The sequence below is a fragment of the Lactuca serriola genome, chromosome 3, assembly GCF_051521515.1.
Source record: "Lactuca serriola cultivar US96UC23 chromosome 3, Lser_US96UC23_V15, whole genome shotgun sequence".
Taxonomy (NCBI): domain Eukaryota; kingdom Viridiplantae; phylum Streptophyta; class Magnoliopsida; order Asterales; family Asteraceae; genus Lactuca; species Lactuca serriola.
Window position 1 is genome coordinate 11,260,643 of NC_136410.1, and position 72,089 is coordinate 11,332,731.

The 72,089-nt window shown below is 38.4% G+C and overlaps 2 protein-coding genes across 2 annotated transcripts; both read right to left on the minus strand.

Annotated features, from left to right (window-relative positions):
- Positions 1-3,824: 3,824 nt before the first annotated feature.
- LOC145091476 (ubiquitin-conjugating enzyme E2-23 kDa-like) lies at positions 3,825-5,994 on the minus strand. Its single transcript, XM_079029207.1, has 6 exons — positions 5,784-5,994; positions 5,593-5,672; positions 4,727-4,841; positions 4,598-4,650; positions 4,378-4,506; positions 3,825-4,134 (listed from the first exon to the last, which is right to left on the minus strand). The coding sequence occupies exons 1-6, from the start codon at positions 5,825-5,827 to the stop codon at positions 4,004-4,006; spliced, it is 552 nt and encodes a 183-aa protein (XP_078885333.1). The 5' UTR covers positions 5,828-5,994; the 3' UTR covers positions 3,825-4,003.
- An 882-nt stretch (positions 5,995-6,876) lies between these two features.
- On the minus strand, positions 6,877-57,929 carry LOC145095020 (uncharacterized). Its single transcript, XM_079032964.1, has 5 exons — positions 57,674-57,929; positions 57,499-57,569; positions 7,686-7,834; positions 7,255-7,579; positions 6,877-7,164 (listed from the first exon to the last, which is right to left on the minus strand). The coding sequence occupies exons 1-5, from the start codon at positions 57,927-57,929 to the stop codon at positions 6,877-6,879; spliced, it is 1,089 nt and encodes a 362-aa protein (XP_078889090.1).
- Between the last annotated feature and the right edge of the window lie 14,160 nt (positions 57,930-72,089).

Genomic DNA, 72,089 nt, shown 5'->3' on the forward strand with positions numbered 1-72,089 from the left:
CCTCGTGATCAAGTGAGAATCCGAGAGAGAGAGAGAGAGAGAGAGAGAGAGAGAACGCAACAACATATATTACCTGCAAATCCATGTGGAAAGCCTTCTTCGTTCCTAATAGATCGGTGGTGTACTGGAGGTTCAATGGCGAGAAAAAACTAGAAGAATCGCCTCCAATAGTAGTTCACCCAAAACTCACACAATAGATTTGCTAGAGAGTGATGGCGACGTTCTTGACTATGCGTTTCAAAAAACCGGTTGATATCATTGGAAAACAACGACAGTGGTCAGTAAGGTGGTGGAAGAATGCGTATGAACGGCTAAAATCAAAGGGGAAGCCGATTTGAGGGAGCTAGCAAAATACCAGCCTCTCAATGGAAAAGCAATATGAGTCAGCTCAAAACTTAATATTGTGCATAAAGTTATTATATTTTGGATAACCATCACTATTGCCATCATTATATTTTGGATAATTATCACTATTGTTGTAACATCCCAAAATTTAAGACCAAAAATTTCATTTTTAATTTAATAATCATAAAACTAATTATCTGAAAACATCCGTAGTATCAACTCATATCAAGACCAATGTATCAATAGTCAAAACATGTCATGATTAAAAAAACATTAGAGTATAACTCCCAAAGATCTCATGTGAGGAAATCATGGTGTGATGCACTGCAATCATGTCGGCTCCTTTCCTTTCGAAGAAGAAGTAACTGAAACCAAAATTGAAAACCATAAGCACAAAGCTTAGTGAGTTACCCCATCATACCACATACCATACAATAAACATACTACCTAGCATATCCGTGTGCTGGCCTACCCCTTCAGTCTCTTTCAACTGGTAACCGCCTAGCATATCAAGGTGTTGGCCTACCCCTTCGGTCTTTTTCAACCGGTTACGGGGACTATTTCACTCCTACCATTGCCAAATAATATTCTAGCTTATAAACACATAGTCACATACTGCCTAGCATATCTGGATGCTGGCCTACCCCTTCAGTCTTTCGACCGGCTATGGGGACTATTTCACCCCTACCACTACCACGTACTAACATAGCATACAAGCACATAAATCTCAACAGATAGTGGCATACCAGGCAATTATCACAAAGACAATCATATCTGCTATAATCAACTACTAGTGGGCCGACATTGGTGCCTTTGATCCACTTCTACTGGAAGGTGACTCACCTTAAATGTTGTTGTAAAGTAGCTGAACAGTCCCTGACTCTGAAATCAACCCCACTCAAACTCCTACACACAAAAGATTTCCTTTGATTACCCTTTCATACTCATAACCCCTTAAGGGTTAACTTTGGTCAAAGTCAAAGTCAAAGTCAACACTCTGGTCAAAGTCAACATTCCGAGTTGACTTAACTCGCCGAGTTGGCCCTTCAACTCGCAGAGTTCCATAAATCATAAAACCCTGAAATCGTGATCTAAATCGTCGAGTTCTTTCATGAATTCGTCGAGTTCCTCCTATCAATAGAATCGGGACTTTACAGAATTGGGACACTTCGACTCAACTTGCCGAGTTCCTCTATGAACTCGTCAAGTTCTTCAGTCTGTTAGGCCTTCTTAATGCATTGAGCCATTATTCTTCGAATCTAAGTCTCATATTCCAGATCTGGGTCGAATACACATCTAGGAGGGTAAAGTTTCCAACTTTACCCATTAAAACCCATCCTGGAAGAAATAAGCTCTAACCCTAACTCAGAATGGCTTAGATCCAACTTCAAAAGCCATCAAAACTTCAAGATAGACCATGTGGTCATAGATCTGGACTCTAGGGATGATTTGGTCACATAAAGTTCCTATATTTATTTGCATGCATGACCTACTTGGCTCAAAAGACCAAAAAGATGGTCTAAAATTTGTATGGGACTTCCATGGCCATATAGTTAGCACCTTTATGCCATGAAGTCCCCTCAAGACCCTAGATCTGAAGGGTTTGCCCACATAGGACGTCCAAATCCCAAAAACCAACATACTTGGACCAAAACATGAAGAAAACATCCTAAAACTAGATCTAAGCATGTTATAGACAAGGTATGAGCTTTATACCTCAGATAAACCAGAAATGAAACCCAACTTCTGGATCTACTCTCCTCCTACACGTCCTTGCTCTTTCTTCAAGTACCTTCTTCTTCAAAATCACCAAGAATGCACAAAAGTTGGCTCAAGACTCTCAAAAGTGAATTAGGGTTTCGAGGCCAGGGTTTGGGACAATGGAGGCTGAAAATGAGGCCAACTTATGAGGGTTAAGATGTTTAAATAGGGTGCAAAACCATGAAAATTAGGGTTTCATTCTGCCAGCCTACTCGTTGAGTTGAGGCTTCTCAACTCGTCGAGTAGACTTCGTAACTCGCATCCCAATCCATCTCTACTCGATGAGTTTGGGGCCTCTAACTTGTAGAGTATCTATACAAAAATGAATAATTATGAATTAAATACATACCAGGAACCAGACGTTACAATTGTTATCATATTTTGGAAACTTTTACAAAAGTTACTATATTTTGGATAACTCGGATAACTATCACAAAAGTTACTATATTTTAATTTTCTTTTTCAATTTTTATATTCAGAATATGATGTCACAAAATAGTCTTGTTATCATACCATGTAAGCATGTTACGTTATTAAAACTGACACATCGACATCTTAAATCATATGGCAACGTGGTTGAGAAGTTAGAATTGTAACAATATGTTAAAAGAAAGTGTCCAAATTGAGGGAAAAAACTTAGTGTCAAAGTCAAATTTTTTTGAATTTACCCTTAAATTAATGTCGAAAACATTTCAAAAATTATACATATTAGAATGGTAATAGGTCTTGAGCATATTAGGATAGGTCCATTTACGTTGTGTATTCGGGAGGTTTTTAAGGAGAGAAGTGAAAAAATAAATAAATAAAGAAAATTATGTTTACTTTTTACTTTTTTTTGAAAAAAAAAAAAGAAATGTCTAATTTTTAAAATGAAAAAAATTGAAAATAAAGAAAATCATGTTTACTTTTTTCTTTTTTGAAAAAAGAAATGTCTAATTTTTAAAATGAAGGAATTTGGAGAAAAATAATCTACTACAAATATAAAATTTTATCGTTATCAATTTCACCTTTCATAATCACGATTTTTTAATGCATCTCAAATACGTTTGCCCTCCATCATTAAATGAGTCCAAAATCATGGTTTTCCTTTCTTTTCTTTCAAACTCAAACTCACATCAATACAATATATCTTTCTATTTTACTCTATTTCTTTCCCCTCTTTTTCTTTATTAAACTCAAAAACACAAAGGTTAGTTTGCTTGTCCTATGAAGATCCAGGCCTCATAATACTTCCCTATCCGAAAAGACTCGTCCTCGAGAGTCTTCGTCATCTCCCAAGGTTTAAGTTTTCTGTCATAATCTTCGAGATATAAACTTTTTTACTCCACTTTCGGTGCAACATGGTATTTATCGTAACTTTTACAATAATAGATCAAGACTACACTTGCATTGCAGACCTCACTTTTGGTTCAAGGACTTTCAATGAAATCAGCAACATAAAGCGACTTAAAATGTGAATCACGTTTTTGATACGACGATGACTTCATCAAAATCAACAAAAGAGAGTAATAAAGCAAAATATGATAACTTTTCAAAGTTGAAGCCTTTTTCCCTCTCAGCGACTAGATTATAACTTGGACGAAAAATACATTTCCACTTTATGCAATTAAAAGTAGAGGTTGTGACTTGTGAAGTTATAACTTGTACGAAAAAAAAAACATTTTTCATTTTAAGCAATTAAATGTCACAATGTTCCGGAAAACAAACCGCATAGCATCTGACACAGAAACTTTAGAATTAATCAAATATAAACAACAAATGTTACAAAAGACACAAGTTTTTACATGAATTATTCCAGCAAATTGCCCTTTAGAGGGCTAAATGTTTTTTTTTTTTTTTAAAACTTAAAAAGACTAGTTACGATGTACATAGGAACATGAACATGAAACAAATGCATTCAAGGGTCGGCTTTTCCAGCTACTTCTTCATCACTAGACGCGTATTCAGCTTCACTCAGTTCCTCATCACTCGATTGCTCTTCAGGCACAGCTCCAGCATCCTCTGGCTTTGCATATCTCTCACAGTACTCTGATAACAAATTAAACACAAATCTTCAATTCACCCACTTCCAATTTTATTTTTAGGGACCCTACTTTTATAGTTTATACGTATGCCTATAATCTATATTATAATTACAGTTTTACCCTTTGTCATCGTAATGTACTCTTTCGCTTTAAGGCAAAATACCCTCGATCATTAGAGACCAAAAATCAATACTATCAGCATTTGTTAATTATGGGAAGATTTCCGCTCAATTGATTTTGTACTTACCTTTAACTTTTTGTTCATATGCAGTTCTGTCTCTCATCATTAGTGCTGCAGCATCTCCATTTAAGGGATCAGATGGATTCGGGTACAAAAGAAGCTGAGGAAGAAACACTTCAAACACATTCACAAGATCTGCAGATTAGAGACAATAATTCATTAATCACCAAAAAAAAATTGTAAATTGTAAAATAGAACACATAACAATGGTGATAAGTTGATTTACCAAACATCGGGCTCCATGTCTGATTAATAACATCTAAACAAACCGATCCCGACCTGCAAAAAGTCACATTTGTTGTTGACAATAATTAATTTTTGGCAAACCACTGTAATTAGAGCTAAAGAAGCTCACATTTCATCCACATTTGGATGGTAGATTTTGTTGATGAAACCAATTGAAGGAGATTTGTATGGATATGCATCAGGTAGCTCCACCCTTATTCTCCAAACACCTCCATCATAAGGACCTGACACATCATCAATGGTCAATAATAACTAAATCTTTTATTGCAGTTTTGACAATTAATCATAAATTTCGGGAAGTGGGATAGTCATGTAAAGAGAAAGAACTCAAGATTATATCAGCATTATGATTAATTTGCAAGGCACAAAAGATCACACGAACACAATGTTCACATGACTCAACAAAAACACACAATATTTACATGGTTCAACAATTTGCGTACATCCAACTTGGTTACAAAGAGTACGCTAGAAAAACAAGGCATCAAAAATCGTCACATAACCATTTTGTAAAAAATTTGATCGAGCTATTGTCTAAATCATAGTCCAATTTGCATAACAAAAAGATATTGTATCAACATAACAGTAATGTTAAATGTATAATGAGACAACGGACCCTGGACCCATATTTTAATCCCTGATCATTGCGATTTTGGGAAAGTGGAATCGAATTGATAAATAAAGAACATAAAACACATAAATTCCTGAAGGGATTCAATTAGGTTCATTTAACCCAACACTGAACACAAATTTATGGGGTTTCAACTATGCGAGCAACATGTCAACACAATGGAATAACAGAACCAAAAGTAACATGATATACCCACAAAGATAACATTTTTTTTTCATCTACTTTATGTTCAGATGAATACCCATAAAGTTTTACAATCAAATCAACTGAAAAATAAGGAGATTTTCGTTCATATATATCAGAAAAGCAAAATAATAGCAGAAACAGATGGATATGAAACGTACTGTCTTTTGGTCCATGAAACTGTACATAAAACTCTTGCATACCATCATTGATCATATCTACTTTATAATCACCCATCATCCTAATTCACGAGATGAATAAAAAAAAAGCAATAAGTTGAGATTCTTGAACAAATATACCCAGAGGAAAAAAAAAGTAAAAGAAATTTAAGTGGTTGAATTCGTTGAATTACAGCTTCATCAAATCCATCTCCCGTCGCTTGCTCGGTGAAGACATTTTTTTAGTTAATAGGAATATAAGATATGATGTATTGGTTTGTTAGTGATTTTGATGAAAGTAATTTGCAGATTGAGGATGTGTTTTGAGTGTTTTTGGGTGGTGGATGGCGTGCGGGGAAGAGAGATGAGGATTCTTTGAGAAAGAGAGAGAAAAATGAAGGCGGTTCAGACAATCAATGAGTGAAAGCAGGACTGAGTAGATTCTTTTTTAATCTCCAAAGAAGCATACGATCAGATCATCACTTTGTCGATAAAATAATAAAAGGATTTTTTTTTTTTAAATCTAAAAATAAACAGAGATAAAGTCACCGCTACGTTTATATGAATTTTTTTTCAATATATTTTGCAAAAAACAAACAAGATTTTTTAATTACATGATTACACCTAAATTACTTCTAATAGGAGATAATACGTTATAGCACTGGATGTGGACAACTAGATGTAACATCATTTTGGTGTCACATCACATGTCACATCATCAATGGTATTATAACACCAAGTGGGGAAATTGTCACCATGTTGTATCTTGTTATGACAACTTTTTTTTTTCCATTTTATAATTTATTTTTTATTTTTTTTTCTAATTTGTTTTTTTTTTTAATTTAGACAAATATTTTTTAAATATAACATAATAAATAAAACATAATGTTTAAAAATTATAAATAACGTATAATAATTTTTAAAGATTAAAATTAACATAGAGATTAAATTACACTTAACATCCAAATTCAAAAAAAATATATAACATCCAAATTCAAAAAAAAAAATACAACGCTATTCATTATCGTCATTGTTACCATAGAATATATAATCCGCCAAGTCTTCTCGAAGTTGTCTGTGTTTATTTGCGTCATGAATGTCAACAACGCGATGCAAATAATCTGTTGTTCATGATTGAAACTGAACGTGTCTAGGCTCCGTTGGCATATAGTGTGCAATATTTCGCCATTTATCTTCTACTACCATGTAATGCATTATGATACATGCATACATGATATATCGTAAAGTTTCTAAATCCAATGGTCGTGCTGCATGTTCGACTATATGTCACTTCGCCCTCAACACTCCAAAAGCACGTTCCACATCCTCACGTGCTCCTTCTTGTCTTCTCTTAAAAACTTTATCTCGTTCTTCAACCGGGTGGCGGGATACCTTCACGAATGTAGAATACTGAGGATAGATTCCATCTGTAAGGTAATATCCATATTTGTATTCGTTTCCATTCACTGTGAAAGGAGCATCTGAGGCCTTTCCATTAAAAAGATCGTCGAATATTGGCGACTGATCAAGAACGTTGACGTCGTTGTTGGAACCCGCAACCCCAAAAAATGCATGCTAAATCCATAAATCTTGAGAAGCAACAGCCTCTAAAACCAACGAAGGTGATCCGTGATGACCACTTGCGTATTGCCCTTTCCATGCTACCGGACAATTTTTCCATTTCCAGTGTGTGCAATCAATGCTTCCGATCATTCCGAGAAACCCATGGCGTTCTTCATGCGCTACATACAATTCTTGCAAATCATGCAACGAAGGTTTCCGCAAATACACGTCTCCAAATGTTTCAACAACACCCCTTGACAATGTATACAAACTCTCCCTTGCGGTTCTTTCGGACATTATCATATAGTCATCCATGGTTTCGGGTGACTCCCCCATAGCCATCAAACGAATGGCCGCAACACATTTATGTAAAGTTGTAAACCCTCGTCTACCTCTAGCGTCATATCTCAATTGGAAAATTTCATACCTAAACATATATTAACTACAGTTTAAAAATGTATTGTATATGTTGTAAAATTAAAGAAACATGTACTAGATTTTTTTTGTATAAAAGTATAGTAAAGAAGCGATACCGGCTTTTCAAGGGGTTGGCGATCTGTAGGAACACATCCCTACTCAAACGAAATATTCTTTTGAAGTCCTTCGACCCGTATACATAATTATCCGCAAAGTAATCGCGATATAGATGTTCGTGTCCTTCCTCACGATTTCTATTTAACATCTGTAACGACCAAAAAAAATTTAAACAAATTTTTAACTTTTCAAAAACAACCCATTTTCATAATGTTATTACAAAAAGGTTTTCAATACAATTATTATCAGAGTCTTCCCAGAACCACATCATAAAACACAATCAAGAAGAGCGGTACGGTCACGCCTTTGCCTTGCCACGGTCTCCTGAAGAACCTGAAAAAACATTAAACCACAACTGTAAGCCCGAAAGCTTAGTTAGATACCCCCAAAATACCAACCACATATACCATACACGCATAACATGCCATGTCATATCAGAACACAGAACAACCATGCACTTCGGGTCTACTATGTGACTGGTCCGTCGCACCGGCCAACAGTCCACCTGGTCCACCCTCCGAATCTAGCCATATACATCGAGTCTGCAGTGTGATTGATCCGCCCGCTCCGGACCTTCAATCCACCTGGTCCACTCTCTGAGTCTACAGTATGACTGGTCCGCCCGCACCGGGCCTTCAATCGGCCTGGTCCACTCTCCGAGCCTCGGCACGTCTGGTCCGCCTTCTTGGGGCCTACAGCCTATCCGGACCGCTCGCTGGACCTTCGGAATAACCGGTCCGCCCTGGGTATCTTGGCCTACAGCACAAAGTAGGACCCGCCTCAACCTAACCCCAATCCAACAACCATGTGCACATAAACATACAATCATATAACAATTCACAGTCAACAAGCCGATCTAGCAGATCACATAACATATCATCATCCTAACCAGGATACCGACCTAACCGGTCACTAGCATAGCATCATCCTAAATACCAGGATACCGACCTTAACCAGGTCTCTAACATATACCATCCTAGCTACCAGGATGCAAACATATCAAAGCAATAACATAACAACAAACACCCGGATCTCAATCCGATAAAGGGCCGGCCTTGGTGCCTTAGACCCTGTTGATATAGTGAGGATAACTCACCTCACAACTGCCGAAACTCTGAACTGAAGAAGCAGATTCCCGAATCACCGCCTCACCGAAAATCCCGAACTATCCGAAGCAGCAAAACAATCATTAGATCAAGCACAATATCCTTCTAAGGGTAAATTGACCAATTTACCCCTTAACTCAATCCGGCCCATGACTAAGGCCCACAATCAATTTATGAAAGGCCTAACACTATATAAGCTCTCAAGCCCACTAATGGCCCAAAGACCAAAAGTCCGAAGCAAAGCCCAATATTGGCCCAATTTACTAAATTGGGCCCACCTCACCAAATGGGCCTAGACCCATGGTCCATAATAATTAATGAGTCCACAATACTCCATCCATAATGTCCAGTCGCGACCCAAAATCCAGCAGCCCAATAACAGCCCTCTCGGAGCTACATTCCTTTCCCTTCCCTTACCAAGGAAATCCACTTGGCTGCCTTGACACTACCACAAGTGCCACGGTGCTCACTCAATACTACACCATTCTCTTATAGCATAACTGCTATCCTATGCACCACACATGCTCTGGATCCACTCACAAGAACTCTCAAGTCCATGCTCTACCTTCCACCCACCATGATCAATACCCGGGGCCAGACCTTCTAACGCTAACATATCGCGACATACACAATCCATTCCCCCGTACCGATCTAATGGCACATGCAGAGTCTTCAGCATGACTGGACCGCCTTACCAGGCCTTCAGCCAATCTGGACCACTCTCAGAACCTTCAGCAGATCTGGACCACCCTTCAAGGACCTTCAGCCTGACTGGACCGTTCTCCGAGCCTTCGGCCTGACTAGTACGCCTACCGGCCTTCAGTCTATCCGGACCGCTCAACTAGCATTCATCATTTCGAGTTATTCCTCCGGGAAACTTTCCCATGCATACTGTTCTAGCCTTCTAGGGGTTCCGAACTCTATCTCCATCCTACATACTCAATCTCGGCCCGATTCCAGGCCTTCCACAATCAATCACCCTAGGTCTGCATCCCGCCCCGCATGCCTGCCACTTACTCATACCAGCCTATGCTATTGGCTGACAGAAACACTGCTGAATCCCAAGCAGCTAATCAACCTCTCGTGCTCATTGATCTTCCGGAGAATTCTCCAATTCTCCCCCACTTAGAGCACTGGCTATCAACCACCGGTCGCCATCACCGACCTCCCTCAACAATCCTACACAACACAAACACTTACACGCGAACTGATTCCCACTAGCACAAGCAACCTTCACAAAAATCACATATCAACACTGATCATCCCCGGCTCGAAAGAAACTCGATCTTCGGCTAACCACTCCTCAGACTGCAGATGCTACCCGACATTTAGACCAAACGCCATATTTCCACTAATAACCCTCATGAATGATAACCAACGAAATTCCCAACACTAAACCCATAACCATACCATAACCCTCAAAGAACAACGAATACCATACCGAAAACCATACAACGAGACTAGCAGATAAACAATATTCCACAATAATCACCAGATAACAAGACATCAAGAAAGAAACATACCCGCAGCTGCATCCGGCACTGCTCTGACCTCCTCCGCTGTAAGTTGAAAAGCACGACCCTGAGCCCTTGGGGGCTCTGCTCCACCCTAACCTCCACCCGTGATCCTCAAAGTGGCCGGTGCTGGAGCCTACACCGGTCCTGCAGCAAGCTGTGGACAGTTGACCCTCAAGTGCTCAACCTGATGACAATGATAACAAATCCTCAAGTCCCGACCCGGGGCTACCTGCCGACAATCCCTAGTATAGTGCCCCTCCTTTCCGCACTTGCAGTATGCACCACCGGACCTACAAACTCCGGTGTGACCCTTCCCACACTTCCCACAAGTGTGGCTGCTCTGATCTCCCAATCTAGAATCAACGGTCTTAGACCGTTTCGGCGCCGGCTGCGACTGCACCGGAGCCTGCCTCAGCTCTCGCAACTGCAACTCAATCTCCAACTCACGCCGCCTGGCGACCTCCTGCAATTCTAACAAGGTCTCGCACCTCCGCGTAGATACAAACTGCCTGATATCCCTCTTGAGCATACTCAGATATTGGGACATCTGATCCTGCTCTGAAGCGAACTTAGGGCAAAACATCGCCCTCTCAGTGAACATCCTGGTGATCTCCGTCACCACTCCGAATCCTGCTTCAGCTCAAGAAACTCCTGATCCAATCTCTCCCTCTCAACCCGCGGAACATAACGAGTGATGAACATCTCTCGGAACTGATCCCATGAAACCACAGCTCTCTGCGCATCCGAATATGACCCCGTGGTCAATCTCCACCAATCCTTCGCCCCGAGCCTCAACAGGTTCAGAGCACACCTCACCCTCTGATCAGCAGGGCACGAACACGTGAAGAAGCACCCCTCCACGTCCGAAAACCATCTCATAGCAACAATCGGGTCCTGAAGTCCATCAAAGGTAGGAGGCTTCGTGTTATCGAAATCCCGATATTGAAAACCTCGACCGACTCCTCCCCCTGCCGCTGCTACAGCCGTCGTAGCCGCCGCGGCAGCCGTCTCTGTGAGTGCTGCATAGCGCTCATCAAAATACTCAATCATGGCGGTCTTGATCGACCCAAATAGTTCCGACAACTCGGCCCGGAACAATGCAGCAACCTCATCATGTAGGATCTCGCGAATCCTAGCGTCCAACTCGCCTGTGCTCATCTGACCAATAACCTCGGGCGGTACTGACCCACCCTGACCGCCCTCTCCGGCTCTCGATCCTGACCCGGATCCGCTCCCAGCATGCCTCGTGACCACCATACTGAAAAACACCACAAGATCTCAGATACTTCCCACTATCCCGGGAACCAACTCCCAACCCAACCCTAGAGGTCATGGTTTCCCTGATACGCGTATGGGTGTTGTGCTTTCAGTAGTACGGGCCCATACTACCTTTCACACCTACCCATATTTGTATGAAGTACTACCACAACACCCTAGTGAAAAACATACATAACAAGCGCTCAATCCTCACTCCTAGAGGAACACCGGAAATCTCCCACAGAGGAACCCTAGGCTAGCAGGCATCATAAATCAGGCAACATTATCATGAAATCCTGAAGATCTCTAGCCTAATACTAGCATGCTGTTCTATTAAAGCTCAAAAACAAATATCATGTGTGGTATTTTGGGGTTACTTACTGGCTCCGGCTGATCGTACCTCCGCGTCCTCCTTTTACTCATTTTGAAAACCATTTTAAATTCTCTTTTAAAAACTCTCCCTGATTTGAGACTGGATTCACATGAATGTTCCTCCAATTCACTCAAACCAAGGCTCTGATACCAACTTGTAAAGACCAAAAAAATTTAAAATTTTTTTAACTTTTCAAAAACAACCCATTTTCATAATGTTCTTACAAAAAGGTTTTCAATACAATTATTATCAGAGTCTTCCCAAAACCACATCATAAAACACAATCAAGAGGAGCGGTATGATCACGCCTTTGCCTTGCCACGGTCTCCTGAAGAACCTGAAAAAACATTAAACCACAACTGTAAGCCCGAAAGCTTAGTGAGATACCCCCAAAATACCAACCACATATACCATACACGCATAACATGCCATATCATATCAGAACACAAAACAACCATGCACTTCGGGTCTACTATGTGACTGGTCCGTCGCACCGGCCAACAGTCCACCTGGTCCACCCTCCGAATCTAGCCATATACATCGAGTCTGCAGTGTGATTGATCCGCCCGCTCCGGACCTTCAATCCACCTGGTCCACTCTCTGAGTCTACAGTATGACTGGTCCGCCCGCACCGGGCCTTCAGTCGGCCTGGTCCACTCTCCGAGCCTCGGCACGTCTGGTCCGCCTTCTTGGGGCCTACAGCCTATCCGGACCGCTCGCTGGACCTTCGGAATAACCGGTCCGCCCTGGGTATCTTGGCCTACAGCACAAAGTAGGACCCGCCTCAACCTAACCCCAATCCAACAACCATGTGCACATAAACATACAATCATATAACAATTCACAGTCAACAAGCCGATCTAGCAGATCACATAACATATCATCATCCTAACCAGGATACCGACCTAACCGGTCACTAGCATAGCATCATCCTAAATACCAAGATACCGACCTTAACCAGGTCTCTAACATATACCATCCTAGCTACCAGGATGCAAACATATCAAAGCAATAACATAACAACAAATACCCGAATCTCAATCCGATAAAGGGTCGGCCTTGGTGCCTTAGACCCTGTTGATATAGTGAGGATAACTCACCTCGCAACTGCCGAAACTCTGAACTGAAGAAGCAGATTCCCGAATCACCGCCTCACCGAAAATCCCGAACTATCCGAAGCAGCAAAACAATCATTAGATCAAGCATAATATCCTTCTAAGGGTAAATTGACCAATTTACCCCTTAACTCAATCCGGCCCATGACTAAGGCCCACAATCAATTTATGAAAGGCCCAACAATATATAAGCTCTCAAGCCCACTAATGGCCCAAAGACCAAAAGTCCGAAGCAAAGCCTAATATTGGCCCAATTTAATAAATTGGGCCCACCTCACCAAATGGGCCTAGACCCATGGTCCATAATAATTAATGAGACCACAATACTCCATCCATAATGTCCAGTCACGGCCCAAAATCCAGCAGCCCAATCCCTACGGCCCAAAAAGAAAACCCAACAGAGGGAGTACGCTGGGCGTACAACAATGATCGCGAAAAGGAAACGGGACACAGACCCACTATGCTGGGCGTACGCCTATGTTATGCGGGGCGTAACCTCGCTGCTCAACATGTCCACATAACTTCTTAATGGCTTAAGCTCTTAAGCCCAAAATTCAGATCCTTAGGCCAAATATGCCTAAGATTCATAAAGTCTCAAACTTTATTACTTGGGACATCCATAAAGCTCTTAATCCATTAAGACCTATCTATCTCACACATGGAACAACCGCAGCCCTTGGGACCTCATTTTTCTCACTCGAGACCTCTCCTAAGGTCTGAAAGGACAGATAATCTCGACCAACTCGAAACATGCATCAAGATGAGGACTTTTGGGACAAGAATGGTGTCAATACCTCACAACACATAGATCTATTCAATATAAATGTCAAGCAAGAAGCTTTATACCTCAGATAGGCTCCAAAGGATGATATCTTTCCAGATCTATAAGTTCCAGCCGCTCCACTCCTTCTTTGACAAGTTCTCCTTTCTTCCTTTATGCTTTCCTTTGCTAAACCAAGCTTTCCAAGACCAATCACACCCAACAATGGAGGTAAGACGGATATCTATGGTTTTTGAGGGTAAGGGAGTGTCTATGGAGGCTGAGGAGGGAACCATTATGTTCCTTATATAGTGGTTGCCCTTAAAATTAAGGTTTTAGGACTCTGAGAGTACGCTGGGCGTACTCGACCTTGCACACGCGTCCATTTACTCATTACACTGGGCGTAACCCAACCTACGTTGGGCGTACCCACGCGTGTCTCATGCATGCATGGCTTACATTGCCAACCTTTTCCATTAAGGGCCATAAATGCCAATATCTTCAAAGTATCATAACTCCCTCATTCTAGCTCCGTTTTCGATGAACTTTATATCCACGAAGAGGTGGCGGGAAGCCCTACGCTTCTAGATACATACCCTGGTCCGAAACCTTCTCGGATGAAACCCATTTCCCATAAAAGGACCAAAATACCCTTCCTCTTAAATCTTGGGGACTCATAAATAAATACTTTAAGAATGGGGCGTTACAACATCGCACGTCTTGTTAGTAGTGGAGCTAGGTCTAGTTGTAGCAAATCGTTATTATAATACTGATACATCATCGTGAAGAATATACTGTCATCAGAATCATCGAACGAGTCGAAAGGATCCATAATTTTTTTTAAGATAATTGAGATTTATATAGAGAAAGATAGAAGTTATGTGTTTTAAAAAATTGTTTAGATATAATAGGTATATATAAAGGAAAAAGATAATTAATTTTAAAGTTTTTTTTTTTATTAAAATAATCGTTTTCAAATGGTTTAAAATCATAACGTTCGAATTTTACTCATTTTATCTGGTCGAGACGGCAACGAGAATTAACGCAACGAGCAACAACGAGATGGGGGGGGGGGGTGCAGCTCGTCGTGACGCCGTTGAGGCGTGACAGCTCATCCGCGTTTATTCTCGTTGGACCCGTACCGCATACTCTTAGTTTAAGGTTTAAAAAAATAAAAAGATTACGCCTATATCTGAAGTTGAGCATGGTGCTGTTGGATTTTCTGAAGCAAAAATTCATGAAGTCTGCGGACCACCTCTGCCACCCTCTGCAGTAGAAGAGGTGGACCAAACGGCTGCAGACTGTAATAAGAAGCGCGTTTGTTTTTTTAACATCTGCATACTGTTGTAGATATTAAAAAATTAAAATAAAATAATTTTATAAACCGAAAATAGCTTTTTAATACGTAAAATTTAATAACTTATAACATTTTGGTAAAAATTAATGATATTCCAGTAAAAAATAATGATATTTCAACAAAAATAAAGATATTTTAGTAAAAAATAATGATATTTTATCAAAAAATTATCATTATTGAATATAAAAAAATAAAAAATAAATTCAACAAGAATAAACGAAAAAAAAATGTGAAATAAAATTTTAACAACATATAATCAAAATTTCAGCAATAAAAAAAGAAGAAAGAAGAGGTTGGAAGAGGCGGTACAAATGCTGCGCCAAACAGAGCACGCGTAGAGGTTTTTGACTCAGAAGACTTCTATAAAACAAACAGTTGCGAGATGAAAAATGTTGCGCGTGTGCTGCGCCGCGCAACAATAAGAGGTTTGAAGAGGTTTTTTCCAAAAAACAAACAGTACCTATGTGTTTGAAGCATATCAAAATTGTTATATCTGTCTTCGTATGTTTACACCAAAAGTTCTAATTGCGAGAGGGTGTTTAGGAAAGCTTAAATGCGTTTTTTTTTAACTTATTATCGATTCTATATCGGTATAAAATAAAATGAATATTTACATGAAGATTTTTTTGAAAACAACTTATAACTGTTCCATACCAATGATAAGTTATTTTTTATAAGTTCCTTTCCTCTAACTTATCAATAACTGTCAAACATTTTTTAAAACTCTATTTGCAACATTTTAAATAAATTTTTCGTTTTAAATCACATAAAACTCAATATCACTTTTTCTCAAAACCACATTGTATCAATTGTCCAAAACACACATCAACAAAACAACTGATAATATCTCAAAATCTTCAAACATAATCTCGAACAGGTGAGTACAATCAAGTTAACGCCTTCCCGCGATCCTAAGAGGTACTTGAAACACATATCACACAACATGGTAAACATGAATCTTAGTTAGTTCCCAAAAATACCACATACACAAATAATAAGCCTCTCATAGCTATAGTTCGGCATGGACCCTCCGGTCTCACGGCTCGCTGTGGACCCTCCGGTCATGTGTCTCAGTGAAGACCCTCCGGTCTCACAGCTCGGGTTGGACCCTCCAGTCCTATATCTTAGTGAAGACCCTCCGGTCCTAACTCAGTAAGGCACAGAATAATATAGCATATACCACAAAGACAAAATGCATAATATCACATAACTCAGTATAAGCACATAGGACCCTCCGGTCGATAACTCAAATAAGACCCTCCGGGCACACAGTATTACCGCTTAGGTTAGTATAGTGAGAAGACTCACCTCTTAAGTAAGCAAGTAAATCTAGTACCCCACGAAAAGTCTAGACTCCGCCTACATAATACTCCCTCCGTCCCAAATTAATGTCCACATTTGATTTTTTAAGTTTTTTTTCTTCAACTTTGACCTTGAATATTTTTATTTGTGTTACATATTATTTGATGAAACTTATAACAATGAAAAGACATTTAAAATACAATCCATTCATATATTTTGCATCTAATATTATCTATCAAAACGAAAAATATTTAAGGTCAAAGTTGAAGAATAAATACTTAAAAAAGTCAAATGTGGACAATTAATTTGGGTTGGAGGTAGTATAATTATCTCTAATAAGCAATTTGTAATAACCACTCTGAGATGTTAAGCTAACTCCTCCACTGTAACAACCCGATATTTCAAGTCAATGTAATAGTCTAGATCAACCATTGTAACTAGTTTTAAAGTAATAAAGAGAAATTATTTGAATATTATGTGTATTTATTTATTTATAAAGATGTATAAATTAAGATAAAAATGATCGTCAAATAAATAAAATGTTAGATAAACTCAATATCTATGAAGAAACTTGTAGTGGTCGTGACAAGGATTCCGGAGACTTAAAGAACGTCGAAATCCGAGCTATAACGAAGAAGTTATGACCTATCGAAGTTTCGCGACGGAACCGACACGACACTGTGTTACGTAAAAAGTGAATTTACGATAAAATGCTTTTTAGCCTTAACAATCTAAATAAAAGTTGTAGTATACGATAAACCGAGAGTGTGCGTAAAAAGAACGTCCAAATATGACTTCGTATGAGGACGTTATGATTTTTGTAAGAATCGGCATAGCAGTATACAACCCAAAATTCGAATTAAAGATCGAGCAGTTTTTAGCCGACACAACCTAAACGAGAATTGAAGATCTCGTCAATAGTAGTTCAACGGTAAAAAGACAAATGAAAATGGACTTCGTATGAAGAATTCATTAATTTTTAATGGACTTTTCATGTCCCGGTCTGTTAAAAATATAATATTAAAAAATAAATTCAAAATCAGCCGACAGGGTCTAAACGAAAGTTGTAAAGTACAGTCTCACCTACGTGTGGATATAAAGAACCTCAAAAACGGAGCTCGTATGCGAAAGTTGTGAATTTTTGAAGTTTGAAAAATTGAAGTCCGAAACCGTACGCCTAGCGTACTCAGAAACTTGGTCTGGAGTTGGCCACGTCGCCCTCTTCCTTCGCATGCTAGACGCGTGTATATAGCTTGAGCACATCCGAAGCTCGGAGCCCGATCAGAGGCCACATATCTACATGCAGGGTACGAAGGTATGTTGTGCATACCGAAGTACGCCCAGCGTAAGGCGAGGCCTTAGCCTCCTATAAATAGCATGCGAGACCTCCGGGTTTTGGTTACATTTTTTACCACACTTTCATCTTAAATACTCCTTAAGCCCTTCTAAAACCCCCGAAGCCTAGGGAAACCTCCTTAACACCCGAAAAAAGCCCGAAGCCATCAAAGTCCTCGACAAAATAATCTTTTTCAGTCGAAACTCTGTCCGTGTAAAGCCCGGTTTTCAACAGAAACTCGTGGTTTCGTCAAGAAAAATCTTTTCTAGAAACAAAACGCTGCCCAAATCACCACTTATCAAGTGATTTCATACCCCTAAATTTTTTATAACTTTTTCCTTGTTTTAAGAGGGGGGGGGGGGGAATACAAGTAAAACACAAGGAAACTTGTGTTAAAATACAAACCATTGTTTATGTTTTCTTTCGGTTCATATAAATATTACGTGAAAACATATGCATACAGAACATCTTATGACACAACAGTTATCAGATCAAATGAAACATATATTGTAAACTATAATAGATATAGTTTGGGTTACATTCTCATTATTTTACCCCTTTCAGGACAAAGAAACGATTATATAAAAATACGATTATTTTTGTATTATAAACATGGTGAATTGGGTAACAGTTATATGCATGAATATTTTCAATAACAAAACATGTATCTCGTTGGAAAATTGTGAGTCATTCGTCTTCATTGTACCTACCCAAGGTATACATGGAAGTCATGTTTTATAACTAGAGCCTCCTCCCGGAGAGCGTGATACTTTTGTATAGATATATACGGGATTGATGACCCCGTGACCTGGCTGTTAGCTACAACACGACCAGCAGGTTATGGGTGATAAATATCAAATGTAATGAAGCTTGAAGAACGTCGCGACAGGCAAATCATTTGTTAGCATAGTTATGAAAACTCACATGATAAAAGACAATACGTTATTTTTACGTGAAATTAATATTATATTTATTTTACGTAATTACTCAGCACATCAAATGATTTTATTTTCGATTAAAACTACATGTTGCAAAATTAAGTATGACATTTATACTTATACTAATCAGTCTTAGAATATATATATATATATATATATATATATATATATATATATATATATATATATAAGACTACAATTTAGTTTTACGGAAAATATAGGATTTTCCGATATAGATACGATTACTTACAAACAAACAGCTTACAGTTCAGTTTTATAGAAAATATTGGATTTTCTGGAAACAAACGTGATTTCATCTCATTAAATGACATATATATTCATACAAATGCTTATGAACTCCCCAACTTAAATGTTGACACTTTTTCTCAAATAACTTATATTCTCAGGAAACCGATAAAACAGGTACATCCACGAGTTTTTGAGAAGACGGAACATTATAGACTCATGTCGTTTAACTTTTGTTATTCATTTTGGTGTCAATATATAATTATTTGAACACATATGTAAAAACTTATACTTTATCAATGCATGGTTGTTGTATTTTGATTACTATTATGCAATTGTTGTGATACTGTACATGAAGTCATCCGCCCCCGAATGTTTTCGCAGTTCAGGTTTGGTGGTGTGACATCCACTAAATCTCAAAAAGGGTGAAAACACCATTTTACCTGTTCATGGTCTCCAAGGTCAACAATTGACCAAATCCTAAAAGTCAACGTAAGTCACGCCCAAGTCAACAGTCCATGTTGTCTAAACTCGTCGAGTTCCTTCGTTTCCTCTGAAGTATCGGGAAAATCCACTCAACTCGTCGAGTTGTCTCATTAACTCGCCGAGTTGTAGCGCGTCCAGTCTCTCAGGGAAAACCCTAGTTGACTCGTCGAGTTGACTCATACACTCGTCGAGTCCCTCTAGACCAATTCTCATTCAGAAGATTCTAAGCAGAAATAATGTCCCAAACTCTAGATCTAACCTCCCAAGGCTGAAATACCACGTAAAGCTGCAAGCTTTATGTAACGCCCGTAGATCCGGGCTAGTCAATTTAGAGGCAATAGGGGTCGAAAACAACTATTCGACAAAAGATTATTAAGAGTAAATAATCTCAACCAAGTTTTAGTATATGTTACAAGGTTTCCGTACATATAAATAGCGTCGAAACCCGAGTTATAACGAAGAAGTTATGACCCGTCGAAGTTTCGCGACGGAACCGGCACGATACCGGAAGGCGTAAATAGTGAATTTACGATAGAGCGAGATTTAGCCTTAACGATCTAAACAAAATTCGTAGTATATGTTAAAACGAGAGTGTGCATAAAAAGAACATCCAAATCTGACTTCGTATGAGGAAGTTATGATTTTTCTAAGATTTAGCGTAGCAGTGCACAGCCCGAAATCTGAATTTTAGATCGGTCGATTTTTAGCCAAAATAATCTAAATGATAAATGAAGATATCGTTAATAGGAGTTAAATGATAAAAAGACAGTAAAAACCGGAGCTCGTATGCGAAAGATATGGACGAAGCTTAGTCCCTACTCATCGAGCGCTGCGAATTCGATACAGTTTTGTAAATCTGAGATAGAGTGAGAATTAGCCGACATGATCTAAATGAAAGTTGTAGTACTCGTAAATACCAATGCGTGGATATAAAGAACACAGAAAACGGAGCTCGTATGCGAAAGATATGGATGAAGCTTAGTCGATACTCTTCGAGCGCGATAAATACGATTTAGTTTTTGTAAATCTGAGATAGAAGGAGAATTAGCCGACGAGGTCTAAATGAAAGTTGTAGTCCTCGTAAATACCAACGCGTGGATATAAAGAGCATAGAAAATGGAACTCGTACGCGGAAGATACGGACGAAACTTAGCGGCTACTTTACTATAAAATCCCTATAAATTAAGGGTGAACTCTTCATTATTTCTTCACACCATAACGTTTCTTTCTCTCTCTAACTTCTCTCTAGCCTCCTTAAACCCCTCCCAAGTCTAGGGAACCTCCCTAACACGAAAAGAAAGCTCTGGAGCGCCCGACGGCTCCGAGAAGAAAAGTTTTCGGCTCGGAAACGCTGCTCCAGCGAAGCCCGATTTTTAATAAAAACCCGTTGTAAGTGAGCTACGCCTATACTATATTTAATATATATTTTATTTAATTATAGTAACATTATTAGGACCTTAAAATAATTATTTGACCTATATTATGAGTTATATTGAGTGTTATTTAACGCTTATATAATAGTAATAATAGCTAGACTATTAATTAGTCGCGGTTAACGTTAAAAACTAAACCCTAGTAGTATTGATACTAGGTTTTGTCGAGGAAAATTGTTTTGAGATAACGAAGTGCTGTCTGAGTTCGGAATCACCACCTAATCAGGTGAGTGCATAGTTACTTTCATCTTACACATAGATATGAAGTATTTTATATAAATTACGTGCTATGTGTGCATATTACATGAGTACTTGTTGTCTATGATGGATGAACGATTATATACACGTTTTAAATGATTTAAACTGTATATGTATTTTATATCTATGAAAATGTTGGGGTAAGACATGGGTAGATGTAATAGATGAAACATGAGTTGGATGATGAGTTGAGAGGTGAAATAGACCGTGAGGTGAGGGTGGGAGGTGGACGATGTGAGAAGCCTTTTTCCCAAATGATGGCCCTGTCATTCAGCAAAATATGGATGACAACCACGGACTATTCTAGACAGTCCAGTGGAACACTAGTAGGCTCACAACCTGTAGGTGTTGTGAATGACGTGTTGTAACATCCCGGAATAGCAAGAGTATAGTTGAAGGGCTAAAAGAGTAAGATTGGAAGGGGAACTCGGCGAGTCCATGGGTGGACTCGGAGAGTAGAGTCGCGACTTGGTCGCGTGTTAAGTGGCCAACTCGGCGAGTCAGTAAGATGGACTCGGCGAGTAGGCGCTGAATGGAGAAAACCCTAAATCCGGAGGTTGGGCCCTATATAAAGAACATTATGTTTCCTCCCCAGCCTCCTTATCATCCCTTGAGTTCCAGAAACCCTAATTTCGTGAGGAAACCCCATTGTTGAGTGAATTGGAGCTTGGAGAGGTGGTTGTTGAAGAGATCTTGAAGGAAAAGAGACTTGGATCAAAGGGCTTTGCAAGGATTCGGGTTAATCTTCTTTTGGAGCTTCCTTTTAAGGTATCATTTCATTGTTTGAGCTGCTATTGTCTAGATTCTTCATTTTAGGGGTGTTAGAGATCATATCTTTTGGTGTTTTGGAGTTTAGAGGTTAGATCTGAGGTTGCTACCTCAGATCTGGAATGGAGAAGGGTTGGAATGCCTGAAAGTCCATGAGTTTGAGTGTGTAGTGAAGCTATCATGTCCCAAACCCTAGACCTAAAGTATAAAAGGCCTAGATCTCTTTGGATTCACGTAAAGTTTGCCACTTTACGTGATGGATGGGTTGTAGGAGGCTAGATCTATGTTTTGGATCAATTGCATGGCCTGGAATGCTTCTATATGGATTCAGACCGGTGGTACTCGGCGAGTTAAATGGGTAGACTCGATGAGTTGGATGAAGATGGCCTTGAACTCGACGAGTTGGAAGAACAACTCGGCGAGTAGGTTGAAGATAGCCTTAGACTCGACGATTCTGTTCTTGGACTCGACGAGTCTTGTCGAAGGGTCCTAATATTTTCTGGTTGAGTCGAGAATCGGTGAGTCAAGGGACGACTCGGTGAGCTGTGTGCGAGTGGACTCAGAGTTGTTGGACTCAACGAGTCTTGGGGTGACTCGGCGAGTTAGGTCGCGGATTGAGGGAAGTTCTGAGCTTGGGGACCCGGCGAGTCATTGGGTTGACTCAGCGAGTAGAGTCAGTCAGGGGTTGACTTTGACTTTGTCCAAGGGTTGACCAGTGTTTTCTAGGGGTGTTTTGGTAATTGTTGGATATTGTTATGAGTTCAGTGCTTTGTTAATTGTTCAGTGGAGGAGTTCGTGTCGGAGTTTGGAGTAGCGGGATCTTATCCTTTCAGCCGACAGTTTCGAGCTGAGTTATCCTCACTATATCAACAGGGTCTAAGGCACCAAGGCCGGTCCTTATCGGATTGAGATCCGGGTAGTTGTTGTTATGTTGTTGCCTTGATATGTTTGCATCCTGGTAGCTAGGATGGTATATGTTAGAGACCTGATTGAGATCGGTATCCTGAGAGATAGGGTGATGTTATGCTAGTGACCGGTTAGGTCGGTATCCTGGTTAGGATGATGATATGTTATGTGATCTGTTTGATCGGCTTGTTGACTGTGAAATGCTATATGATTGTCTGTTTATGTGCACATGGTTGTTTGGACTGGAGTTGGGTTGAGGCGGGTCCTGCTTTGTGCTGTAGGCCAAGATACCCAGGGCGGACCGGTTGTCCCAAAGGCCCAGCGAGCGGTCCGGATAGGCTGTAGGCCCCAAGAGGGCGGACCAGGCGTGCCGAGGCTCGGAGAGTGGACCAGGCCGACTGAAGGCCCGGTGCGGGCGGACCAGTCATACTGTAGACTCAGAGAATGGACCAGGTGGATTGAAGGCCCGGTACGGGTGGACCAATCACACTGCAGACTCGATGTATGTGGTTAGATTCGGAGAGTGGACCAGGTGGATTGAAGGCCCGGTGCGGGCGGACCAATCACACTGTAGACTCGAGGTATATGGCTAGACTCGGAGGGTGGACCAGGTGGGCTATTGGCCGGTGCGGCGGACCAGTCCCACAGTAGACCCAAAGTGCATGGCTATTCTGTGATCGGATATGTTATGACATGTTATGCGTGTATGGTATATGTGGTTGGTATTTTGGGGATATCTCACTAAGCTTTCGGGCTTACAGTTGTGGTTTTATGTTTTTCAGGTTCTTCAGGAGACCGTGGCAAGGCGAAGGCGTGATCGTACCGCTCCTCGTGTTTATATTGAGATGAGATTCTGGGAATACTTAAAATCAAATGTATTGAAAACCTTTTTGTAATAACTTTAATGATATTGGGTTGTTTTTGAAAATTTTAAATTGGTTGAAATTTTTGGTCGTTACAAGTGTTCACCGGTGTACTCTAAAAACCCATTGATATGTATTGCGAGTGGACTCTAAAAAACGATACTGTCAATAAAACCCGACAGATGCACCTAAAGGACTCTACCGGCAGAAGCGCCTAATAGAGAACCTCATAACACCGACAGATGAGCCTAAAGGACTATTCCAGCAGATGTGCCCCATAGAGAATGTCACAATTTTGGCAGCTGCGCCTAAGTGACAGAACTAGCAGTTGTGCTTGACAGATGTGTCATTTACAACGATGGAATTCGTACCTATTCCTTAGGATACTCCTTAGGAATGAATGAACAAGAAAATAGCTGATTCTTAGGGTAGATCCTTAAGAATAAAGAAAATAATGGGGATGGGTAATTGGGTTAACTGTTTGATGATTAAACATAATAATTATATTATTGTGGGTTGAAAACCCTATGTACTCACCAGGTTTCCCAACCTGACCCACACAGTTTATTTATATCACAGGTGTCGATATGAAGTGACATTACACTGAGAGATTAAAGAGATGTAGATCACTAGTGTAAATAAATGTAAGTTCTGTTTATGCTTATGTTTTTGTATTGACAATGACATCCCAAATGTTTTAAAGTGAATAAAAATGCATTTCTTCATAAATGCTTTGATAACATATTTATCATGTTTTACTGGGAACAAATTCCGCAACATTTTTATTAAAAGAAGTACTCTGATTTTTATAAATCATAAACAAAATCGGTCTTTTCTGGACGTGAAAAAATGGGGATGTCACAGTTGGTATCAGAGCATTAGTTTAAGCGAACTAGGAATATGGATTTATTTCTAGACTTAAACTTAGAATGCTAAGCGATGATTGTGAGGTGTGAGCACTAGATTATTTTAGGGATTGTGCCTAAAATGCTTTTATGTGCTAAATGAGTGTGCCTGATATGCTGTTATTTGTTCGGATCTAAGGTCTATTGCCGACCGGATCTGGAAACCTTATGTGTTTAGGATTCTAAGCGTTTAACTACGATATTAAAACTAGCATATAAATGTTTCGGGGTGATAAGGATGATCTAAACGTTAATCCTAAATAAAGATCTAGATTCACCTTAGTCGGTGTATAGATCAAGATGGCAAGGACCCGTAACGGAAACGTGAATGCAAATGGGAACCGAGATCAACCCCCAGTGATTGAGCAAATACCGGTTGTGGTGGCCGCTTCTGAGCCAATAACGATGGCCGGAGTGCAAGTGATGATCCAGGCGATGTTGGATCGTCAAATGGAGGAAACCAAACGTTTGCTCCAACAAAATCGAGAGGAAGCGACCATACAGGTCGAACAACCCGAGTTGAACGAAGGGCAGACTGAGGAGGGAAACGACAGTGGGACTGTTGGTCAAGCCAACCCACCGATAGTTAGGCAAAACCACCAGGATGGACGAAATGATGGACGTGGATGCAAATACAAGGATTTCATGGCGTCCAAACCACCGAGTCTATCTGGAAGCTCGACGCCGGTGGAAGTCATGAACTGGATCTCTGAGATGGAAACGATGTTTGAGAGTTGCGAGTGTAGCAACAGGTAGAAGACCGCTCTCACGGTTCCTCTATTGAAATCTAGAGTACTAAGCTGGTGGAAGCTACTAGCTGATTCAATGCCCAAAGGTGAAGCAAGCAAGATGTCGTGGGAGGATTTTCTGGTGCAGTTGAAGATGCAATACTGCTCTGAGCAGGATCTTCTGGAGATCAACAACGAATTCCAGAATCTGAAGAAGGGAAGAATGAGCGTTACTGAATATGCTGCAAGCTTTACTGAGAAAATGAAGCTTGTTCCTCACCTCGTCCCAACTGAACTCTCCAAGGTTAACAAGTTTTCCCTCAGATTACCAGCGGACTTTGGTCCAATGGTCAAGCAAAATACCACTCTGAAAGCCGCCATCTAGGCTGCTAAAAATGTGGAGACCCATATAAGAGAGAAGGGTCTGGAGAGAGCGGAGGTGGGAGAGAAAACCAAATTTGAAGGATCTTCAAAGTCCAACAAGAAGAGAAAATTCTCGAAGAAGTTCGAAAGAGGAGGAGGAAGTGAAGAAAGATGGTGCGAAAAGTGCAAAAAGAAACACACTGGAAAATGCGATGAGGAGGTGACTTGTTTCAAGTGTGGGAAGCATGGGCACTATGCCAACGAGTGCACATTCAGCAAAAGGGTGTGTTACGGATGTAACAAGGAAGGGCACTTCAAGCAAGACTGCCCAAAGAGAGAGGGGGCTACAAAGCCAAATGTGCCGCCAAAGCCAAAGGCGAGAGCATTCCACATGATCCTTGACGAAGTGGAAAACAACGTGAGGAACCAAGGATGAGGAATTCATACCCGAAGATCGAGTTATGAGGTAGCCAAAGAGATAGAACCATATGATGTAGCCTATTAGAGGCATAGTCTAGGGTGAACTTGAACACCTATGTAATAGTTTCGATAAATAATAAAGCCTTTGTTTTGTTATCTGATGTGTTAAATTGTTATGTGATTTTTATTGTATAGTGACTTGGAAAGCTGTGAGACAATACTTGGGACGAGTATGAGTAGGTGTGAATGGTAGTAGAGGCCTATACTACCGGAAGCACAAGACTCACACTTGGATCAGGGAAAGTCACAAGGTTACCAAGAAGCTAGTAATTGATACCGTTTTACTCAAATATGTCGTTACCATCGTTTCGGTAATGACTAAGAAGATGATTGTTATTCCGACCCTAGTGGTCATATCAAATTGAGTCCGACTACGATGAGTAGGTTACGTGGTTCAGAGAACCAAGTTTGATGTAGCGTCCGACTTAAACCAAACGATTGAAATCAAAGCGATCGATAGAAGTATCGCGCTCGTTGTTAAAGAAGTTGGTGGCTAGAAATGATACATGATAAAATGTGATTATATCACATTAGACCATGAAAGAAGGCATAATCCATTCCGGAATTTGACTCTAAGAGACCCGAGTCTAAGCATTGCTACATACGATGATAGGTCATTAGAATATGACACATTGGTCAATTGTAGTAATCAAATTAACTTATCCTAAGTTTGTTAAGAAGAAGAAGGAGTCTCTGATAAAGAATGAGGTTGTGACAAGAAGGTCATGATTGAAAGTCTAACAAGCAGGTGCAAGACAGAGCACCACCTGCAGTCAAGGAGTCCAAGAGTTAGATACTCGTTCAAAGCAACATAGAAGTTACAGTTATTACCTAGGATGAAGAGACAATGTATGGAGTCATTATACAATACTGTTTAGTTGATGATTCCGGGACGTAATCATCCTAAGGGGGAGATATTTGTAACGCCCGTAGATCCGGGCTAGTCAATTTAGAGGCAATAGGGGTCGAAAACAACTATTCGACAAAAGATTATTAAGAGTAAATAATCTCAACCAAGTTTTAGTATATGTTACAAGGTTTCCGTACATATAAATAGCGTCGAAATCCGAGTTATAACGAAGAAGTTATGACCCGTCGAAGTTTCGCGACGGAACCGGCACGATACCGGGAGGCGTAAATAGTGAATTTACGATAGAGCGAGATTTAGCCTTAGCGATCTAAATGAAAGTCGTAGTATATGTTAAACCGAGAGTGTGCATAAAAAGAACATCCAAATCTGACTTCGTATGAGGAAGTTATGATTTTTCTAAGATTTAGCATAACAATGCACAACCCGAAATCTGAATTTTAGATCGGTCGATTTTTAGCCAAAATAATTTAAACAATAAATGAGGATATCGTTAATAGGAGTTAAACAATAAAAAGACCGTCGAAAACGGAGCTCGTATGCGAAAGATATGGACGAAGCTTAGTCCCTACTCTTCGAACGCTGCGAATTCGATACAGTTTTGTAAATCTGAGATAGAGTGAGAATTAGCCGACGGGATCTAAATGAAAGTTGTAGTCCTAGTAAATACCAACACGTGAATATAAAGAACATAGAAAACGGAGCTCGTATGCGGAAGATACGGATGAAACTTAGCGATTACTTTACTATAAAATCCCTATAAATAAAGGGGGAACTCTTCATTATTTCTTCACACCATAACCTTTCTTTCTCTCTCTAACTTCTCTCTAGCCTCCTTAAACCCCTCCCAAGTCTAGGGAAACTCCCTAGCATGAGAAGAAAGCCTCGGAGCACCCGACGGCTCCGAGAAGAAAAGCTTTCAGCTCGGAAACGCTACTCTAGAGAAGCCCGGTTTTTAATAGAAACCCGCTGTAAGTGAGCTACGCCTATACTATATTTAATATATATTTTATTTAATTGTAGTAACATTATTAGGACCTTAAAATAATTATTTGGGCTATATTATGAGTTATGTTGAGTGTTATTTAACGCTTATATAATAGTAATAATAGCTAGACTATTAATTAGTCGCGGTTAACGTTAAAAACTAAAACCTAGTAGTATTGATACTAGGTTTTGTCGAGGAAAATGGTTTTGAGATAATGCAGTGCTGTCTGAGTTCGGAATCACCACCTAATCAGGTGAGTGCATAGTTACTTTCATCTTACACATAGATATGAAGTATTTTATATAAATTACGTGCTATGTGTGCATATTAGATGAGTACTTGTTGTCTATGATGGATGAACGATTATATACACGTTTTAAATGATTTAAACTGTATATGTATTTTATATCTACGAAAATGTTGGGGTAAGACATGGGTAGATGTAATAGATGAAACATGAGTTGGATGATGAGTTGATAGGTGAAATAGATCGTGAGGTGAGGGTGAGAGGTGGACGATGTGAGAAGCCTTTTTTCCAAATGATGGCCCCGTCATTCAGCAGAGTATGGATGACAACCACGGAGTATTCTAGATAGTCCAGTGGAACACTAACAGGCTCGCAACCTGTAGGTGTTGTGAACGACGTGTTCACTGGTGTACTCTAAAAACCCATTGATATGTATTGCGAGTGGACTCTAAAAAACGATACTGTCAATAAAATCCGACAGATGCACTTAAAGGACTCTACCGGCAGAAGCGCCTAATAGAGAACCTCATAACACCGGCAGATGAGCCTAAAGGACCATTCCAGCAGATGTGCCCCATAGAGAATGTCACAATTTTGGCAGCTGCGCCTAAGTGACAGAACTAGCAGTTGTGCTTGACAGATGTGTCATTTACAACGATGGAATTCGTACCTATTCCTTAGGATACTCCTTAGGAATGAATGAACAAGAAAATAGCTGATTCTTAGGGTAGATCCTTAAGAATAAAGAAAATAATGGGGATAGGTAATTGGTTTAACTGTTTGATGATTAAACATAATAATTATATTATTTTGGGTTGAAAACCCTATGTACTCACCAGGTTTCCCAACCTGACCCACACAGTTTATTTATATCACAGGTGTCGATATAAAGTGACATTACACTGAGAGATTAAAGAGATGTAGATCACTAGTGTAAATAAATGTAAGTTCTGTTTATGCTTATGTTTCTGTATTGACGATGACATCCCAAATGTTTTAAAATGAATAAAAATACATTTCTTCAGAAATGCTTTGATAACATATTTATCATGTTTTACTAGGAACAAATTCCGCAACATTTTTATTAAAAGAAGTACTCTGATTTTTATAAAAAGCATAAACAAAATCGGTCTTTTCTGGCCGTGAAAAAATGAGGATGTCACACTTTACGTCCATGCATGACATTTAGGGCTCGAAATGCCAAAACAAGCTCTATACGAGGTTTAATGCATAAAAGATTGCCACTAGCTTGATAAAGCTTGGATCTTTGTGTTGGATTAGATGTCTAAGCCCATAACTATTATTGGTATGTACTCGACCCGAGAGTAGCATGGTCCATTTGGGTTGAATAACACCAGGACAATTTGTTAGGATGGACTCTTGAGAAAAGGTTACATATGATTTATTAATATATTATAAGCTCTAATATATTAATATGAAATCATATGTTTTAATTAGTATTGATCAAGAATTAATTTGGAATTAATTTAGTGATCAAAAGAGACTAATTAAATCTATGGGGACTAATTACGGTAATTAATTATATTTATATTTGTTGGGCTTATGATCCATGTTGGACCAAGTTTATGTATGGAACACATAAAGAGTTGGGCCACATGAATCATGGATCATAGAACCCATGGGTATGGATTTAGGTTATACTCATGACCCTTGAAATCCTACATATAAATACATACTCCATAGCCTAAAAATGCCCACTTATAGTTCTTGGAGTTCTTGGAGGTGTTTTTGGTGCATGGAGATTCTCTCTCAAGAGCCACCTTTATCCTAGGTGAGTTGTGAGGCATTTGAGACATTCATACTTTTGGTGCTAAGCTCTTAAGGCCAAATACAACAAGGTTTCAAGCTACATAAGAGGTATGTCATCCTAACTAGTATTTCATATTATTTATGTTAATTGCATGCTAGTTACAGGCTTAATACTTTGGAAATACCATTACATGTATAATTAGAGAAAACATATATCCAAGGCATTTAGGGTTGTATGTGCATGATAGGATGTTGTAGTATACAAAAACCCAACAGTGGTATCAGAGCCAGGGGTTGTTTTCTATTATATTTGATGTTATTATTGGTTTTCGAAGCAAAAAAATCGAATTTTCTGCATTCTGTCAGCCGGAATCGCCACGTCCACTAGGTGACTCAATGAGTTGCTTGAAGACTTTCTTGGACTCGTCGAGTGCATAAAGGGGATCGACGAGTTGGCAGTCGTGAATGTAGATTTTCGAGGTTTTTTTGCCTGTTTTGGATTAGGATCATTACCACAAAATGTTTTTGTTCATAAAATTTTATTTTGATGCTATAGTAATGATTATCCTCATCCAAATTAAGGATAATTGTTAAAGTTTCAAGATTTGTATTAGTTTATATGATTAGCTAATTTCTTGAAAATTGTTGATGTGAATTATCTTTGCTTATGAGTTTAATCTTATTTATAGAAAAATTATTTGACTATTGTGTTAATTGGAAATTGATCTTAATGGTTTTTATGAGCTCCATAACTTGTCCTCAAGTTCTGAAAAATGAAGAGTTTTTCATTTAAAAGCACATTAAGTCTCATATGTTATGAAAATGGAAGAGTCTTTTATTTTTAATGTTATCATAAAATAGTTTTATGTCTTCCATAACTTGTCCTCAAGTTATGGAACTTGAAAAGTCTTCCATAAAAACCATATTAAACTCATAAGTTATGGAAACCAACAGTTTTGAATTTTCAAAACTTGCCATGAAGTTTTGGAATTTGTAAAGTTAACCCCCCCCCCCTCCATGTATACTTTAATTCCAACCCTTAGAATTTTAAAAGTTTAAAATTCAACCCTTATACTATTATAATATTATATGTTTAATATATATATATATATATATATATATATATATATATATATATATATATATATATATATATATATATATATAAGAGTAAGTCACTCTTACCGTTAGTAGGTCTCATTCACGAAGCCAGTCTATAAAGGGGTATAAGGTTACTGCCTATGAAATGGCAGTTTAATGGGTGTCCACTCTCACCCACCGCTTCCTTGAATAGTGGAGGGTCGTTAGCCGAACGGGTAGGACATGACATTAATTCTCCTTTCATTAAAAGTATAATAATAAATATAAAGCAACTAAACTTTTATTAAATTCTCAATATTAGTTACTTTAGGAAAATGTGAATTTGGTGCTAACCCATGAAATTGCACTTTGCACCTTGTTAAGTCGTTAGTGGAGCGTGTGTGGTTAAGCGACACACTAATCTAGGACTGACAATGCGTGGCAAAGGATAGCTTGATGTTAATCATAGATCAATGGGATTCACTCCTTATTTGTGATCCTCGGCATCCCAATCACAAACTTGAAGGACACAATTGAGATCTAAACATGCCATTGAATAGTTCAATGAATCTCAAAAGATCTTGGAGTTTCAGTTCATTTAAAACCTAATGTTAAATTTTGTTTTTCATGGTGGAAATTGGTAAATTGTCATTTACCTACCTTCAAATGTTTTGCAAATTGGATTACGACATCCATCCTCCAATTTGTTAAATATTGTGTTGGTTCCTAGCCTTAATATTTCATATTGGGTGTTATATTAAGGACTTAAATCAACTAAACTTGAATTTCTCCCTCATAGATGTCTAGTTATGACAACTATGGTATTCCTTATCCTTTTGGATAAAGCTTTCCTAATGAAGATGATATCCCACATGACGATCAAGGTGAAAGATTAATCCATTTATCGTGCATTAATGGGACTGGAAATCATACTTCACTTCCTCCACCTCCTCCAATTATTCTCCCTAACCCACAAGTTCTTGAAAAGTTCAAGGTCACTCAATCCCTATTGGCAAGCAATGTTTATATGTGCTCACATCTTGGAGATGAAGTCACATATTGACAAGTTGGGAGAGTTGGGTGTCGAACTGTCGAAGTCTCGAGGAAGTTGGTTATTAAATGGGTTCTTTAGTCACTCCCTGATGACAGATCACGACATGAACCTTATTGATCTTACCTTTTTGCTTGGTGCTGTTGAATCAACAATGATTTGGAGCACTGGTAAAGCAAATTTGATTGGAAGATCTACTTCCCAAACGTCCATGGACATTGACAATGGTAACATTAGAAGTCTAGAAAAACTTTATCTTCCCAATGGAAAGGGATCGACCATGGTCAAGTCATTTGACCCAATGGTAAAGAGAAAGGCTAAGTCTGAGATAGTCTCGTGAACCATTACCAAAGAGTCCATATGTTTCTATTGTCAAAAGAATGAGCATTGGTTGCGAAACTGCCCTATTTACCTGAAAGTTCACGAGGATGGTAAAAGTCAAAGAATTTGACCATGCTTCAGGTAAAGTCCACTATCTAACTCTATTAAGTTCCTATTTGGAGATTCTTATTACATGATATGACTAGGTCGCATTTTGATGTTTTGTAGAATCAAAGAAAAGAAAGGAAGCTTAAAAGATGAGTAAGTCGATTCTCATCGCGAAGAGATGGATTTCGATCTCATGGTTCGATGATCATAATTTTTGAGTTGTTGCTTAAGAGTCATGATAGATTTGTTAGGAATAGATAACATGTTTTTCATTTGTAATTGCATTGTAAGGAAAAGTTTTCCGCAAATTTTCAAATAAAGGAAAGGTTTTTTTATTTTAAGTTTCCTTACAATGGCATTTGTGAAAAATTGTTGTTTATATGAATCCATTAATAGCAATATTGGAAAATGGATTTGATTCTTTCGTTTGTGGTAGTGTCATGATTTACCAAATAAGGAAAGATTCTCATCACCCAAGTTTCAGTTGGTTAGAAACATGGAATCATGCAACTTGTATTGTGTGGTGAATGAGAATTTTCATCTTTGGGAAATTAAGACTAACTCCTTGTTCACATGTACATGTGAGTCAATTGAAGGACTAGGGGATCGGGTACACTTGGTTGTGTACTAGTCAAGTCCACCACAAAAAATCGATAAGACTATTCGTCATGTGTTACTAAAGTTTAGTAAATATTGTTATGCTTACAAGTTGAAGTTTAATTCTGAAACATTGGAAAAGTTTCAATGTATGGCAGAACGAATAAGAAGAATCAAATTAGGCAGAAAGATAAAAGTTTCTCCAATCTGAAAAGATGGGAGAGTACTTCAGTATCATGTTTTACGATCATTTTAAAGATTATGGAAAGCCATATCACAATTGATTCTCTAAGTACATCTTGGTGTATTTGATTGCCTAAGAAGAGGAATCGTGAATTGTTAAAATGCTTAAATCAAAAGATAAATCATATTTCGTTCCAAAACAAGTCTTAGAGTCATACTCCAAGATTGTAACTCGAGTTACACAATCTTAAGAAAGGTGTATAACACTTATTAAATGTAAAGTAAAATGCTTTCTACTCTTGTACATTTGAAATTGGTAAGTTGTGATGTTTTGGATAAAACAAAGACCAACTAAGACCAATAGTGTGAAGTGTTTTCTTAATAAGAATCTGCACCAACTCTTGAATATTTTTTTGTCAAGTAATGTTCCTTGACAAAGTGAATCTTATATGTCAAGAGGTCAGTGAGAGTCTTAAAGATCTTGAAAAGTTTCAAGAACTAATCAAGAATAAAGCCTATTGTTTATCACTAGCACACGACTTGAGGTTTGTAACCTATCGTGTTGACATATTCTTATTTTTGTGTGCATTTCGGTTAAAGTTGACTATGAATGTGAGTTCAATGATTTCTCAATTGTTTGCATAACAACCTGGAAGCAATGGTAGGCCCTTGTGCTGCCGGGTAGCAAGAAATTAAGATTGAACAAGTTCAGTCCATATGAGCTTGGATTTGTCACTAACCTTTTCCTGTGATTATGGTTTTGACAAATTCATATGGATAGGAACACATACACTATAAACATCTAAGTGTCATAAGGTTTATCTCCGAATCATGAAAATGATGGTGAGGAAACGCTTTCAATTTGTAGATTTTAAAGGATTAGTGTTAACAGTTGTGTAGTTGCATTCTCATATTCGATTATGATTATGGAATCCCTTTTCATAGTTCGAATTGTGATAAATGACAAATAGTTTGAACATTCGGGACTTATTAGTTTAAGTTCTAAAAGGTTCAAACACACATATGTGCTATTTAATCTGAAAAAGTGTATGGGCTTGAGAAGTCTTGTAAAGACTTATCGAAGCATGTCGTATCATAAATTTGAACTTTGGTAAGAAAGTCAATACAATATTGATTTCTAGAAGTCCAGCTGGTTTCTGGATACATGTCAAAGCTAGTGGGAGCATAAATGTTATGCTAATAAGGATACAATTATCATGTTAGCGGGAACATGATTATTATGTGTGACATCCCCAAAATCTCGGCCAGAAAAGACCGTTTTCATTTATGCTTTTTAAACATTTTCAGAGTAAATCCTTTTTAATTTTAAAAGAGATGCGGAATTTGTTCCCAAAAACAAAACATGATAAAATAGATATTTATCAAAACATTTCATATAGAAATATGATTTCATTTCATAATCAAAAGTCGGGATGTCATGTTCCGATACAGATCACAAAGCATAAACGATAACATTACAAGTCATTCAACAAATATATACATATACAGACTTGTAAACAAAACAACTTGATGATTCGCCCATTTTAAGCTCTTGCGCCACTTCCTGTAATACAAATAAACTGAGTGGGTCAGGCTTGGGAGCCTGGTGAGCATATAGGTTTTCAACCCACAATAATTATATTTAATTTCAACAATTCACAATAAACCCGATTACCCATTCCCGTTATCCTCACTTTACGTCCCTAAAATAACTTCTATTATAAGGAACCTAATTCAGGATTTTCATCGGGACGGACATTACTGCAGAGGGGCTTCCTCAACAATAAGTGCCCTAAAGGCAACCATGTGGGGGATAGAGTACACCGGTGAACACGTCGTTCACAACACCTACAGGTAATGAGCCTGCTAGTGTTCCACAGGACAATCTAGAATAGTTCGTGGTCGTCATCGATTAGCAGAATGACTAGAATAACACCAATAACACCGAGGCCTCTCATCTGTTTATTTCACACCAATTATCTACCCATGTTCTACCCAACATATTAGTAGATAAAAATATACATTTTTTTATACATTGTTTAAAAACCTGTATAGCATGCTTTAATCAATACATATTCCACATAACAGATGAGGCATACACACATAACACGTAATTCATAGAGAATATATCAGATCTATGAGATAGAAGAGAGTGAATATACATTCACACATATAATAGCAAAATATATACACATAGCACGTATTTTATATAGAATACTTCATAATATTGCGTATTGAAAAAGGGATTATACACTCACATCCTGTATTCTTAAATACGTTTAATGATTACTTGTTTAATATCGCGTATTGAAAGGGATTATACACTCACTTGATCGGAAGACGATCGGGCAGCACTACGGCTTGCAGAAGTAGTGTCTCTTCGTAGATTTGGAAGATCTTCACAAAAACCGGGCTCCTCGCGGGCAGAGCTTCGACTCGGGAATAACGTTCTTCGGGAGCTTCGGGGCTTCGGATCTCGCTTCGGGGATCGGGAATATTACCGGGGCTTCGGGGTTCAAACGGCACGCAAAACGAGGCAAAGGCTAGAGAGAGAAGGAAGAAATTGTAAAAAGAAAAGAGTTGCCTTTGGATCCCCTTTTATAGGAGCTGAACCCTCGCACGTACGTGGGGCGTACGCCTCGGATCGTCATGGCTTACGTATCGGCAGTACTCGAGTGCGAATGTCATCATCCTTCGCTGTACGCGGGGCGTACTTCGGATGAGTCCGATGACTCGTCTTCGGATAATATCGGAGGTTTTAATTAAAAATAAATATTAAATATTTAATAAACTTCGAAAATTCATATCTCCTTCATACAAATTCCGTTTTCGACGTTCTTTATATCCACGCGAAGGTGAGACTACGCTCTACAACTTTCGTTTAGACTCCGTCGGCTAATTTTGACTTTTATTTTTATTAATTATTTATAGGAGGTCAGGACAGAAAATTTCGTTATAAATTCATAACTTCTTCATCCGACGTCCGTTCTCGCCTAACTTTTCATCTTTTCGCTACTAACAACGAGATCTTCGATTCTCGTGTAGATTGTTTCGGCTAAAAACCGCTCGATCTCAAATCGAGTATTCGGGCTGCATACTGCCTAGTCAAAACTTCAAAAATTCGTAACTTCCTCATACGAAGTCAGATTTGGGCGTTCTATATATATTTGGAAACCTCGTTTCGGCCACTACAACTTTATGCAAAGATATCGTGCATATCTAATACTTTAATTTTGACGCTTATTTTATTCTTAATTCATTAAATTATAATAATTAAGAAAATAAACACGTAAATCACATAATTCACATAATTCACAAATAATACATTTTTATTATTTCAAATTGGGGTTACAAAGGTTAACCTAGACTATTACATTGCTAAAAATGGCAAGCCCAGAAACACGGGCGTTACATTATGTTAAGTTTTGCAAGTTAGCAATGTTAATTATAGAAAAAAAAGGTTCAATTTGCAAAGTTGCAGGGTTTGAAAAGTTGTTTTACTATAATTAAAGGAGAGGAAATTATATTTCATCCCAATTCTAAAAGCTTATATTGAGATTTTAATCAAATTTAGTCAAGTATATATATATGAATGTTATGTTTGAATGGTTCAACATAAGGAAATTCTATATATAGAAATGTTAATTATGCTCTCAAAATTCGATTATGATTATGACATCCCTCTTCATAATTCGAATTATGAGAACATGGCAAGTAGAAATATTATAGCAAAATACCAGTCTAGTATCATGTATTTATGTGAGACATTATGAATCTTATCCCATATGATTCGGGTATAGGATCGATTGCATATGCTATAATTTTCTGTGTTCTGAATTTTCCAAATGCGTAGGGCATTAAGAGGGAAAAAGGACCAAAATTGTATATGACTAAAATGATTAAGCAATTGTCGAGGACAATCTGAGGTTTGCCAAGATTGGTTACTCATGGACAGTTGGAAGTATAGTGTTAATTTTGGAAGGACCATATTGACATATTCTGGAAAGAGGCAACTCTTGTTTCGAAGTGATAGTCAAAATGGGAATATGGAAATGTTTCCATAGGTGGAAGTTATTCATTAAATTTGTGTAAGATTAGAAAACTTAATGCAAGAAGGATATTCAAAGGAATGTACTTTCAATGTGAGACTTCGTTTCTTTGGAATTTCTCTCCATTGGAATACTTTGTAATGTATGTTGCCAAGTCTTTGTGACTTTTTTGCATAGTCATTACAAGAGGATCATTGCATATAAGTTTAGAATCTAACAGATTTCAGTAAATGGCAAGAATCTTGTATTCTTACATTTATCATAAGGATTTGGAATTATGAAATGAGCATCATTGAAATGTTTTCAATTGATCTATTCCACAAAGAAATGACCATAGGTAAACATAGTGTGCATGCTTGGAGCATGGCATAACTATTGTTTTAATTCAAGTACAAAGTTAATTATTCGAAAAATTATACAATGAATAATGAGTAATCAATATGGCACTCACAGTTTTGGGGCCATATAGGATCAGTATTATTCTTGTGTTTCACTTTGCATGTTTTGACTTCCCGAATAACTAGGTTATTCAAACCATCCACAGTCGATCATACTTTGGAAGTAGGTGTTGAGGTAAGACTTTCATGAATGTGTCTGTAGTTTGCCTAGGTCTTTTCGACATAGTTGCAGTATTCATAAGTGCTCATGGAATAAGATTCGAGTATTGGATTAAACCGACGCTCATTTGAATCACTTCATGCATTTTATCACGAGTGATCATTAGACGATAATATCTTATATTCTTCAAACGGAGAGATATGAGTTGCAGTCTACAATTCGGTTGCACATTGATAATGTGAAAATAAACCAGTAACTTGGTGTTATAAAACGCATTGTTGTGTGTGATTTGATGAGTAGATAGAGCAAACATATGATTCGAAGATTATCCATTCCTTCTTCCCTTGGAGGGATAAAATCTATATCTGTGGGCCCCTTGATGATTTAGTGATGACAACCCCAAGTGCTCGGCCGAGCCTGGACTGATTTGATTTGTTCAATTAGTCGGTTATCATAAATTGGAAATCGGGAAACAACAAATGGACAAATAGAATGATTATAATCTATGTCTCAGTCCACATGATATCTAGAATGGAGGAATATGTGATCCCTTATCTAATGGACATGTCATTGACTAGGTCAGATTTCGACAACGGCTTTAAGAGCTACGATTGCTAGTTGGGTTTTGGAGTCGTAATTACAATAATAGTTTTAGACTAATCCAAGTAGGAGACTGTTGGATTAGATGTCTAAGCCCATAACTATTATTGGTATGTACTCGAACCGAGAGTAGCATGGTCCATTTGGGTTGCATAACACCAGGCCAATTTGTTAGGATGGACTCTTGAGAAAAGGTTTCATATGATTTATTAATATATTATAAGTTCTAATATATTAATATGAAATCATATGTTTTAATTAGTATTGATCAAGAATTAATTTGGAATTAATTTAGTGATCAAAAGAGACTAATTAAATCTATGGGGACTAATTACGGTAATTAGTTATATTTATATGTGTTGGGCTTATGATCCATGTTGGACCAAGTTTATGTGTGGACACATAAAGAGTTGGGCCACATGAACCATGGATCATAGAACCCATGGGTATGGATTTAGGTTATACCCATGACCCTTGAAATCCTACATATAAATACATACTCCATAGCCTAAAAACGCCTAGTTGTAGTTCTTGAAGTTCTCGGAGGTGTTTTTGGTGCACGGAGATTCTCTCTCAAGAGCCACCTTTGTCCTAGGTTAGTTGTGATCCATTTGAGGCATTCATACTTTTGGTGCTAAGCTCTTAAGGCCAAATACAAAAAGGTTTCAAGCTACATAAGAGGTATGTCATCCTAACTAGTATTTCATATTATTTATGTCAATTGCATGCTAGTTACAGGCTTAATGCTTTGGAAATACCATTACATGTATAATTAGAGAAAACATATATCCAAGGCATTTAGTGTTGTATGTGCACCATTGGATGTTGTAGTGTACAAAAACCCAACACTTTGGGCTCAAGGGACCTCATATTGTCCAGATCCAAAGTTTGAATTCCATGGCAAGCTCAAACAACTCTAGAACTCAAAGAAAGATGGAAAAGGCCCTAAACTCCCTAGAAAAGAGATCTAACCAAATAATGATCAAGGTGGTAACTTTTTACCTTCAAGCAGAAGCTAGGAATGAATGAACATCGGATCCAAAAGCTCCCTCTCGTCCCAAGCCTTTTGCTCCACAATCTTCCTCCAAAAATGAACTAAAATATGCAATGATAGCCACTCTTTCTCTCACACAAGGATATAGCTCAATTAGGGTTTATCTTAGAGTGTTAAGATGATAAGAGAGGCGGAAATGAAGGCTTAAGGTCCTTTAAATAGAACACAAACCCTGAAAATTAGGGTTTTCTCACTCAGCTCCTACTCGCCGGATTGGGGTCCTCCAACTCGTCGAGTAGACTCTAAAAATCACGCGACCATTAACTCATCTACTCTGTGAGTTGGGGAATCCAACTCGTCGAGTTGCTCTGACATCATGAATGTAAATTAATTAAATATTATACCTGGGATTCGGGATGTTACACTATTGTGGCGCCGCTATAAGCTTATAATTTAAAATTCTTCCTATTTTAAATAACCAATCCCAACCCCCTCCCCCTAAATTAGTAATAAAAAAAGGATGCTGAAAGATTAGAGAAAATTCAATGCTAATATGCATGAGTTCTAATGTGTATCATATCCTTTAATATTTGTGGCATTTTATATGTGTAGAGTGTTAGCTTTTTTGTTTTACGATCATTGCATTAACGAATGGTATAAATACTATTATAATGGCTAATGGGATAAAATAAGGCTAATGGGTATACGTACTAATGATGTAACACCCGATCCTTGCAGGTAAATTCCTTCTCTTTGTTCTTATGTTTTAGTGTTGGGTGTGTATCTACACAGGGTGTAGATAGTGTTTTATGCGCCGCGTAGAAGGATAACTTGGAGACGAGGCTTTAATGATCTACACAGGGTGTAGATCTTAATACGTAGTTCATACTTGCCCAGAGCCCAAACCCTAATTTCGGGGTTTTGAGCGCTATTTAAGAACTCTAACTTTCATGAAGCCCTTCCATTCTCAACCTCCATTCCCTCAAACGTCTCCCTTGAAACCCGAATTCCATTTTCGTGAGTTGTGAGCTTAAAGAGTGTTTTGGGGTGCTTTTGAAGAAAGAAAAAGGTGATGGAGTTGCTTAGAAGCTTGAATCAACCTTGGACCTTGATGTTCTTTTCCTTCATCCATCTCCAGGAGGTATAAAGTCTCCACCTTTATGAGTTTTTATGATAGATCTAGTGCATGCTTAATAATTTCCATGTTTTGTCCCCACACCCTTGGTTCTTATAATTATAAGCTACTATTGGCCATTAAGGTATAATTTCCAGACGTATGTGATATTGTTAAGTAATAAAAGTGGGATCTTGGTCATTTCCAACCATCCATGCATGAGTTTTAGTCTTTAGAATTTGTCATGAGATTAGGGTTTGTTCATGAGCCTTGGTGAGCCATGAAAATGTATTAGTGAGGACATTTATTTTGACCAGATCTAAAAGTTGGGTGTGGTGTCTTTCTATATTAAGCACTTAATGGGAAGTTTTGGCACCATCGTAGTTACTTAGGGCGTAACTTAGGCTACGAAACACGTAGCTCCATAATTCCCCATTTTTGTTGCCTTAGGCTTTACGCGGGGTGTAGAGCTGTTATGCATGGCATAACCTGGCTGAATGTTGACTTTGAATTTTTGAGAATTGATCGTTGACTTTGACCAAGTTTGAATTTAGGACATTTGGGGTATTTTGAGTAATAGATTGAGGCTTGGTCCCAATTTTTTGTATAGGTGACCTGTAAAGCCAGTACTTCGAGAAGTGATCAGTTCAACTATCTTCTAGACTTTGTGGTGAGTTTTGCTCACTATACTCGTGGGTTAAAAGTACCAATGTCAGCCACTAGGTTACGTTAAGTTTCTTGGTATATAGGATGATACTATGATATGTTATATTGGTAGATCTGTATGATTACCTATATTTTATATGTTGCATATGTCGACATAGTGCGGTTAGGTTGACGCTTTACTGCTTCGTGTCGTAAGTCAATAAATCGGAGCAATCCATTTTGATGATTGTGTGCCGGGGGTAATCCAGTTCGATGACTATGGACCCAACATACAAATTTATATATGTTTTATTGTATGGGTATTTTAGGGTAACTCGCTAAGCTTTGCCTTATAGTTTGATTTCATGTTTCAGATGATTGGGTAAGGCGAAGGCGTGATTGTGCACACATCCTTGAATATTTTATTGATATATGATTTTAGGATACTCTGATATATGATTATGGATTTTTGTAAGTAATGTTTTGTAAGATTTATGTGTTATCAAATGGTTTTAAAAATGATAATTTTTATCATGATTTTTGGGATGTTACAGATAATAGGCCTAAAATACAACATTACATTATGTACACTAATACGTCACTGCAGTTTGAGTTGGAGATCGACAATGGACGTTCAAAATTTCTATAAAATCCACCGAGAGACGTAGATAAACCTTCGTAAAAATGTTAGCATATTAAAGACTAGATAGTGTTACAACCTAAATATCATAGAAATTTAAATTTTTCAAAAAAAAAAAACAACCCATTAACCATAAGTGTTTACAAAACGATTGTTTCAAAAGTATAATCACAAATAGAGTATCCCAAGATCCAATATCATAAAAAAACTGAATATGTGCATGATTATGCCTTCGTTTTCCCATGATCCTATGAAGTACCTGAAACAATAAACTAAAACCATAAGCCAAAGCTTATTGAGTTACCCTAAAGTACCACCACATAGCATAACAAACAACAACATGCAAACATGAGCCTTCAGCTTGACTGGACTACCTCATAGGGCCTACAACCTATCTGGACCGCTCTCCAGGCCTTTGGCCTAACTGGACCACTTCACAGGGCCTATAGCCTATCCTGACCACCCAAGGTATCTTGGTCTTCAACACAAATCAGGACCGCCTTAACCCATCCATAATGTATCGACATATACAATAGATAAACATAAACACATATCAAACAGATATTGGTAATCACACAAATCTACTAATCTATCATATAACCAGCATAACTTCATCCTATATACCAGGATCCATAACCTAGTGGGCCGACATTGGTGCCTTCGACCCACAAGTATAGTGAGGAAAACTCACCTCTTAGTCTGAACAAATAGTTGAATAGGTCTCTGCTCCAAATCTCAGCTCTACTTGTCACCTATTCATCAAATAGTGACCAATCTCAAAAACAAATCAAAATACCCAAAATACCCTTAGGTTAAACATGGTTAAATTTCGGTCAAAGTAAAAAATTCAAAACGTCAAACTTGCTCAATAGAGCTGAGTACGCCCAATGTACTTAGCTGGTATGCATGGCGTACACGAAGCTTGATCAAAACGAGAGGAGTTGATCTCGTATGCCCAACGTAGACGATGGGTTCCTTATTTTCTTATTAAAAGTTCAATCCTTAAGCTCTCTTTCCCATAATCCATATCTAGTCCTAAACCAACATCCTTAACCATAAAGTTTCCAATTTTATGGTCTTGCATGGCCAACAAATGCCCAATAACAATAACCCTAACTACTAAACCCAATAAGACTTTGTAACTCATGCATGGAAGGAAACTAACAATCAAGGATACATTTTTATGCTTCTAGATGCTCTAAAATGTCTAAAAGGACAACTTATATGGACTAGAGTAATCCATACTCATAATACCAAGCTTTTGGGACCAAAAGAACACAATTTCATGGATAAACAAGATCTAATCATAACTTCATCAAGTTCATGGCTTTTTACCTTCAAATGGTGTCAAATGATGTTGCTATTCTGGATCTAAACAGTTCCACTTCTCCAAGATGAACTTCTCTTCTTTCTCCCTCCTTCAAAATCACCAAAACACACACAAAGTCTCACAAATACTCTCAAATGAATTAGGGTTTGCAAAGTGGTCAAAATGGGTCTGGAGGGTGATGAAAGGAAGGAGATATGGAAGTTAAGGATGTTTAAATAGGGTCCAAACCCTAAATATTAGCGTTTGGGACTTATGCATGTACACCCAACGTACCAATCTGTACGCCCAGCGTACTCAAGTTCTGCCCAAAACTACGAAAATCCCACCGTGGGCCAATTTGCAATTAATTCACATCCAAGGGCTAAAATGCAATAAATTCTCATACTCAGGGTTTAAAATGGAAATACCTCGATATCAATATGTTACGGATGGAACATAGAGAATACAAAGATAACCCTAGCTACTTTGATTTAGATAATGTGGATATCAATTTCAACGTGCTTCGCTAACTGGCGTTGCATATGGTTGTTGGATAGGTAGACAATATTAACATTAACACTTCACGAAGGAGGTTGCGGATCCACGATGTCTTAACTACAACATTAGAAACACCTCTATATTCGGCTTTGTCACTAGATTTGGACACGATTCGTTGTCGCTTCGAGGATCACAATTAAGTTATCTCCTAAAAACACAATACATACTAGTGGAGCGTCATGAGGAGGAACATCCTTTACTCAACATCAGAGTACATGATGAGACCGGTGGTGTTCGAGGCATGAAGCTAAAGAACATAGTTAAGAGTCCTTTGAACATAATGCAAGATGCTTTCAAGTGCATGTAGATAAGGATCATGAAGTTCAATGTATATATAATCACATTTATTGAACTACATAAGCAAGATCCAATCAAGTGAATGTCAAGTAGTGTAAGGCCCTAGCTAGATTGTGATATAAGTTTGAATCGGTTATTGGTTTCATATATTGATCGGACTGTGTGTTAGCAGATGTGTGACCTGAACTATAATTTAACGTGTTTTATCTGTTCAACTATGTTCAAATCATACTTGCACTGAAAATCGATACGAGTTGAAGATATGTCGATAAAGTATGATAGGTCTCCCAAATCTATCATAACAAACTCTTTTGCTAGAGATCAATGATATGGTGTGGTAGAGTAATAGAAAATGCAAAATAATGATGTCATTCACATAAATAAATAGATATGTCATTATATATTATTTGTTGGAATAATAAACAATGATGAATATGTCTTACTATGAATGAACCCAATTGCGTGATAAAGGAACCAAATCACTAAAACCAAGCATGAAGTACTTCTTTTAGACCATATAATTTTTTTTTTTCAGCTGAAAAATAAAATTGGAATGGTTTTGTCTCTAAAACCCCAAGGTTGATACATGTAGATAGTTTTATTGAGATGATTGTGTATGAATGTGTTTTTAGCATCTTACTGATGAGTGAGCCATTTCTTTTAAATGGAAATGATAATAATATTGTGAATGGTGTTTTTATTAATAATTGGACTATTGTTCTAGTCATAGTCAGTATCGGGTTGTTGGATTTTACCATTCGACAAAGGGTGTGCCTTGTATTTTTCAAGAGAGTTGTGAGCTTTGTATTTCTTCTTACAAAGCCACATATAACGAACAATGTTAACCCCTAAAAACCTAAGAACAACAACCTACGTGCCATTAGCAATAATAACATTAAACTTATTTTGCATGACAATGTTTTGGCCATTAAGGGAAAAACTTTGTAACTCTAGCATAACAGACTTAAAAGTAGCATCGTGGTCAAGGCATTTTGAACGGGTTTAGAGATGTCACTTTTGGCATGAGTCGCCATAGGTTATGACTAAGTGATACGAAGAGGTTTGTGACGAGGGGAATCACACAAGGGGACAGTTTCAGGTGGGGGAAGGTTTAAGGGTGATGAATTCAAAAGTTTAGGCCAAATGGGGGACTAAAAGTGGGTATTCGGGTCTCATAGAGTTAGATGATAGGTACAACCAAGAAGATGACATGAGATTGGAGATGTATGCATGGAATCATCAAGGAAAGTGTAAAATGAAGGTTGTGTAGGTGTCATGAAAACAAATGGGAAAACTGTTTCCTTAAAGAAAGCATGACATGAGATAATAATCTTTTGTGTCAAAAGATCTAAACAACAAAGTGGTGAGCATGATGTATGTTTGTGAGGAGTGTGATGTCTCATTAGCAAGGGCAAATATAAGACTTAGTTATTTTTTGAACTTAGTTAGTTTTTGGTAAATTTTTTCTCAAAATAATAAATTTGTATAAACATATCATCTTAAAAATTAAAAATATAAATATCTTAAAATTTTCATTTTAGTAAATTAATTGTAGGACAGTTGGAGATGTATTTTCGTGTGAACCCAGGAGCTTACAATATTAGAGGTCGGAGGTTTTCTATACATAATAAATAATTATTTATTAGCATCCTATTAATTATTTCTTTAAGGTCATTTGATTATCATTCTTAATTTTATATTAGGTATTCCTGCCAAACTTTTGAACGGATTACTTATTTACTTTGAAAATAATTAAGAAAAAAAAATTATATAGTCAAAACTCAATAGTCTAGAGCCATAATTCTTTTGTACGTGTTTATCTAATCGACTTCCGAAAAATTAATAATAATAATTAAAGAAAAAAAAAGCATTTTAGGTGTCCAATTAAAATAAAAAACTTTTAAATTGATTCCACGTTTGTTATCGTCTTCAATATGACATTAAATCCTATTTTTACACCATTTATAACATTCTTTTGCTCCGACGCAATATTAGTTTTTGTATTATTTTGATGTAAGGTAGTATCATATTATATTTAATGTTATATAAAAAAAGAAAAAAAATTAATGTTATATTATTATTTTGTATCAAAATAAACTGAAGACAAATTTTTATAAAATTTCAATAAATAAAAATACTTTGAACTGAGTAAAGTGTCTATATAAATGTTTTTTTTAACAAACCCATCTTTATAAATGTTTTCTTAGAATCTAAGTTTTAGTCCTTAATTGTTTTTGTCTTCATGATAGGTCTTTTAGATTCAATTTCTATTGTGTTTGGTCATTGATCCACATAAAAAAGTTTATTTGTCTTTTTTAATTTATGGATATCATTATGAATTTCATCATAAAGCTTCCTAGGACCGCACGTGAAGTAGATTTGATTTGGGTCATAATGGATCGGTTGACCAAGAGTGCTCATTTCATCCTGATCCAGGAGAGTATATCGGCTAAGAAGCTAACCAATATCTACGTACGCGATGTAGTGGCACGTCATGGAGTGTCGCTTTTGGTGGTGTCAGACCGAGATGTTCGCTTCACTTCCAGGTTTTGGAAGCAGTTTCATGACGAGATGGGTACTCGTCTTCACTTCAGCACAACCTTTCACCCTCAGACTGATGGGCGGAGTGAGAGGACGATCCAGACTCTCGAGGATATGTTGCGCGCATGTGGATTGGATTTCGGCGGTAGTTGGGATCACAACTTTCCAAGGTGACACCTTCAGGAGGACCATATCCCCTACCTGAAAGTCGAGGTCCGAACGACGCTTGTCGGCATAGCTTTTCTGCCGATTTTTAGCAGTCTGGAGCCTGCTCCAGACCTACTGGATCTTCTCCATGGTCCTTTTAGAGTTACGGATTGGGTGGGCCGTGTGGCCTATCATTTGGATCTTCCAGCAGAGCTCATCCAGATCCATAACACTTTTCATGTCTCCCAGCTGCTGAAGTGATTGGTGGATTACTCCGCAGTTGTGCCTTTAGAGGATATCCAGGTGGATGACAGCCTGAACTACATTAAGAGACAAGTGGTGATTATGGATCGCAAGACGAAAACCTTGAGGAACAAGGGTGTACAGTTGGTGAAGGTGCAGTGGATGCACCGCAAGGGGTTGGAGTGGACTTGGGAACCCGAGGAGGAGATGACAAAGCATTACCCAGAGTTATTTGAGGCAACAAACTTTGAGGACGATGTATTAGACAAGTGGGGGAGAATTGTAACGTCTGGTTCCTGGTACACATTTAATTTATAATTTATTCATTTTTACAGAGCCAATCGACGAGTTGGAAGCCCCAAACTCGTCGAGTAGAGATTGTCAGAACTGTGTGATTTAAGTAACCTACTCGACGAGTTGAGAGGCCTCAACTCGACGAGTAGATCGGCTGGTATGAAACCCTAATTTCCAGGTTTTTTCACCCTATTTAAAGGACTTAATCTTTTCCCTTAGCCTCTCATCAGCCTCCTTGAAACCCTAAATCGCATTGTGAGATCCTTGGTGAGAGACTTGAAGTTTTGAGTGGATTTTTGTGTGTTTTTGTGTTTGGTAAAGGAGTTGGAAGAACTAGAAGTCATCGAGCTTGAGGAGAAGCATTAGATATGGGATCTCGTTCATATTTGGCAATTTCTGAGGTAAAAAGTTCCTAACTTGATGATTTATAGCTTAGATCCCTCGTAGTCTTGTTTTATAGGTCTCTTTGACCCCTCTGTTGGAAGCTTGATAACCTCCATAGTTATGATGCTACAAACTCCCATTCTTAGTGTTATTTGGTCCTTAGATTCATAAAAAGGGGCTTAAATTCATTCTTATCCAAGAAAAGACCATGTCCATAGAAGTAGGTTGCTGTATCTCGAGATTTGGTCCATTTGAGGCATGTAAAGCCATCAAGTTGTCGACTTTACAAGAATATGCCATGGGAATAATATAGATCTATATTCTGGAACCTTAGATCCGAGGAAAGGGCTGAATAGACTTGAAATGCGAGGAACTCGGCGAGTTCATATAGGAACTCGACGAGTTGGGTCGAACATTCCCGATTCTGTTAATGGAACTCGGCGAGTCCACATGGGAACTCGACGAGTTGTACTAGGAAAGTCTCGTTTCTATTGAGAAGGAGAAACTCGGCGAGTTGGAGGAAAACTCGATGAGTTAGATTGCGATCTCACGATCCTGTGATTCATGGGAACTCGATTAGTTGAAGGGTAAACTCGACGACTTGAGTCAACTCGGACCGTGAATTTGACTTGAATTTGAATTTGACTTGACCAGAGTTAACCTTAAGGGTTATGAGTATGGACTGGTATCTAAGGGGTTGTTTGGTTCAGGGAGTGAGTAGAGTTGATTCCGGGCAGAGACGTTTCAGCTATGATCCGACAGTGAGGTGAGTTTCCTCCTGGTTTGAACGGGTCGAAGGCACCAAGGCCAACTCGTATATGTTATTTGTATTGATTAGTAGCTGAGTGTGGGCAAGGCCTGTATCTCATAGATAGCAGAGTATGGGCGGGGCCCATATCTCATAGCATTATTTAAGTATGAATATAGGACTGATTGAAGATTTGGTTGTACTTGTTGTCCGTGTGATCCATGTACGTATGCTTAGTAGCTGAGTGTAGGCGGGCCCCGTATCTCATAGTCAGCGGAGTGTAGGCAGGGCCCGTATCTCCTAGTTAGCCGAGTGTGGGCAGGGCCCGTATCTCTTTGAGTATGGGCAGGGCCCGTATCTCCTAGTAGAATAATTATGTGTATGGTATGTGGTAGTTTAGGGAGAATCACTAAACTTCGTGCTTACAGTTTTCAGTTTTGGTTTTAGGTACTTCCAGTAGCAAGGGGAAGAGCTCAGGATGACTGCAGTGCACACACCATTTGTTTAGCCTGGGATGTTTTTACTCTGATATACTGATATGAGTTTAGATGAGATACTCTGATTTGATACTATGACTTATGTTTTGGATGAAATGATTTTGATAATTATGGTTATTTTAATAAATAAAAATGAAATTTTTGGTCATGATTTTTGGGATGTTACAAGTTGGTATCATAGCCTTGGTTTGAGGGATTCGGGCATACTCTCGGGTGTGTCTGAACTCAAACTGAGGACTTGGTATGAACATTTTCAAAAGAAAACCATTTTTATAAAAGGATTTTGGAAAAGAGAAAAGGGTGTGGTGCATGCAATCATCCGAGCTCAAGTAAGTTCTCCCAAATTACCCATACATGTTTGTTATGATATAATATGCTTATGAGAACTGCATGATAGATTAGGGCTAAGGATTTAGGAAGGATGCCTTGTATGCCTGTTGTATGAGTATGTGAACTACATGCTAGCTTAGGGCTACAGATATAGGAAGGATGCCTTGTATGCCTATTGAATGAGCCTATTTGAACTGCATGCTAGTACTGATTAGTCAATGATATGATGGCCTGATTACGACATGCGTGGTTTTGCTTACTCAATGCTCGAATGTTGCTTGCTTTGTGCTTTTAGGAGTCCTAGTTATTTCTAACTAACTAGTAAACGAATATGTTAAGTTACATATTATGAGGACTAAATGATTTTAGAAAGTTAGGATTAGCTCTATTTCACAGCTCTTTTCTGAGTCTAACCATTGTAGGGTAGGACCTCTCATTCGAAGAATTATCTGGTCTTAGTGATATGTAATGGTATTCATGAGCTAGTTAGGGGGAGATAGCAGGGAATTCTTATGCAACTGATGGCGTAGAGTGGGTCGGAGATTACCCTAGGGAAAGCCTAGGATGAGATTAGCATAGATAGCAGTAGTAGCGAAAGGAACTTAGTGGAGTCAAGGTAGTTCTTTAGGAAAGAACGGATAGATATGGAAGGTAGTATAGGCCCTTACTACTGAAAGCAGAGGATCCATACTCGAATCAACGAAGGCTAAGATGAACCCAGGGAACTTGTAGAATGTGTGATCCCTCGAGTTATGACGAGTATACTGATTTTTGTTATTGTGTATTTTCAGTATGGTGACGCTACACACTAGACCAGTTGGCAGCTCTGGCACCAGTGAGGGATCAGGCTCGGGCTCTGGAATCGGGCAACTTAATGATCAGATGAGGGAGTTCAATTCATCTGAGATCATGCGCAGTATATTGGACCAGATTCCTGTGATCTTTGGTACGGTCAAGGAGGGCATTCTGGAGATTCTTGACTAGAGGTTGAGTGCTTCCCGCACCGAGATGGCGACCATGTTAGGGGCGCGCACAATGACATTCATGGATTTCCCAGCTTATGGAGCTCCAGAATATCATGGGGCTCGGTACCCCATTGCTAACAGCAGGTGGTTGGCTAATGTAGCCAACGCCTTTCGTACTAGCAAATGTCCCGAGGGGGACAAGGTCCGACTTGCTTCCTGTCTCCTAAAGGACATGGCATGCGATACGTGGGAGGAGGTTGGGCATGCTATTGGTGATGTTGCCCTCGATACTATGACCTGGAGTGACTTCTCGACCAGGTTCAGAGCCAAGTTTGCACATGTGACTGAGGTGCAACAACTTGCTAGGGAGTTCCATGATCTCCGATAGACGAATGAGACGGTAACGGAGATCACCGCTATGTTTAGGGAGAGGGCCCTTCTTGTTCTGCACTATGTGGCAGATGAGGAAATGAAAAATTCCCGGTACCATGAGATGTTGAGGAGCAATATTCGGCAGTTTGTGAGCCGATCCAGCTGCAAGACACTGGAGGATATGATTTCCAATGCTAGAGCGAGATTGATTTAGAGATATAGAGGAAGAGGAAACCAGATGCGACATCTGGTGTGGAGGGTTCGGGCAAGAAGCCCAAGGTAGATTCCCAAGGGAAGGGCCAGTAGGGCCGAGGTCGCTGTGGCAAGTGTGTTAGTTTACACGAGGGGACTTACATGGTGGGTAGTTCGGGCTGCTTCAAGTGCGGCCGAACTGGTCATGTCAGCAGGGATTGTACTACTACCACCACCACCACAACTGTATCTGATCTGATTTGCTTTCAGTGCAATTAGAGGGGACATAAAAGATCCCAATGACCGATTTTAGCAGCAGCAGGAGAGGTGGCAGCACCCACTCCTGCTACATTGAGGATTACTGATGGCTATCAGGGCCGGGCAGAGGCGCCGGTGGCGAAGAGCAGAGCCTTCCAGTTGACCACAAAATAGGCACGTACAGCACCCGACGTCGTGACGGGTATGTATCTTCTCCTTATCTCTTTATCTATACTGATTATTGTTCATGTTTATGTGTTTTATTATAGGATCGTTCCTTGTAAATGGTATATCTGCTCTGGTATTTTCTGACTCGGGGGCTACCCGATATTTTGTATCGCGTGCACTTAGCAAGCAATTTGTTGGAGCTTCGGGGGAGCTGGATTGTCCTCTTGATGTAGAGATAGCGGATGATAAGACGATACGAGTTGCGAGGGTTTATCGGGGATGTACACTGCAGTTGTTCGATGAGCAGTTTTCTATGGATTTATTCCCTATTCCCCTGCGGGGGAATAAGGTTATCGTGGGTACGGATTGGTTGAGCCCCAATGGGGAAATGATCGACTGCGAGCAGCATCTTGTACGAGTTCGGACCCCAAGTAATGGAGGGTTGGTGATTCAGTGCAAGAGGCCATAGTGTGGACCAACTTTATGTTCAACAACGAGAGCTAGGCGCTACCTTCAGTAGGGTTGCGCAGGTTATGTCGCCTGTGTTATTGATACCCGGGGATAAGGGTAAGGCGACAGTGCATGATGTACCGATCGTACGGGAGTACCCGGACGTGTTCCTAGAGGATTTGCCTGGGGTACCTCCGGAGATGCAGGTAGAGTTCAGGATTGACCTAGTCCCTGGTGCGGCTCCGATAGCCAGGGCACCATATTGGTTGGCTCCTCCTAAGATGCAGTAGTTGTTTACACAACCGCAGGAGCTGTTAGACAAGGGATTTATTAGGCCGAGCAGTTTGCCATGGGGAGCCCCTATCCTGTTTGTGAAGAAAAAGGACGGGTCAAATCAGATGTGTATAGATTACCAGGAGATGAATAAGGTAACAGTAAAGAACCGTTATCCCCTCCCCAGGATTGATGATTTATTTGACCAACTTCAAGGTGCATCTTGGTTCTCCAAGATTGATCTGCGATCGGGTTATTGTTGGGTTTTTGAGCACTATAACACTCCTATGGTGCACATCCAACCCTAAATGCTTTAGATCTATGTTTTCTCTAATTATACATGCTTTTTTCAATTTTTCCAAAGCATTATCCCTAGCAAGCATACGATTGAAGCTATACAATATAAACTTAGTTTGGATGCTAACCTCTTGAGTAGGGTAGAGTTCTTGATATTTGAAAGCTTGAGCACCTCAAGTGTTATGCCTCTATTGGTTCACAAACACCAATATGCAGGAGGAGGCTTGAGAGAATAGGTTACCAGCACAAAATCAACTTCACCCTCTTGAAAAGTAAGTGGCAACCGATTTTGACTCTAGGAGGGGCTTATTTATAGTGTTGCACATGCTAGGGTTACACTTTGTAAACCCTAATGACAAATGACTTTCCACATTCTCATGCTCCATGGATTTAACCTCCATGGACTATCCATGGATTAGTTTAGCCCATGTACATAATCATGGATCATTGGCCCACTCTACAAGAATCATTTATTTACATAATCAATCCCTAAATATTTAATTAGTCTTTTTTGACCACAAAATTAATTCCAAATTAATTCTTGATCAATACTAGTTAAATAATATGATTTCATATTAATATATTATACTTGTAATATATTAATAAACCACAAATAACCTGATTCTCAGAATCTATCTTATCAAATTGCATTGGTGAAGGCAACCAAAAAAGGACCATGCTACAATCGGGTCAAGTACATCCCAGTTATAGTTATGGGCTTAGACACCAAATCCAACAGTCTCCCACTTGGATAAGTCTAATAACTATAACTGCCAATGTGACTTCAGGATCCGACTTAGCAATCATAGGCTTTCAAAAGCCGCTGTCAACTCTGACCCAGTCAGTGACGCGTCCTTTAGATAAGGGATCATATACTCCTCTTTTCTCAAAATATCAGCTGGACAAATACATGGAAAAATGTAATACTTATTGTCCATCAGTTTGTTTCCAGATTTCCGATTCGTCTGACATAGAACACAAATGAACACATCAATTTAGTTATGACTAGGCCCGACACATAAGTCAAAACAAAATCATCGAGGGGAACAAGATATCGCTTTTAATCCTCTTATGATAAAAGGAACAGATAAACTTCGACATTATATGCTTTTACTAACTACTCATAAAATCATGCACAACGACACGTTTTATAACATCAAGTTACTAATGTGTTTTCATGCCATCAATGCACAACCAACTTGTAGTCAACAACTCATATATATTGCTTTGTAGACTGCTATGATATTATCGTCTCACAATTACCCGTGATAAATTCCATGAAGTAATTCAGTTAAACACAGGTTGAATCCAATACTTAAATTTTATTTCAGAAGTATTCATGAATGGTGTAGCAAACGGTTGCTATGCCTAACTCCTTAGACAATCTACAAGCCAACTCATGACATTCTTCTTTCATACTCACTTCCAACATATGATCGGCTGTGGATAGTTTGAATAAATCTTATTATTCTGGAAGTCAAAACATGCAAAGTGATTTTTGGGATGTTACATAAGGGCTCAAACTCATCCATGGTCCAATATCCACAATCAAGATAGCATTTTTATGAACTAACAACATTAGAAGGGGCAAGATCTAGCACTCCAAACTCCTAGAGTGGCTCAAACTCATAAGGAGAACATAATACACTTTAAAAGCTCCTAACCTTGCCCTAAACTCAAACTAGCATAAGAAAGAGTCAAGATGAAAACTTTATACCTCGTGAAGCTTCCTAAGAGAGTGAAGGTTCTGGATCTACAACCCCAAAGCCACACCAAGCTTCATACCAAGATTCACTTCCTTTAAATAACACTAAGAACCTTTCAAAATCACTTCCAAGCTCAAGAGTACACCACCAAGGGAATTAGGGTTCGAAATGAGGCTCTATGGTCAGCGGAGGCTGAGAAATGAGAGACCCTTGAGCTTATAAGGATGTTTAAATAGTGCCTAAACCCTAAAAATTAGGGTTTGTCACTCTGCCAATTATGCTTGGCATACCCCAGCTTACGCTAGGCGTACCCACCCAAACACGCTTATTTCACACAATGCATGCATGGGACGAATCTTGCAAATATTTTCCACTAAGGACCATTTCTGCCAATAATTCAAACGGCCATAACTTCCTCTTCTTAGGTCTGTTTCCAACGAACATTATATCCATGGAAAAGTGATAAGAAGCCCTACCAAATTCATAACATAAAACTTCCCGAATGAAAAACCAAAATTCATAAAGAACCGAGCTACCAAATTAAAATAATACCCTTGGGCTCCGAAACACAAACGAACACTCAGATAACTTATTCCATAACACCCACATCCAAAAATGGCCAATTTCCCTTCTTCCCGAAGGCCTTAAGCCTTATGATAACCAATAATCGAGCCACGTCCCCGAATAATGAAACGATTCGAAACCGGGTGTGACAACTCTCCCCTACTTAATTTAGATTTCATCCTCGAAATCGCTCCTTACCATCCCAAGCATGCCATACAACCTGAGGAACTCAACCACAAACCCTAAGCATGTAAAGACCTCCCCAAGGCAACTGAACCCAACCCTAGCAGAACTCACCAACCCGATGAAGACGAATCCTTAATCCCTTGCAGAAAACCACTTCTACCTTTTCCGAAACCTGGAATTCCAAATTGGTCTGACTCCCCGACAGACCGCCTACATTAAACCACTACCTTGCCAAATCTTCATTGAATTCCATACCAAGTAAAATTCTTCCAACCCTTGATTATCCTGATGCTTCCATTGGGAACCAAAATCACTAACCATATACTACAACAGAAAACTTATACTTGACAGAAGGCTCAAATAATCTTTCGAGTAGAAGATTCGTCCTTACAACGGTTAGACTCAGAAAGAGTTGTGCAACAAGGGCCAAATCCATCACCCTGAGATTACTTAATCCAAACTGCAAGTGACTTAGCATATGCCTCGAATAACAAGCAACTCCATTCACGAATGCCAAATCACTAATATCGCCCGTAATCATCTTGCTATCCCCTAGCTGCTTTCCAAAAGCATTCGAGATGTACCTGACCCCAACTTGTCTGCCAACTAACTGAAACATCGGATTCCCGCCCGGTTTCTAAGTCAAAGACACACACAATCGCCCCATGCAAATTTCGAATGAAAGCCTCAACTAGCCATAGTTACCCAATCTATCTCTCCGCTTAGGGCTCCAACCGATCTTAACAGACCAAAAAACCTGACACCACCAAAACCAAAGCTAAAAGTGAATGCAACAAGACCAACTGTAGTCTTATATCACAACCGGCCTCCAACAACCTACCACTTCCCGATTTCATGCTTGATGTGGTCTTCCCACAACCATGCGAACTGACCCAACCTGGTCTAATCCATGTTGAGAAATCCATGACCAATCATGGATTTGCCACACCCTTACGGCTGCACCGGGACCGGTGAATGCTACCGGTCACCCCGCAGTCTTACAACACTCCCACACTAATTGCCAACTAGTGAATGCTACGGGCCACCCAACAGTCTTACAACACTCCTACACTAACTGCCAACCTAGTGAATGTTACAGACCACCCCACAGTCTTACAACACTCCTACACTAACTGCCAACCTAGTGAATGTTACAGGTCACCCCACAGTCTTACAACACTCCTATACTAACTGCCAACCTAGTGAATGATATGGGCCACCCCACATACTTACAACACTTCTATTTTGCCAAGGCCACTGCCCACGGTCTTACTGCTCATCTATCATTCCATCCATACACATCCAGAGTTGAGCACACACCCGACCAAGCGCCCAAGCTGGGCTTGATTGACGCCTGGAACCCCAACCTGGGTCCCTCAAAAGCCTTCTATCCATCACCAAGAAGGCGCTAACCAACTGTTGGGAAGTTACCTGAACTCCCAACTCACACAATCCTCAATCCAGACGGCCACTTGGGCCGCCTTCCTTCTCAATGGGGATGTGAAACTCATCCTAGTCTCATGTCAGATTCCGCTCCCGGAAATCTGAACGGTTCACCCCCACTTTGATTTGACGAAGTTCTCCCAGCACACAAGGTTTAAAGAATTCCCAATCCATCTTACCCCTTATAATTAAACCGCTGACAACCTGCTCTTACTAATGCTAGTGTTCCATTACTAGCCTAACCCAAAGACCACACAACCCTTGAAGCCCAGATGAACACTCCTTGAAATCTCAACAGGCTGATACCTCCAGACACTTTCAATGATATAGCATCCAAATCTTGAAGTCCTTTATGCTGGTGACATAGACCGAAACCCTAGCAATAGACCACTTCCCTTGGCACTCCTAGTGGCCAACCAAGCTCAAATGCTAAAACCACTAAACCTTAACGATACTGCAGAACTAACCCGTTGAACCCGACCATAGACCTTCCACCCAATACCCTTGAACCGATCCCGACCAAGAACCAAAATAAAAACCGAACACATTGAAACCCGCTCAACAAGATGCAACACTTTACTGACCCACTAATGATTCATGACATGCAAATCTCATATAACAATTCTTGATGATACAACTCAAACAATAACAGATAAATAAACCAAAGATAACGCTTACCCAAATCGATACACAATTCCAAACAAAATAAATATTGATAGCAATTAAAGAGAAAGCAAAAGATAACATACCCGCAATATCACCTACTGGATTCCTGGCCTCCCCTGTTAGACACCGCAATTCCCGAATCCTCTCTTTTGGGGATGATGCCTTACCCTCACGGCCATCAGTGACCCTCAAAGTAGCCGGAGCAGGCGCACTCACTGCCCCTCCCCTCAACATCGGACAGTCGACATTCTTGTGGCCCACTTGGTTGAAATGAAAACATAATGGCCTTGCCCCCTGAGGACAATCCCTGATGACATGACCAACCCTGCCACACTTGTAGCAGCCTAAACCCCTAGAACAAAAAACCCCATCGTGCAGTTTCCCGCACGTGCTGCACTAACCCGGCCATGCTGGCCCCTCATTCGCTGATCCGAAGTCTTGGGTCTCTTCCCGGGACCCTCAACTACCTGCACCTGTTCTGGCCCCCTCTTCCTTAGGTTCTCCAAATCGATCTCCCACTCTCGGGCTCTAGAAATCATATCATTCAGGGTCTTGCACCCTGATATACTCATAAACTCCATGATGTCATACCTCAGCATATCATGATACCTTACCTTCTTTATCTCCTCATCTTTCGCATAATGCATAACCAATAAAGCCCTCTCCCAGAACTTGGCAGTGATTTCTACCACAATTTCAATAATCTAGTGGAGATCATGAAAATCTCGCGCCAGCTGGTTCACCTCAATCACTGGCGCCACTCAGCTCGGAATCTGGTTGAAAAATCACCCCACATCATAGCATCAACAACATCATCACCCACCTCACGTGCTACCTCTTCCCACCAATCCTGTGCCATGTCTTTCAAAAGGCAAGAAGCAAATCTGACCTTCGAATCCTCGGTGCAGAAACTCGTCCTGAACGCGTTAGCCATATCTGCTAACCATCTCCTACTGGCAATAGAGTCCTTCTCCGTAGAGAACGTGAGAGCTCCACAAGCATGAAACTCCTGGAAAGAAAGAGTGTGAGCTCCAACGATAGCCATAACCTTAAAACGGAATGCACCTAAGCATCATCACAAATCTCCAGAATCCCCTCCTTGACTGAACCAAATATCACAAGAGTCTGCTCCAAAATACCGTGGGTAATATTCGATGAGTTGAACTCTCATATCTTCTTGCTAATCGGCTCAGTACCTGTACCTGATTCCTCCCACAAGCTTCCTAGATTCTTCAAGACTCTCCCCGATTCGAGTATGGATCCTGTGCTTTCAGTAGTACGGGCTCAATACTACCTTCCACACCTATACATACTTTCCTCAAGAATCATATCGAATCCTCTAAGTCACCTTCACAAACCGATGCACCAAAAACTCACTAAACAACACAACTAACCCACTGAAGCATTTCCTAGGCTCTCTTAGGTTCCGTACCTCACCTTTCCATCAACTGCTGAAAGATTCTCATTGATTTCGACCAACTTCTTCATGAATATAGTAACATGATACAGAGATTAGATGATCCTTCGAGTAAAAGACTCAACCCTACAACGGTTGGACCTAGACATGAGCTGCACAATATGGTCAAATCTATCACTCTCATATTATTTAACTATGCAACATGTGAATTATCACATTCAATTAGTAGTTGATCAACATCACTAAGATTCCCACAAATCACAAAGCAAGCAACATTCGAGAAACGGAGAAATCTAACCATCATACACTAGTCATGTCATTCTATCCACTTATCTGAAAACCATACTAGCATGCAATTCTAAAAGCTCATACAATCAGGTATATAAAGGCATCTCTCCTATCCTAAAATCCTTAGCAAATCCTTAGCTCTAATCTAGCATGAAATCCTCCTAATCATATCATATATCATAATAAACATGTATTTGTATTCTAGAAACCACTTACTTGAGCTCAGCCGATTGAACACATCACACCCCTTTCTTTGATTAGAAACCCCTTAATAAAACATTTATTTTTATGAAAATTTTCACCAAACCCTCAGTTTGAGTCCAGGCATACCTGAGAGTATGCTCGAAACCCTCAAAACAAGGCTTTGATACCAACTTATAACATCCCCATATGGCATGTATCACAATATTGTCCGCTTTGGGCTCCCAACATGAAAACTTCCCAGGGGGTCACCCATCCCTAAATTGTTCTCGCATGAGCACACTTAAATGTAGAGTTATATGGGATATGTTGCCCTCACGGCTTTAAAACGCGTTGGTAGGGAAAGTATCCACACCCCTTATAAGGAATGCAGTGTTTTGATCCGCTGGCCAGACTTAGATTTTCAGGTGGGAGATATGGTTCTCCTGAAGGTGTCACCTTGGAAAGGTGTCATACCATTCAAGAAGCGGAGCAAGTTGGGCCCCTGGTATATTGGTCCCTTCAAGGTTTTGGCTCGGGTGGGCCGGGTTACGTATCGTTATGATCTTCCAGTCGAGCTCAGTCAGATTAATAGCACGTTTCACGTCTCACAAGATGCGAAAATGTTTAGTGGATGATTCCACAGTGGTACCTTTAGAGGATATTTAGGTGGATGATCACCTGAATTATATTGAGAGACCGGTGGTGATTCTTGATCAGAAGACGAAAACCTTGAGGAACAAGGTTGTCGGGTTGGTGAAGGTGCAATGGCAGCACCGCAAGGATTCGGAGTGGACTTGGGAGCCCGAGGATGAGATAAGTGAGCATTATCCAGAATTGTTCGGGACAGCGGACTTCAAGGATGAAGTATGATTCAAGTGGGGGGGGGGGGATTGTAACACTTGAATCCTGGTATGTTCTTATTTTTCTCTAGTTATAAAAGATATTTATTTTTGGTCCTTGAGCAGTACGTGGGGTGTACCACTTGATACGCTTAGCATACAAGCTGTAAAGCGAGTACGAGGGGTGTACCACTTTGTACGTTTAGCGTACTCATGGGAGGGTGGGACGGGACTTCAGGCATATACGTTGGGCGTACATGCGAGATGTTGAAACCTTAATTTAGGGTTTTGTACCCTATATAAAGGCCTTAAGTCCTCATGGTAGGCCTACTTACCAGCCTCCATTACCACAAAAACCCAAAAATCGATCCTTATGTCCCTTGGTGGTGTTCTAGAGCTAGTAAGAAGTTCTTTGTGCTTATTTTTGGTCCTTGTGAAAGAAGTGGAGATCTTGAAGTTGCCTTGCCTGGTGGAAAGACTTTGGATCCAGAATCATCTTCTTTTATGCAAGCTCTTTAAGGTATTAAGTTTGAACCTTGACTAGTAGATGATTAGATCTCTTCATATTTTGCTTTGTTATGCTTTTGGTCCCTTTTTGGGTTGAAGAGAGCGTGAAATCGTTTTAAAGGCTTGTTATTTCAGATCTGAGTTTGTATTGGACTCCTTGAGCATAAAGGTGCAAGCTTTATGAGATAACTCGTTACATGCATGCATTAAGTCACTCATTAAGTCCCTTTTAAGCTTAAGAGCTTTATTTAGACATGCATGAATGTAAAGTTGGCAACTTTACGTGGTTTTCCAGCTCAAGGAAGTCAGATCTATGTTTTGGGGCTACGTCGTAAAGAATTAAGGTCTGAAAATAAAGTTTTGGCTGAATGAGTGAGTATGTTGGGCGTATAAGCAGGTAGGCTTAGCATACAATCCCTCAAGGTAGTACGTTGCGCGTATGTGCTGAGTACGCTTCGTGCACTCAGTCAGGTGGGCTTCACTTAGTAGGGCTCAAAATTGGGCTTTTCTTTGGGCTTAATGGCTTAGGGCCTTGTTGGGCCACCTGAATGAAAGAGCTTGGATTAGGAAAATTTAGTGGGCCTTAAGTTTTAGTGGAGCGCTACACAAATATATAAAGAGCGAAAGAAAAAAGATTCATATAAGGAAGATATGAATTTTTATAGAAAATGTAGCGATGCATGCCAAGTGCCCGCCGTACTCGATGCGCACGTCTAAAACTTGCATCCGTTGAAATTGGAGAGATGTGGACCACCAAATGTGTGACACATGGAAAGCCTTGGATGGAGTCACGAGTTGTGTGTACGACGTGCATGAAGTGCATCGCACGCACATGCACTATAAATAGAGGTGCTCACTTTCTGAATTCTCTACACCCAAAAACCTAAAGATCTCTCTCTTTCTCTTGATCTATCTCAGAAATCCTCCAAATAGCACAAAGCTTCAAAAGTAGTAGCACGAAAATCTATGATATTGCTATTAAGGTGAGTTTATGGCCCCATTTTACTATTTTCAAAGTTTTAGGGGGGGGGGATACATGTTTATGAAACTCCTTTATTAAAATATATGTCTATATAATTACATTGTATTTATATAAAGCATGAAACCTTTGGATAAAATACCCATAGATACTCTGCCTAGTTGTAAGCTATGATATTATGCCTAAGAGTTATGATGCCCGATAATCTAGGAAATGATTTTACCTAGATGTTATAGTGACCAAATTCCTAGGATAATATAGTGTCTAAAAGTAATGTTGATCAATTATAGGGATATACAATGTACCTAATCGTTACTTTGCCTAAATATCCTATTTTCAAATCAACCATAATAAGGGTGTGTGTGTGTGTATGTATATATATATATATATATATATATATATATATATATATATATAAAGATAATTATGAGACAAGTGGATGTTAGTATCAAATATAAAGTAAAAAGATTATATACTCTTAATTAAAGATTAAATAAAAGGATTAAAGAAAAGGTAAACATGATAGGTTATAAACCTCAAGTCATGTGCTAGAAAAGAACTTCAGGTTATATTCTTGATTAGTTCTTGAGACTTTCAAGACCTTTAAGACTCCCATTGTCCTCTTGACATATAAGAATTTCTTGTCAGTTATTCAAGAGATAGTGTGGATTCTTATCAAGACAAACACTTCACAAAATTGGCCTAAGTTGGTCTTTATTTTATCCAAAACATCACAACTTACCAATTTCAAATGTACAAGAGTAAAAAACTTTTACTCTTACATTTGACAAGTGTTTTAAACCTTCTTTAAGACATGTCACTCAAGTTACAATCTTGGAGTATGACTCTAAGACTTGTATTGGAACGAAGTATGACTCATCTTCTTGATTTAACCATTTCAACAATTCAAGTTCCTCTTCTTAGTCATAAGAATACACTAAGATTTCCTTAGAGAACTAGCTTTGATATGGTTTCTTAATCATTAAGATGATCACAAAAACTGATACTAAAGTACTCTCCCATCTTTTCAGATTTGAGAAACTTTTATCCTTCTGCCTAATTTGATTCTTCTTATTCGCTCTGCCATACATTGGAACCTTTTCCAATGTCTCATAGTTACACTTAAGCTTGTAAGTATAATCATATTTACTGAGCTTTAGTAAACTATGACGAATAGTCTTATCAATCTTTTGTGGTGGACTTAATCAGTGCACAAGAATGTGTACTCGATCCCTTAGTCCTTTACTTGACTCACACATCCATGTGAACGAGTAATTAGTCTTAATTTTCCAATACTTGAAAATTCTCATTCATCATGCTATACAACTTGCATGATTCCAAGTTCCGGTCCAATTGAAACTTGGGTGATGAGAATCTTTCCTTATTTGGTAAATTTAGACATTACCACAAATGAAAGAATCAATTTCATACTTCCACTCTTGCTATTAATGGAATCTTATAAGCAACAATTTTTCCTCAAATGCCATTGTAAGGATATTTAAAAATAAATAAAATCAAAATTTTTCCTTTTATTTTAAACTTTGCGGAAAACTTATCCTTACAATCCATATGAAAACTTGTTGTTATCTATTCCTAAGCAATATCTCATAACTCCTAAGAAGTAGCTCAAGAATCCGATCTTCAAACTATGCGATAGAAATCCATCTATGCGATCAGATTCAACATATTCTTTCTTTAAGTTTCTTCACTTTTCTTTGATTCTTAAAACATCACCATGTGACCCACTCACATCATGTATTAAGAATCTCAGAATAGAAACTTAGCAGAGTTAGATAGTGGACTTTACCTGAAGTAGAGTCAAACTTATTGACTTTAACATCCTTAGGTAAATTTGGCAGCTTCGCAACCATTGCCCCTTTCTTTGGAAATATAAACATATTGACCCTTTGATAATGGTACACGGGACTATCACAGACTTAGCTTTTCTCTTTACCATTTGGTCAACCGAGTTGACTATGGCTGATCCCTTTCCATTAGGAAGAGAATGCTTTTCTGGATTTCCTGTGTCACTATTGTCAATGTCCATCAAGTTTTAAGGAAGTTGATCTTAACAAATATATAAGATCATTAAGGGTCTTGTCATAGTCTGTTTCATAGGTGTCCCAAAGGAACTCACTATGTGACTTAGAAAGTGATTGAATCACCAACTTTCTCAAGACTTTGACACCCAACTCTCCCGACTTGTTAATATGTGACTACATCTCCAAGATGTGACCACACCTAGACCTTGCCTTGCCAATAGGGCCTGAGTGACCTTAAATGTTTAAAGAACTTGTGGGTTAGGGAGAATAATTGGAGGAGGTGAAAGAAGTATGATTTCCAAGGAACATCATCTTCATTTAGGAAATCTTGTTTCAAGAGATTTGGGAAGATCATAACTGTCTAAACCAGACATCTTTTGGGAGATATTCAAGATAGTTGATCTAAAGTCCTTAATATAACACCCAATACGAAATATTAAGGCTAGGACCCAACAAACTATTTTATAACTTAGAAGAGGTATCCCTTAATCCAAGCTATAAAATATTTGAAGGTAGGTGAATGACGATTCACCAATTTCCACCAAGATAAACGAAATGTATTATTAGGTTTTAATTGGTTTTTGAAACTCCTAGATCTTTGAGATTCATTGAACTGTTCAATGGCATGTTTCAATCTCGAGTGTGCCCTTCAGGTTTTGTGACTGGGATGCCGAGGATCACAAAACAAGGTGTGAAGTAACCATGCAAATTAGTTGGTACCCTTAAGTGTTTACCCCTCAATCGATGTGCCGGTTAACCACACACGCTCCATCGATACTATGATAAACATTAAGTTACTCTTTGCCTACCTTGTTAAATACGCGTTAGTGTGCCGGTTAACCACACACGCTCCACTAACCGACTTAAACAAAGTGTAAAGTGTAATTTCATGGATTAGCACCTTATTCACATTTTCCTAAGTAACTAAGATTGGGTATTATTAAGAGTTTAGTTACTTAGTATTTATCATTAATACTTTTAATGAAGGGAGAATTCTAGTCCTGTCAAACCCGTTCGGCTAACGACCCTCCACCAGTCAAGCAAGCGGTGGGTGAGAGTGGACACCCATTAAGTTGCCATTTTATAGGCAACAACCTTATACCCACCTTATAGACCGGCTTCGTGAATGACGCGTACTAGCGGTAAGACTGACTTTACTCTTATACATATATATATATATATATATATATATATATATATATATATATATATATATATCATTAACTTATAATATTATAAAGTATAAGGGTTGAATTTTAACTCTTTAAAATTCTAAGGGCTAACTTGGAATTAAAGTATTCATAAGAGAAAACTTTACAAATTCCAAAACTTGAGGGCAAGTTTTGAAACTATTCAAAACTAATTAATTCCATAACTTATGTGTTTAAAGTAGTTTTAATCCAAAAACTCTTCAAGTTCCATAACTTGAGGACAAGTTATGGAAGACTTTAAATTATTAAAGAATGTAACTTTTTCTTTATTTTGTAACTTATGGAATTAATTAAGGTTACATATTTTATTACTTAATGAAGTGACTCTTGAACCTCCATAACTTAAGGACAAGACTCTTCATATTTTTGTAACCATTGCCAACTTTTATGAGTTTTATGAGACTTAAATGTGACTTTTCATATAACTTGAGGACAAGTTACAAAAACACATTTTAGAATCAACTCTTAGATTAATTTGGATTGAAAACAATAATTTCACATACCTTTCTATTAATCTAAGCAACTCATAAGAACAAGATAATTCAAATCAAACTTTTTCATGTAATTAGTCTAAACCTTAAACTAATACAAAACATGAATCTATTGACAATTATCTTTAAAATTGGATTAGCATGAACATTACCACATCAAAAACAAGTTTATAAGTCCAAAACATCTTTGGGTAATGTTCCTAGTCCAATTCCAGCCAAAAAGGTAGAATTTATGCTGCCTGGGGGTCCAACTCGGCGAGTTGGATCGATTTGATCACTTTTTAGGCATGGACTCGCCGAGTCTGATGATCAGACAGCAAGAATTTCGATTTTTTAAGCAGTTTTGCAAGTATAACAAGAAAACAAGCCTAGGCTCTGATACCACTGTTGGGTTTTGAGCATTCTAACACTCCTATGGTGTATATGCAACCCTATAAACCTTGGATCTATGTTTTCTCTATAATACATGCAAATAAGAACTTTCCAAGGCTTTAATCCTAACTAGCATATTATGAAGTTCTTATACTACAAAGTACTAGTTAGATGACATACCTTTTGATGTAGCTTGATGTCTTCAAGCTTTAAGAGCTTAGCCCCAATAGTGTGGAAGCCTCAAATGGAATCACAAATCACCAAAACACCTTGGAAGACTTTAGAGAATATGGATACTTGGTTCTCTCTAGTGAAATTGGCTAGCCCTTCTTAGTGTACCACACTAGTGCCCATTTCACCAACCAAGGACATCTTTATATAGTGTGGAGGATTAGGGTTAAACCCTAATACCCATGACCCTTCATTTCCTAGGATCCATGGGTTAAACACTCCATGGACTATCCATGAAAGCTTAGCCCAACCTAAATGAACTTGGCCCATTCCATATATATATATATATATATATATATATATATATATATATATATATATATATATATATATATATAAGAGTCCATATTTAATTAGTTCCTTTTGATCACTTAATTAATTATAAATTAATTATTGATCAATACTAATTAAATAATATGATTCCATATTAATATATTAGAACTTATAATATATTAATATTAATCATAAACATACTATTCTCAAAGATTATCCATATAAATTGTGTCGGTGAAGTGCAACCCAAATGGACCATGCCGGGTCGGGTCAAGTACATACCAAATATAGTTATGGACTTAGACATTAATCCAACAGTCTCCCACTTGTATAAGTCTAAAACTATTATTGCTTATGACTTCAAACTTAACTGGCAATCATAGCTCTTAAAGCCGCTGTCGAACTCTGATCTTGTCAACGAACTTGTCCATTAGATAAGGGATCATATATTCCTCCATTCTAGATATCATATGGACTGAGACATGGATTATAATCATTCTCTCTGTCCATTTGTTGTTTCCCGATTTCCGATTCATGACGACTGACTAATTGAACAAATCAAATCAGTCCTGGCCCGGCCGAGCACTTCCATTTGTCATCATCAAATCATCGAGGGGCCCACAGATATCGCTTTTATCCCGAAGGTAAAAGGAATGGATAAACTTCGACTCATATGGCTTGTTCTACTACTTGTTGAATCATACACAAAGACACGTTTTATAGCACCGAGTTACCAAATGTGTTTTCGTGCAATCAATGTACAACCAGCTCATAGTAACAACTCATATCTCTAGGTTTGAAGAATATAAGATATTATCGTCTCATGATCACTCGTGATAAAATCCATGAAGTGATTCCAATGAGCGCGGGTTGAATCCAATACTCAGAACTTATGAGCACTCATGAGTGTTGTAGCCCTTTGTCCAACACCTTAGACCTCTACAAGCCAACCCATGACAGTCTTAATTCATATCTACTTCCAACATATGACCGACTGTGGATGGTTTGAATAACTTAGTCATTCGGGAAGAATAACCTAGTTTATTCGGGAAGTCAAAACATGCAAAGTGAAACACAATAATAATTGAATCCAATATGGTATCAAAACCTATGAACATAAATAAAACACCTTTTATTTATCACCATATGATTACACATTATTCATTGTATACTGTTTCAGATATCAACTTTATTCTTGAATTTAAAACAATAGTTGTCCCATGCTCCAAGCATGTACATTATGTTTTCTAAACACTAGTCATGCCACACACCAAGTATGCATACTATGTTTGTCTATGATCTTCACTTTGTGAACTAGATCAATTGAACATAACTTCAATAATCCTCTTTTCACACTCCCAAATCCTTACTGCAAATACAAGAATTCCAAATTCATGTCATTTACTGAAATCTGTTGGATTCTAAACTTATATGCATTGATCCTCTTGTAATGATTATGCACAAACTCAGAAAGACTTGACAACTATCATTACAGAGTATTCAAAGGAGATCAGCTCCTTGGAAACATCCTTCTTGCATAAAGTTTCCTAATCTTAAACAGATTGAAAATTCTAACTTTGAAACATTTCCAGATTCCATTTTGACTATTACTTCTGAACAAGAGTTTCCTCCTTACAGATTATGTCAATATGGTCCTTCCAGAATTATCACTATACTTCCAACTGTCCTTGAGCATCCAATCTTTGGTAAACCTTAGATTTTCTTCGACAATTGTTTAATCCTTTTAGTCATATCCAGTTCTAAACCTTTTCCCTTCTTAATGCCCTAGGCATTTGGAAAATTTTAGAAAGGATGAATATAGCACATGTAATCGATCCTATATCCGAAGCATATGGGACACGATTCATGATGTCTCACATAAAGACTAAACCAGTCTTTTGCTATAATATTTCCATTTAAATTTGCCAAGTTCTCATAATTCAGATTATGAAAAGGGATGTCGTAATCATAATCGAATTTTAGAACGCAAATAATGGACCCATATACAGAATTTCCTTATGTTAAGCCATTCCAACATGAAATTCATATATATTTCCTTGACTAAATGATTAAAACCTCACGATCTAAGCTTATAGATTTGAGATGAAGTATAATTTCCTCTCCCTTAATTATAGCAAAACAACTTTTCCCAATTGAAACCTTTTGTTTTCTATAATTAACATTGCTAACTTGCAATACTTATCATAATTATCATGCTCCCACTAACATGATGATTATTAGCATAACACTTATGCTCCCACTAGCTTTGACATGTACTCAGAAATCAGCTGGACTTCTATAAATCAATACTTCATTGACTTTCTTACCAAAGTTCAGATTTCTAATACTAGATTGTTTTGATAAGACTTTATCAAAATCATACACCTTCCCTTAGATAGCACACTTGTGTATCTAAACAATTATGAAGAGGGATGCCGTAATCATAATGGTTAGACCTTTTTGCCACTTCTCACAAGTCCAGGTTAGTATGCCGGTAAACCACACACGCTCCACTAACGACTTTGAGAGTGCAAATATCACAATTGCTATCTAGCTAAAATCTACTTAGTGAAAGTGTTTCCTCACCATCATTTTCATGAATCGGAGAGAAACCTTATGACACTTAGATTTAATGGTGTATGTGTTCTTATCCATGTGAATTGTCAAAACCATAGTCACAAGACAGGGATAATGACAAATCCAAACTCATATGGATTGAATTCAATCTTAATTTCTTGCCACCTGCCAGCTCAAGGGCCTGCCATTGCTTCCAAGTTGTTGTGCAACAAATTGAGAACTCTAAGAACTCATATGCAAAGCCAACTTTACTGGAATGGCCCAGAAAATGTCAACATGATAGGTTATAAACCTCAAGTCATGTGCTAGTGAAGAACTTCAGGTTATATTCTTGATTAGTTCTTGAGACTTTCAAGACCTTTAAGACTCCCACTGTCCTCTTGACATATAAGAATTTCTTGTCAGTTATTCAAGAGATAGTGTGGATTCTTATCAAGACAAACACTTCACAAAATTGGCCTAAGTTGGTCTTTATTTTATCCAAAACATCACAACTTACCAATTTCAAATGTACAAGAGTAAAAAACTTTTACTCTTACATTTGACAAGTGTTTTAAACCTTCTTTAAGACATGTCACTCAAGTTACAATCTTGGAGTATGACTCTAATACTTGTATTGGAACGAAGTATGACTCATCTTCTTGATATAACCATTTCAACAATTCAAGTTCCTCTTCTTAGTCATAAGAATACACTAAGATTTCCTTAGAGAACTAGCTTTGATATGGTTTCTTAATCATTAAGATGATCACAAAAACTGATACTAAAGTACTCTCCCATCTTTTCAGATTTGAGAAACTTTTATCCTTCTGCCTAATTTGATTCTTCTTATTCGCTCTGCCATACATTGGAACCTTTTCCAATGTCTCATAGTTACACTTAAGCTTGTAAGTATAATCATATTTACTGAGCTTTAGTAAACTATGACGAATAGTCTTATCAATCTTTTGTGGTGGACTTAATCAGTGCACAAGAATGTGTACTCGATCCCTTAGTCCTTTACTTGACTCACACATCCATGTGAACGAGTAATTGGTCTTAATTTTCCAATACTTGAAAATTCTCATTCATCATGCTATACAACTTGCATGATTCCAAGTTCCGGTCCAATTGAAACTTGGGTGATGAGAAACTTTCCTTATTTGGTAAATTTAGACATTACCACAAATGAAAGAATCAATTTCATACTTCCACTCTTGCTATTAATGGAATCTTATAAGCAACAATTTTTCCTCAAATGCCATTGTAAGGATATTTAAAAATAAATAAAATCAAAATTTTTCCTTTTATTTTAAACTTTGCGGAAAACTTATCCTTACAATCCATATGAAAACTTGTTGTTATCTATTCCTAAGCAATATCTCATAACTCCTAAGAAGTAGCTCAAGAATCCGATCTTCAAACTACGCGATAGAAATCCATCTATGCGATCAGATTCAGCATATTCTTTCTTTAAGTTTCTTCACTTTTCTTTGATTCTTAAAACATCACCATGTGACCCAGTCACATCATGTATCAAGAATCTCAGAATAGAAACTTAGCAGAGTTAGATAGTGGACTTTACCTGAAGTAGAGTCAAACTTATTGAATTTAACATCCTTAGGTAAATTTGGCAGCTTCGCAACCAATGCCCCTTTCTTTGGAAATATAAACATATGGACCCTTTGATAATGGTACATGGGACTATCACAGACTTAGCTTTTCTCTTTACCATTTGGTCAACCGAGTTGACTATGGCTGATCCCTTTCCATTGGGAAGAGAATGCTTTTCTGGATTTCCTGTGTCACTATTGTCAATGTCCATCAAGTTTTAAGGAAGTTGATCTTAACAAATATATAAGATCATTAAGGGTCTTGTCATAGTCTGTTTCATAGGTGTCCCAAAGGAACTCACTATGTTACTTAGAAAGTGATTGAATCACCAACTTTCTCAAGACTTTGACACCCAACTCTCACGGCTTGTTAATATGTGACTACATCTCCAAGATGTGACCACACCTAGACCTTGCCTTGCCAATAGGGCCTGAGTGACCTTAAACGTTTAAAGAACTTGTGGGTTAGGGAGAATAATTGGAGGAGGTGAAAGAAGTATGATTGCCAAGGAACATCATCTTCATTTAGGAAATCTTGTTTCAAGAGATTTGGGAAGATCATAACTGTCTAAACCAGACATCTTTTGGGAGATATTCAAGATAGTTGATCTAAAGTCCTTAATATAACACCCAATACGAAATATTAAGGCTAGGACCCAACAAACTATTTTATAACTTAGAAGAGGTATCCCTTAATCCAAGCTATAAAATATTTGAAGGTAGGTGAATGACGATTCACCAATTTCCACCAAGATAAACGAAATGTATTATTAGGTTTTAATTGGTTTTTGAAACTCCTAGATCTTTGAGATTCATTGAACTGTTCAATGGCATGTTTCAATCTCGAGTGTGCCCTTCAGGTTTTGTGACTGGGATGCCGAGGATCACAAAACAAGGTGTGAAGGAACCATGCAAATTACTTGGTACCCTTAAGTGTTTACCCCTCAATCGATGTGCCGGTTAACCACACACGCTCCATCGATACTATGATAAACATTAAGTTACCCTTTGCCTACCTTGTTAAATACGCATTAGTTTGCCGGTTAACCACACACGCTCCACTAACCGACTTAAACATAGTGCAAAGTGTAATTTCATGGATTAGCACCTTATTCACATTTTCCTAAGTAACTAAGATTGGGTATTATTAAGAGTTTAGTTACTTAGTATTTATCATTAATACTTTTAATGAAGGGAGAATTCTAGTCCTGTCAAACCCGTTCGGCTAACGACCCTCCACCAGTCAAGCAAGCGGTGGGTGAGAGTGGACACCCATTAAGTTGCCATTTTATAGGCAACAACCTTATACCCACCTTATAGACCGGCTTCGTGAATGAGGCGTACTAGCGGTAAGACTGACTTTACTCTTATACATATATATATATATATATATATATATATATATATATATATCATTAACTTATAATATTATAAAGTATAAGGGTTGAATTTTAACTCTTTAAAATTCTAAGGGCTAACTTGGAATTAAAGTATTCATAAGAGAAAACTTTACAAATTCCAAAACTTGAGGGCAAGTTTTGAAACTATTCAAAACTAATTAATTCCATAACTTATGTGTTTAAAGTAGTTTTAATCCAAAAACTCTTCAAGTTCCATAACTTGAGGACAAGTTATGGAAGACTTTAAATTATTAAAGAATGTAACTTTTTCTTTATTTTGTAACTTATGGAATTAATTAAGGTTACATATTTTATTACTTAATGAAGTGACTCTTGAACCTCCATAACTTAAGGACAAGACTCTTCATATTTTTGTAACCATTGCCAACTTTTATGAGTTTTATGAGATTTAAATGTGACTTTTCATATAACTTGAGGACAAGTTACAAAAACACATTTTAGAATCAACTCTTAGATTAATTTGGATTGAAAACAATAATTTCACATAACTTTCTATTAATCTAAGCAACTCATAAGAACAAGATAATTCAAATCAAACTTTTTCATGTAATTAGTCTAAACCTTAAACTAATACAAAACATGAATCTATTGACAATTATCTTTAAAATTGGATTAGCATGAACATTACCACATCAAAAACAAGTTTATAAGTCCAAAACATCTTTGGGTAATGTTCCTAGTCCAATTCCAGCCAAAAAGGTCGAATTTATGCTGCCTGGGGGTCCAACTCGGCGAGTTGGATCGATTTGATCACTTTTTAGGCATGGACTCGCCGAGTCTCC

Excerpts from the sequence above, each read along its gene's own strand:
- LOC145091476 (XM_079029207.1), bottom strand. The coding sequence starts at position 5,827 with ATGTCTTCACCGAGCAAGCGACGGGAGATGGATTTGATGAAGCT. Across the intron at positions 4,507-4,597 it reads GACATGGAGCCCGATGTTTG|ATCTTGTGAATGTGTTTGAA; the intron begins GTAAATCAACTT and ends TCTAATCTGCAG. Across the intron at positions 4,135-4,377 it reads ATATGAACAAAAAGTTAAAG|AGTACTGTGAGAGATATGCA; the intron begins GTAAGTACAAAA and ends ATTTGTTATCAG.
- LOC145095020 (XM_079032964.1), bottom strand. The coding sequence starts at position 57,929 with ATGGCTATCGTTGGAGCTCACACTCTTTCTTTCCAGGAGTTTCATGCT. Across the intron at positions 7,835-57,498 it reads AAGATGAGGAGATAAAGAAG|ATGTTAAATAGAAATCGTGA; the intron begins GTAAGGTATCAT and ends TGGTCGTTACAG. Across the intron at positions 7,580-7,685 it reads GCCAACCCCTTGAAAAGCCG|GTATGAAATTTTCCAATTGA; the intron begins GTATCGCTTCTT and ends ATATATGTTTAG.